This window comes from Lolium perenne, chromosome 6 (assembly GCF_019359855.2).
Source record: "Lolium perenne isolate Kyuss_39 chromosome 6, Kyuss_2.0, whole genome shotgun sequence".
Classification (NCBI taxonomy): Eukaryota; Viridiplantae; Streptophyta; class Magnoliopsida; order Poales; family Poaceae; genus Lolium; species Lolium perenne.
In genome coordinates, this window is record NC_067249.2 from 255,085,942 (window position 1) to 255,156,533 (window position 70,592).

At 47.5% G+C, this 70,592-nt stretch overlaps 4 protein-coding genes across 4 annotated transcripts; all 4 read left to right on the forward strand.

Annotated features, from left to right (window-relative positions):
- Nucleotides 1–5,041: 5,041 nt before the first annotated feature.
- On the forward strand, nt 5,042–7,681 carry LOC127305238 (uncharacterized). The gene is made up of 5 exons (XM_051335637.1): nt 5,042–6,017; nt 6,110–6,198; nt 6,286–6,397; nt 7,233–7,285; nt 7,422–7,681. Exons 1-5 carry the CDS (start codon nt 5,168–5,170, stop codon nt 7,635–7,637), a joined length of 1,320 nt encoding a protein of 439 aa, XP_051191597.1. The 5' UTR covers nt 5,042–5,167; the 3' UTR covers nt 7,638–7,681.
- Nucleotides 7,682–12,862: 5,181 nt separating this feature from the next.
- On the forward strand, nt 12,863–15,469 carry LOC127305235 (uncharacterized). Its single transcript, XM_071821230.1, has 5 exons — nt 12,863–13,805; nt 13,898–13,986; nt 14,074–14,185; nt 15,021–15,073; nt 15,210–15,469. Exons 1-5 carry the CDS (start codon nt 12,956–12,958, stop codon nt 15,423–15,425), a joined length of 1,320 nt encoding a protein of 439 aa, XP_071677331.1. The 5' UTR covers nt 12,863–12,955; the 3' UTR covers nt 15,426–15,469.
- A 5,174-nt stretch (nt 15,470–20,643) lies between these two features.
- Nucleotides 20,644–22,047, forward strand: LOC127309781 (uncharacterized). Its single transcript, XM_051340510.2, has 3 exons — nt 20,644–21,583; nt 21,676–21,764; nt 21,853–22,047. Exons 1-3 carry the CDS (start codon nt 20,731–20,733, stop codon nt 22,030–22,032), a joined length of 1,122 nt encoding a protein of 373 aa, XP_051196470.2. The 5' UTR covers nt 20,644–20,730; the 3' UTR covers nt 22,033–22,047.
- Nucleotides 22,048–37,673: 15,626 nt separating this feature from the next.
- On the forward strand, nt 37,674–40,568 carry LOC127305234 (uncharacterized). The gene is made up of 5 exons (XM_051335625.2): nt 37,674–38,596; nt 38,688–38,776; nt 38,867–38,978; nt 39,815–39,867; nt 40,005–40,568. Exons 1-5 carry the CDS (start codon nt 37,747–37,749, stop codon nt 40,224–40,226), a joined length of 1,326 nt encoding a protein of 441 aa, XP_051191585.1. The 5' UTR covers nt 37,674–37,746; the 3' UTR covers nt 40,227–40,568.
- Nucleotides 40,569–70,592: the final 30,024 nt, after the last annotated feature.

Sequence of the window (70,592 nt, forward strand, 5' to 3'; positions counted from 1 at the left end):
ATATGACTATGTGGTTGGCAATGGAACCATGGATTGTGTTGATATGGTGGAGGTTCCATTGCAAGGGTTTATATCCATCTAGGATTAAACAACAAATGTCGCCAGTGATTCTTGTGCCGTAATACCCGTGTTAACCATAAGATCTGGAGTGGGACGGAATAGTCAACCGTATTTCCACCTCTTGTACATCAACGGATTCGCTTACCGTAGACGGTTGTATCTTGCGGAGCAATTGGTGGGTGGGGAGCCCCTTCTAATTCCCCACGGTATAGCCGTTGCTTACCGTAGACGGTTGCTGCTTGCGGAACAATTGGTGGGTGGGGATCCCCTTCTAATTCCCCACGGTAATGTGGTCTATGATGGGTTGCAGCTACCGGCGAAGGAGTTTGGTTCAATCCCAGACTATCGTCGTGGTCGGGGTCCACCCTGAAATTACGGGAATAATGGGACCGACGAGGACCCAGGGTCGGGGTTTGCAACAAAGGGTGGGTGTGCGAGGTAGCGGAGGAATATGATTGGCTATGACCTTATACCGGGCCTCACACCAAAGGAAGTGTGGACGGGGAAATTGCCCGGTTGGCACCAAGGTTAATATCTCTTATGGGTAAAGCAACACACCTCTGCAGAGTGTAAAGAACCGTGACCTGTCACTCCCTGTTCCGGGATATGGAACTGCGAACGCGGCCGGAAAGGAGCTCCATGAAGTTCTAGTAAACCGGTGAAGGCTGACGGACATAGTTCATCTGAATAAAAGCAACCTCTTGAAGAAATGATTATGAAAACCTGCATTGGTATTAGACTTTCTGGTCTAATGCCGTAGCTAGTGCATTAAACACATCTTTCCTATAATGAACTTGTTGAGTACGCTCGTACTCATCCCACTCTTAAATCCCCTGCTTAGGTATGGAGGTCTCGAAGGAGGATCTACAGTGCAACTCAAAGGCCGAGGAGTCAACAACTACTTCAAGAGACAGGACCCCGTCAGTGGAGTCAGATATCACTTCCAACGAGGAGAAAACATAATTTAGCCATAGAAGGGAACTAGCTTCCTAAACCTAGCTCCTATTTAGCTAGAATCTATTATTAGCCTCTGTAGTTAGTAAAATACTCTACAAATAGAGTTCGTGATAAGACTAGACTACGAGTCGTTCTTCTGGAGTTTAGTTGCAGTTTTACCTCTTTGTAAAGTAGGAGGCTATGCTGATCTTATGTAATAGAGTCAATGTTGTAATTCTATAGACATGCCTTGGACCCGCATATCTTTCTGTTGTACCACTCTGAGCGATATAATACTAGTGGAACGGTGTTTCATTGGTGTTATATCAGACTTGCATACTACACCATGCAGTGGTATGCCGGGTCACCACACTTCACCATGTTATCTTTATGCAATCTTTGATCCTCAATATAGTTTGAATTCCTTCAAGTATTCATCATTGGATATGTGCACTTGATTCCACTCAAATTATGAGAAGTGCACACTTTGGGGATGAACTCACATTATATTGGTCTTCTAAATTTTTCACCCATTTTGACAATCGATGCCAATGGGGGAGAAGTTTAGAGGGTTTAAGGGAATGGTTTTATACTTAAGTTTGGTTTGTGCTTAAGTATTTTGCATCTCATGCATTCCATATTTATATGTCTTGCATGGTTGTATATATATAGTGGGGAAACTATCCCAAAGGTTAATCTTGACAATGTATGCAATGAATTCATGTTCATCACACGTGCATACATTGTGGGGGAGTTTTCTCTATATATATTGGTTCTACTCACATCCCTTGCATTTGTTGTAGTTGTGTGAGTAGAGCCGGTTTTGATATGGCCTAGTAGCTTTGTGTTACTTGACCATATCAAATACAACCCCTTGTATACAACTTATTCTCGGATAAGTTGCGTACTTGTTTCTAATATTCATTATATAAACCCTCTTATTGTGTTTGTCATCAATTACCAAAATGGGGGAGATTGTAAGGGTATACTGTCCCTATGTGTGGTTTTGGTAATTAATGACAACCCCTATGGACTAATGTTTTCATTGAGTTTATATGAAGGAATATTCCATAGGTACTACTTGTACTCCATGTGTTGGATTCAAGTATGGATGCCATGAAGATAAAGGTATTCCTTGTGTATTGGCATCAAGATCATCGGTATGAAGATGTATATATGTGATATGATCAAGTAGAAGAAATGAAGAAGGAGTGTCTTATGTGGAACTCAATATTAGCCATGCTCTATCTTAAGTGAATATGTGAAGATACAAGGTTGAGTTGGGCAAGTTCAAGATGAGCATCTCAAGTGAATCACATGCTTGAAGCTTGCCGTCCATTTGGTGATAATGGACTAGTGAAGATGTGCATCAATGGAGCTTTCCCATCATAGTGTATGGGGGAGCATTTGTGAGTCTTCACGAAGCAACATTGGTCAAGTGAGGCATTCCGGCTTGAGTGAAGCTTGAAGAGTTATCATCAAGATCAAGCGGGATGCGCAAGGCAAAGGTATGGCCTTGCTAGGTTTTCCTTTTACCGGTCTCAAGGTGGATGTTGGGAGACCGGATTATAGGATAGATAGCCGCACTATTAAAAGGGGCTTTCGGTTGAGTAACTTGATCACATCGTCTTAGAGAGCTCAATCCTTTGCATACTTTGCATATCCTTATTGCTTCTTGATGTTTCTCTGTGTGAGATTCTTGAGCTTGTTGCTAGCTTTACAACAAGCCCAAGTTCATCGAAAACGGAGTTCGCATGCATCTTCTATTGCGTTTTCGAGGTTGGGTAATTTTACCGGTTATTCATGATATAAGGTTCTACCTTTTATATTCATGATAAAATTCCCTTCTACAGATTCTTGAGTTTGCACTTTTTATAGGATAGCATTTGTTGTTATCTTCCAAACGAAATTAGTTTCATTCGAATCGGAGTTCGGGAGCATTAGTTATTAAAGAAAAAGGAAAAAAGAGAAAAGAATAAAAAGGAAAAAGAAAAACAGGAGGAGGGGCTGCCGGTCGGCCACCCGGCCTGCCAGGCCATGCGCCGGCCCACCCGGCCAGGACCGGGCGCCAACCAGACCGGGCGCCAACCGGCCCAGCGCCGGCCCACCCGGCCAGCTGACCGGCTGCTGCCTCGTCCGGCCCAGTCCCGGCCACCGACCGCCCGCCTGCAGGCCCCGGTCGGACCAGCCTCCTCGCCGGTGGGCTTCAAAGCCACCGCGCGGCCCACCTGCCCCGCGAGCCCCTTGCCTTTCCGCCGCCCAGCGGCTGCCACTGCCCCCGCCGGCCAGTGGGCCGGTCCGGCCGGGCTGCACGCTGGCCTGTCCGGCTGCTGCTCCGGTCGGCCGGCCTGGTGGCCGGTTTGGCTGTTTTCTGCCTGTTTTTTTACTGCGTGTTTCTGTCTTTTTCCCCAACGGGTATTTTTGCTCCCTAGCTATAAATAGCTTCTTCTTCCACCTTGAGCAAGTACTTCTTCCCTTTCTCTCACCTCCATTGTTGCATTTGAAGAAGTTGCTCTCTCTCTTGTTCCCCCCCATGATTCTTGCTCATTCTTGAGGGATCTAAGAGAGGAGATCTAGATCTACACTTTCACCACACCATTTTTTCTCTAAGTGAGGGGAACTCTTGGGATCTAGATCTTGAATTCTTTTGTTGACTTTCTCCATTGTTCTTCCTCTCCAATCTCATCCTAGCATTCGTTGCTTTGGTGGGATTTGAGTGTGAAGGACTTGAACACCTCTAGTGTTCTTGCTTTGCATCATTGCATAGTGTTGAGCTCTCTACCACGATTAGTTCGAGTGAGAGACCATGAGCTTGTTACTCTTGGAGGGAGACCTCCTAGTTGGCTTGGTGATTGGTGCTCCGGTGATCTCTTCAAGAAGATTGTGAAGAGGCCCGGGCTTCTCCTTCATGGAGCTTGTGAAGTGGTTGTGGAGCTTGCCATCTCCGGAGTGGAGGAAAAGCTAACCATAAGGAAAGGGTCATTATCCTTCGTGGGTGTGGTTCGGAGAATAGGGTGAGCCTTCGTGGCGCGGGGAATCCTTCGTGGGACCTCCACTCCTCCAAACGTGACGCACCTTCTTGCAAAGGAAGGGAACACGGGAATACATCCTCGTCTCCGCGTGCCTCGGTTATTTCTATACCCGAGCTCTCTTTCCTTGTGATAGCCATCGTGCTTGAAGTACATATATCTTGCTATCACTTGTGCTACATATATCTTGTGCATATCTTGCTTAGCTCTAGTTGTTACTGTTACACTTAGTTGAGCTTAGCATATCTAGAGTTTGTGCTTGTAAACTAAACGATAGTTTAATTCCGCATTTCTACAAGACAAATCCGCAAGAGTTTTTAATTGCCTATTCACCCCCCCCTCTAGGCGACATCTCGATCTTTCATAATGCTAGATTTATAGAGATATTAGCTAAACAAAGTGCAATCCCTGGCTTCTCAGTGTTTGCCATGCGTGCATCATCGTGTGGGGCTCGCCACCGAACGTCCTCTCCTTTCTTTTTGCGTTCCCATCTCATCTCGCCCTGATCCGATCCGTTCTTCGTCCTGCACCATAATTGAGAGAGAGAGGGTCGGAGTTGGAGCATCGCATTCCACCTCGCCGGAGTCGGCGACCTCGGGGCTCTTCGCGGCACAAAAAATGGTGGCTAAAGAGCCACCGGCAAGCAAAATACCTAGGGTGAGGGGTGCAGCGGTCGCTGCCGCCGGAGATGAACAGGTTGCGGCGGAGCTTAGATGGAGGCCGGGAGCTCTAGAGGACCGGTGGAGGTGGAGGTTTGGGGAGGGCAAGGCGGCCGCGGGCAGTGGAGATATTCATCTTCTCCGGAGGTGTTCGTGGGGGGGCGGCGGCGGCGCTCTTCATCTTCTTCGACGGTGGCGGCGTCGGCCCTCTCCTCACCCTAGGGGGAAAAGTTGTCGCAAAGCTGATTGATAGTTTTTTTTTGTTGCCACGAGCTTGAATCTGATTTAGCTCACTGATGGAAAGATTGTTGGCTATGTTGGGCCAACTTCAACCCATTGCACGTGCGGTCGCAGGCCGGAGCTGACCCATCCATCGCTCGACCACTGCACTCATCCCTTTCTCTCCCCAAAACCCTACACCACGTCCAGCGAGGAGGAGGGGAGCAGTGAACCCCACCTCCCGCCGCCGCCGCCGCCGCCGCCATGGCGCTCCGCCTGATCAACCCGACCAAGAAGCCCCTCCTCCATCTCCCCCGCCCCTTCTCCTCGTCCTCCTCCTCCAACCCTCCCTTCCCTCCTCCTCCACCGCCGCACTCCGACGACCCCGACGCCTCCCCCCGCTCCCCGCCCCCGAACAGCGGCGAGCCCCCGCAGAGACCCTCGCTCTTCAGCGACCTCCGCGTGCCCCTGCGGTCGTCCCCGGCGCCGCCCCCACCGCGGCGGATCCCGACAACCCCGCCCCGTCCCACCGGGCAACCCGCCGCGTCCCTCGACGACATCCGGCGCAGCCTCGAGACCTTCCGCGCCGAGTCCCGGAACCCCGGCGGCGCCCCGTCAACGCCGCCCCTCTTCTCCAGCGGCGGCGGGGGCACCCCGTCGTTCCAGGACCTGCTCCGGAGCAGCGGCCCCCCGGCGGCTCGCAACCCCAACGCCGACGGCGCCAAGCCGATCGACTTCACCACCCTCCGCGAGAGCCTCCGGAAGATCGACCCGCGGCAGCAGCAGAAGCAGCAGCCCAAGGAGTTCCTCTCAGCGACGTCAAATGGCATCTTCGCCAAGGAGAGAGCCGGGGCAGAGGCGGACGATCCGGACGCCGCCGTCATGCTCTACAAGAACTACACCTACGAAGCCCTCGGGAAGGAGCTCCAGGAGCTGCGGCCGCCGGGCGCGGGGAAGGACGGCAAGGACTGGTTCTCGCTCCAGGAGCTGCAAGGCCGGATCGCCAAGCTGGCCGCCAAGGACAAGGACACGCGGTTGGGTGGCCAGTTCGATGCTTTGAAGCAGAGCATGAGGAACATCGAGAAAACCGATAAGCAGAAGGCCATCAGAAACAGTAATCTCATCTGGCCTAGCACTGATTCTTTTCCTTTCTTTCCATATAATTCTCAACTGAGCTTGTATTGTCTTGTGCTTGACCGGGAGCAGTGGGTGGAATGTTTTCGATTGCAAACCTTACTGGGAACACGATACCGGAGTACCTGAGTCAACCACCCCAGGAGGAGTTGCTAGAGAGGGTGAGATTATCCCTTTTTTCCTAGTATTTCATCTCTTGTCTCTGCTCTGAGGGTGCATTGCCTGATTATCGTTCGTTGCCTCTCCAGTATTTCCATCCCGACCACATGTCAGGCGAAGAGAAGATGAAATTAGAGCTTCAGAAGGTGAGGGACGAGTTCAAGATGTCCGAGAACGACTGTGGTTCTGCAAGAGTCCAAAGTAAGTATCTTACCCTTTATACTTGCATAATACCAGAAAACTGTGATACACATCTGAAGTTCTGAACACAAGTAGAATATGCTGACTTGCCAATACGGTGTTTCAATGCTGTGTCTCTCCCCCATAACTAGTCTAATGTTGTTGATGAGTAGTGAATGTTTAATATTTGATCACTTTTCTGTTCGGAAAAGAAGGCGGTCATGATTTGATACGACTCGAAGACCAAATTTCCTTGAGTAGCTGATATAGGCTATGCTAAATGTCGCAGTAAAGACTTTTCAGAATCTTCACTTGATAACCTAGTAGTTTTGTCAACTGTAATACAACTGAGAAATGGTCCAGTTAACTTCAATTGTAGACATGGTTCAGTGAACTTCAGCATTACATTTTTTGTGCGTTAACAGGTTTTTTTCCCCATATTCTTCTGTAGCTAGTAACTGATTAGTGAGAAAAGAGGTCTGGCTGATAGAATATATGTTTTCAAATTCTGGTTCTTCTGTACTTTGGTTAGTGCAAGTTTTGCCCTACTAAATAGATATCATTAGACCTGTCAGCTGTCACTTGAAAGATTCACTCTATTCTCGAGGTCTTGAGCAGTTCTTCTAGGCTTGCTGGCAATCTTGTTTTGTTATGCTTAACATTGTTAGAAGCAGCTTGTACATGTATTCCTGGAACTAAATACCTTTGAGCTCTCATGTATTTTCGCCCTCTATTCTCGAGCTCTTGAGCAGTTCTGATATATATTTTGTATGTAGAGCATTTCATACTCTTTGCTTGCATCTTCACTATGCACATGGTGCATGTTACTGATAGTATGCATGTCTTTGTTTTTCAGTAGCGCAATTAACACTAAAAATCAAGCATCTGTCATCTGTTTTACACAAAAAGGTATGTGCAATGTTTCATTTCCCTTATCCATATCATGCCGTATTTGCTCTTTTAACTAAACACCACTTTTGGAATCGTATGGACTTCATTCAGCTCGGTCAAGTGACCTGTGGACTTTATTGTTGTGGTGATGCAGGACAAGCATTCTAGGAAGGGTCTTCAGGATATGGTTCAAAGGAGGAAGAAATATCTCAAGTACCTACGGCGAACTGACTGGGACTCGTACTGCATGGTCCTCTCGAAGCTGGGGCTCCGCGACATACCTGAGTACAAAGCGCCTGACTACAAGAAGACCCAGCCTACCAAGGCCAAGTCTAAGAAGAGCAAGAGGAAGAGAAAGATGAAGACGTAGAGCCAGTGAGACAGATTTGGCGATTGATTAGTTTTCCACACTTCTCTTTTGTCTGTCAATTGCATGGCAATAGAATCCATCAGAGAGAGGGTCGAAGTTGGAGCATCGCATTCCACCTTGCCGGAGTCGGCAACCTCGGGGCTCTTCGCGGCACAAAAAGCGGTGGCTAAAGAGCCACCGGCAAGCAAAATACCTAGGGTGAGGGGTGCAGCGGTCGCTGCCGCCGGAGAACAGGCTGCAGCGGAGCTTAGATGGAGGCCGGGAGCTCTAGAGGACCGGTGGAGGTGGAGCTTTGGGGAGAGCAAGGCGGCCGCGGGCAGTGGAGGTATTCATCTTCTCCGGAGGTGTTCGTGGTTGGGCGGCGGCGCTCTTCATCTTCTTCGGCGGTGGCGGCGTCGGCCCTCTCCTCACCCTAGGGGGGAAAGTTGTCGCAAAGCTGATTGATAGTTTTTTTTGGTTGCCACGAGCTGAATCTGATTTAGCTCACTGGTGGAAAAGATTGTTTGCCATGTTGGGCCAACTTCGGCCCATCGCACGCGCAATCGCAGGCCGGAGCTGATCCATCTACCGCCCGACCACTGCACTCGTCCTCCTTTCCCTTTCTCTCCCCAAAACCCTACACTACGTCAAGCGAAGAGGAGGGAGCAGTGAACCCCACCTCCCGCCGCCGCCATGGTGCTCCGCCGGATCAACCCGAGCAAGAAGCCCCTCCTCCATCTCCCCCCCTTCTCCTCGTTGTCGTCCTCCAACCCCCCCCCCCCCCCCCTTCCCTCCTCCACCGCCGCAGTCCGATGACATCGATGCCTCCCCGCACCCTTCGCCCCCGAACAGCGGCGAGCCCCCGCAGAGGCCCTCGCTCTTCAGCGACCTCCGCGAGCGCCTGCGGTCGTCCCCGGCGCTGCCCCCACCGCGGCAGATCCCGACCAACCCGCCGCGGCCCCCGTGTGTCCCTCGATGACATCCAGCGTAGCCTCAAGTCCTTCCGTGCCGCGTCCCGGAACAGCGGTGAGACCCCGCAGAGGCCGCCTGCGTCCTTGCTCTTCAGCGACCTCCGCGAGCGCCCGTGGTCATTCCCGGCACCGACCCCACCGCGGCGGATCCCGATGAACCCGCCCCGTCCCACCATGTCCGAAGAGTACATCGTGCGCAAGCTCAGCCCATCAGCTCGGCCCAAGGACGGCGCCAAGCAGGAGGCCATCCGGAAGATGGAGCTTGCCTACCTGAGACGAGAAGAAGACTTATCTGAAGTAGTAAGCTAATCTTGCCTAGCATGGATTGTTTTCCTTTCTTCATTCGCATATTCTGTCTTGGCCGCCGATGGAACTGGTGGCTTAGAGCATTCCCACTCGTCTCCCCGACGAGGCCCCCGAGCGACGTTTTTCCCATCCGGATGGCGTAATTCGGCCCAGTCGCGTCCCCGGTTCCTCGATTTTGTCCGGATTTGGCCCTTCATCCATCCGGCGAGCCCACGCCATCCCCGGTTCCCCGAGGCGCGCTCGGGGACTCCGGACGAAAGAATTTGGCGCGAAACATCGTGTGGACCCTCGTAGTCGGCGACTAAACCGCCAAATCCTATCGATTTTCCTCCAATTTGCTTGCATATCCCCATTCTCTCCCGCCGAATTTGTGTAGCCATCTCCATTCTCCTCCTCCTCTTTCTCGTCCACCACCACGCCGCCGAAGTCGAGGAAGTCGCGGGCGAAGAAGGAGCGGCCGCCGGGTGTGTCCAAGGCACAGTGGGCGGCGGACGAGCTCCGACGCCAGATCGAAACAAGCGCCAGGGCGGAGAGGGAGAAGAAACTCAACGCGAAGAGGGCGTTGCCGACATCCTCCGACCCACTCCGGCCAGTGCTTCGCCCTCACCGTCTACGACGTCGACTGCCGCCGCTTCGACGTCGACTGCGCCCGCAGCGACATCGGCTGCCGCTTCGACCACGGCGTGTGAGGAAACTGGGCCGTCAGACACTGCCGTGCCAGACGGGACTGCCGACGCCCCTGTTTCAGTATAATTTCCTTCCGATCGCCGATCTATGGCTGATCCTTTTGCCGATCTGGACGTATTTGTAGCGGGACTACGTTTTGTTTGAATTTCGACTTTGTCCGCCGAACTCCGGGTGGACGATTGGAAATATGGTTCTCCCCACGAATTAATTTCGTCGAATCCGGCGATTGTTTCGTCCGGATTTCGGCGTGGGGAGACCAAACGAGTGGAGATGCTCTTACGGCTTGTGTTGTATTGTTTAACTTCAGTTGGGCGGCAGGACCGGACTACCAGAATCATCCACGGCAGGAAGAGAAGCTACTGACGGTGAGATTTTCATGGGTAGAGATTTTTGGCTCTGGGCTCCAGTGATCTTGCTAAAATCACGTTTATTTGTTCTAAATAATATGGTGAAAATCCGGATGTAGCCATCAATTTAAAATACTTACTATTTGAGCTACATAACAATGACAGAAATGTTGATCCGAGTTATGCATATTTTAAAACCTCCAAATTTTATCGGTTTGTGTAGCGTTATAGTAGTACAGTATAATGAATTTCACATTGCGGTTTTTACATGTTGCATGTTACAACATTGACATGTCCAGTTTTTTTCCCACAATTTTTGTGAAACTTAAAAATTTGATTTTTGATATATTTTTTTAAAATGAAGGAGAACTACATGAGCCAAAGGACACTTTCCGAGATTTTTATTTCCATCATCTATCTCTCTTGGTGGTGCATTGTGGAGGACAACTCCACTTTTGTCTCTGTTCTAATGGTGCGATGGCCTTTGCAGAAGAACACACAAGCAGAGAGACCTGAATTGGGGGTAAAATTCTTCAAGAAAGTAGCAAGTGAGGTGGTCTGAGCTGGTTTCCTTCTGATCGAAATTTTAGATATGGCGGTGAAGATCACGTCGGAGGTTGCCTTTTGTTGAATGCTGTAGAAGACTGAATAATGTGGAAGATGCTGAAGAACTTGTTTTTTATGGCTTTTGACCTAGTGATGTAGCCAGTTGATCCTTGGTGTACATATGCAGATCCCTCATCGAGGTGGGGGTCTGCTGTTAGTTGTAAGCTAAGGGCTAGCAGCCATGGCACCCGTTAGGTTTCTCCTCTTTTCTAATAATAAGAAAGAGAAACACTTGCAATCCTCCGGGGGATCACTTCGCGGATCGTCCGCCTTGCTGGCACGCACAACGACCGACTCAAACAGCGCATAGCGGTGAGTAGGGCCCACCACCTGTCTTATTTTCTGAGATGGATTCTCCTCCACTCGTTTTCCCCTTCCTCGCGCTCTCTCTCCCATGTCCCGAGCAAATCCCCCTGGTTCCCTCCTCTGCCCACCGCCGCCCATGGCGCTCCCCACTCTGGCAAGCGCCCCAAACTCGGGGACTAGCTTCGCCCCCCTCGTCCTCTTCCGTTCGCTGCGAGCTCCATCCCTAGCCAGCCGCCCCGCAAGCTCGAGCAGGGAGACGATTCCTCATCTGTCGTCCTGGGCCGCTCCTCGACCTCTTCATCATCCCCATCGGCGGCGGTGGTTATGGAGTACTAGTTTAATGGCTACGATCATTTGCTGCCAGCGGCGGTCATCCCAACTACAAATCCTGCTTTCTCCTAGCCATCCGCTCCAGCCGCCCGGTGCTACAAGGGCAGCCGGCGCTACTAAAGAAGGTCGTCGGGGCTGCTACAGATATTCGCCGGAGATGCTACAGTCGAACACCGGTGCTGCTACGATGGGGCGCCTGTTCTGCTACAAAAGCACGTTGGCTCTGCTACAAAAGACCGATGGCTCTGCTACAAAAGGTTGTCGAAGCTGCTACAATCGGATGTCGGCGCCGTCGGCTCTGTACACTTGCCCGCCGCGTCTGCTACAGAAGGCGGCCGGAGCTGCTACAAGCGGCCGCCGGCGCCGTCAGGCTCTGCTACAATTACCCGCCGCGTCTGCTACAAAAGGCGGTCGGAACTGCTACAATCGATCGCCGGCGCCGTTAGCTCTGCTCAATTGGTCGTCGCGTCTGCTACAAAAGGCGGCCGGAGCTGCTACAATTGGCCGCCAGCGCTCACTGCTGCGAGCCGCCGCTGCTACTGCAAGTAGTCCACCTCCGTCGCTCACTGCGGGGCAACACCGATGATGCAAAGGCTAGCCGCGGAAGGTGCGAAGGCCGAATGCCGCTGCTGCAAAGGCGAAACAGATGTTGCTACGAGCTTCTGCCTCGACGACGGTGAAAGCTCAGGCGATGTGTGGCAGAGGTGACTCGCGGCGCCGGTTGCTGCCTTTTTGAGTGATGCGGGATGTACGCGAGGAACGGGGCGTGAGATTATTTTGCTTCTCGTTTCCGTGGAGAGAGAACGCGCATGGGATTGTTTTTCTTTCTTTTTCCATGAAGAGAACACGCAGGAGAGGGAGACTATCCATCAGACAGACAGGGATGATACATCGGACGGTGTGGAAGCCGGGGGATCGGGCTTCAGATCCCCCGGGGGACGCTCAGCAGTCCCCAATAAGAAAACATGACAACTTGATTCTTGGTAATATCTCCTCTCCTTTTAGGGTAGGTAATGCTAGATTTATAGAGATATTAGCTAAACAAAGTGCAATCCCTGGCTTCTCAGTGTTTGCCATGCGTGCATCATCGTGTGTGGCTCGCCACCGAACGTCCTCTCCTTTCTTTTTGCGTTCCCATCTCATCTCGCCCTGATCCGATCCGTTCTTCGTCCTGCACCATAATTGAGAGAGAGAGAGAGAGGGTCGGAGTTGGAGCATCGCATTCCACCTCGCCGGAGTCGGCGACCTCGGGGCTCTTTGCGGCACAAAAAACGGTGGCTAAAGAGCCACCGGCAAGCAAAATACCTAGGGTGAGGGGTGCAGCGGTCGCTGCCGCCGGAGATGAACAGGTTGCGGCGGAGCTTAGATGGAGGCCGGGAGCTCTAGAGGACCGGTGGAGGTGGAGCTTTGGGGAGGGCAAGGCGGCCGCGGGCAGTGGAGATATTCATCTTCTCCGGAGGTGTTCGTGGCGGGGCGCCGGCGGCGCTCTTCATCTTCTTCGACGGTGGCGGCGTCGGCCCTCTCCTCACCCTAGGGGGAAAAGTTGTCGCAAAGCTGATTGATAGTTTTTTTTTGTTGCCACGAGCTTGAATCTGATTTAGCTCACTGATGGAAAGATTGTTGGCTATGTTGGGCCAACTTCAGCCCATTGCACGTGCGGTCGCAGGCCGGAGCTGACCCATCCATCGCTCGACCACTGCACTCATCCCTTTCTCTCCCCAAAACCCTACACCACGTCCAGCGAGGAGGAGGGGAGCAGTGAACCCCACCTCCCGCCGCCGCCGCCATGGCGCTCCGCCTGATCAACCCGACCAAGAAGCCCCTCCTCCATCTCCCCCGCCCCTTCTCCTCGTCCTCCTCCTCCAACCCTCCCTTCCCTCCTCCTCCACCGCCGCACTCCGACGACCCCGACGCCTCCCCCCGCTCCTCGCCCCCGAACAGCGGCGAGCCCCCGCAGAGACCCTCGCTCTTCAGCGACCTCCGCGAGCGCCTGCGGTCGTCCCCGGCGCCGCCCCCACCGCGGCGGATCCCGACCAACCCGCCCCGTTCCGCCGCGGCCCCCGCCGTGCCCCTCGAGGACATCCGGCGCAGCCTCGAGAACTACCGCGCCGCCTCCCGGAACCCCGGGGCGCCGCCCGTCGACGCGCCCCCCTTCTCCAGCGGCGGCGGGGGCACCCCGTCGTTCCAGGACCTGCTCAGGAGCAGCGGCCCCCCGGCGGCCCGTCCCCCCAACGCCGACGGCGCCAAGCCTTTCGACTTCACCGCCCTCCGCGAGGGCCTCCGGAAGATCGACCCGCGGCAGCAGCAGAAGCAGCAGCCCAAGGAGTTCCTCTCAGCGACGTCAAATGGCATCTTCGCCAAGGAGAGAGCCGGGACAGAGGCGGACGATCCGGACGCCGCCGTCATGCTCTACAAGACCTACACCTACGAAGCCCTCGGGAAGGAGCTCCAGGAGCTGCGGCCGCCGGGCGCGGGGAAGGACGGCAAGGACTGGTTCTCGCTCCAGGAGCTGCAAGGCCGGATCGCCAAGCTGGCCGCCAAGGACAAGGACACGCGGTTGGGTGGCCAGTTCGATGCTTTGAAGCAGAGCATGAGGAACATCGAGAAAACCGATAAGCAGAAGGCCATCAGAAACAGTAATCTCATCTGGCCTAGCACTGATTCTTTTCCTTTCTTTCCATATAATTCTCAACTGAGCTTGTATTGTCTTGTGCTTGACCGGGAGCAGTGGGTGGAATGTTTTCGATTGCAAACCTTACTGGGAACCCGATACCGGAGTACCTGAGTCAACCACCCCAGGAGGAGTTGCTAGAGAGGGTGAGATTATCCCTTTTTTCCTAGTATTTCATCTCTTGTCTCTGCTCTGAGGGTGCATTGCCTGATTATCGTTCGTTGCCTCTCCAGTATTTCCATCCCGACCACATGTCAGGCGAAGAGAAGATGAAATTAGAGCTTCAGAAGGTGAGGGACGAGTTCAAGATGTCCGAGAACGACTGTGGTTCTGCAAGAGTCCAAAGTAAGTATCTTACCCTTTATACTTGCATAATACCAGAAAACTGTGATACACATCTGAAGTTCTGAACACAAGTAGAATATGCTGACTTGCCAATACGGTGTTTCAATGCTGTGTCTCTCCCCCATAACTAGTCTAATGTTGTTGATGAGTAGTGAATGTTTAATATTTGATCACTTTTCTGTTCGGAAAAGAAGGCGGTCATGATTTGATACGACTCGAAGACCAAATTTCCTTGAGTAGCTGATATAGGCTATGCTAAATGTCGCAGTAAAGACTTTTCAGAATCTTCACTTGATAACCTAGTAGTTTTGTCAACTGTAATACAACTGAGAAATGGTCCAGTTAACTTCAATTGTAGACATGGTTCAGTGAACTTCAGCATTACATTTTTTGTGCGTTAACAGGTTTTTTTCCCCATATTCTTCTGTAGCTAGTAACTGATTAGTGAGAAAAGAGGTCTGGCTGATAGAATATATGTTTTCAAATTCTGGTTCTTCTGTACTTTGGTTAGTGCAAGTTTTGCCCTACTAAATAGATATCATTAGACCTGTCAGCTGTCACTTGAAAGATTCACTCTATTCTCGAGGTCTTGAGCAGTTCTTCTAGGCTTGCTGGCAATCTTGTTTTGTTATGCTTAACATTGTTAGAAGCAGCTTGTACATGTATTCCTGGAACTAAATACCTTTGAGCTCTCATGTATTTTCGCCCTCTATTCTCGAGCTCTTGAGCAGTTCTGATATATATTTTGTATGTAGAGCATTTCATACTCTTTGCTTGCATCTTCACTATGCACATGGTGCATGTTACTGATAGTATGCATGTCTTTGTTTTTCAGTAGCGCAATTAACACTAAAAATCAAGCATCTGTCATCTGTTTTACACAAAAAGGTATGTGCAATGTTTCATTTCCCTTATCCATATCATGCCGTATTTGCTCTTTTAACTAAACACCACTTTTGGAATCGTATGGACTTCATTCAGCTCGGTCAAGTGACCTGTGGACTTTATTGTTGTGGTGATGCAGGACAAGCATTCTAGGAAGGGTCTTCAGGATATGGTTCAAAGGAGGAAGAAATATCTCAAGTACCTACGGCGAACTGACTGGGACTCGTACTGCATGGTCCTCTCGAAGCTGGGGCTCCGCGACATACCTGAGTACAAAGCGCCTGACTACAAGAAGACCCAGCCTACCAAGGCCAAGTCTAAGAAGAGCAAGAGGAAGAGAAAGATGAAGACGTAGAGCCAGTGAGACAGATTTGGCGATTGATTAGTTTTCCACACTTCTCTTTTGTCTGTCAATTGCATGGCAATAGAATCCATCAGAGAGAGGGTCGAAGTTGGAGCATCGCATTCCACCTTGCCGGAGTCGGCAACCTCGGGGCTCTTCGCGGCACAATAAGCGGTGGCTAAAGAGCCACCGGCAAGCAAAATACCTAGGGTGAGGGGTGCAGCGGTCGCTGCCGCCGGAGAACAGGCTGCAGCGGAGCTTAGATGGAGGCCGGGAGCTCTAGAGGACCGGTGGAGGTGGAGCTTTGGGGAGAGCAAGGCGGCCGCGGGCAGTGGAGGTATTCATCTTCTCCGGAGGTGTTCGTGGTTGGGCGGCGGCGCTCTTCATCTTCTTCGGCGGTGGCGGCGTCGGCCCTCTCCTCACCCTAGGGGGGAAAGTTGTCGCAAAGCTGATTGATAGTTTTTTTTGGTTGCCACGAGCTGAATCTGATTTAGCTCACTGGTGGAAAAGATTGTTTGCCATGTTGGGCCAACTTCGGCCCATCGCACGCGCAATCGCAGGCCGGAGCTGATCCATCTACCGCCCGACCACTGCACTCGTCCTCCTTTCCCTTTCTCTCCCCAAAACCCTACACTACGTCAAGCGAAGAGGAGGGAGCAGTGAACCCCACCTCCCGCCGCCGCCATGGTGCTCCGCCGGATCAACCCGAGCAAGAAGCCCCTCCTCCATCTCCCCCCCTTCTCCTCGTTGTCGTCCTCCAACCCCCCTTCCCTCCTCCACCGCCGCAGTCCGATGACATCGATGCCTCCCCGCACCCTTCGCCCCCGAACAGCGGCGAGCCCCCGCAGAGGCCCTCGCTCTTCAGCGACCTCCGCGAGCGCCTGCGGTCGTCCCCGGCGCTGCCCCCACCGCGGCAGATCCCGACCAACCCGCCGCGGCCCCCGTGTGTCCCTCGATGACATCCAGCGTAGCCTCAAGTCCTTCCGTGCCGCGTCCCGGAACAGCGGTGAGACCCCGCAGAGGCCGCCTGCGTCCTTGCTCTTCAGCGACCTCCGCGAGCGCCCGTGGTCATTCCCGGCACCGACCCCACCGCGGCGGATCCCGATGAACCCGCCCCGTCCCACCATGTCCGAAGAGTACATCGTGCGCAAGCTCAGCCCATCAGCTCGGCCCAAGGACGGCGCCAAGCAGGAGGCCATCCGGAAGATGGAGCTTGCCTACCTGAGACGAGAAGAAGACTTATCTGAAGTAGTAAGCTAATCTTGCCTAGCATGGATTGTTTTCCTTTCTTCATTCGCATATTCTGTCTTGGCCGCCGATGGAACTGGTGGCTTAGAGCATTCCCACTCGTCTCCCCGACGAGGCCCCCGAGCGACGTTTTTCCCATCCGGATGGCGTAATTCGGCCCAGTCGCGTCCCCGGTTCCTCGATTTTGTCCGGATTTGGCCCTTCATCCATCCGGCGAGCCCACGCCATCCCCGGTTCCCCGAGGCGCGCTCGGGGACTCCGGACGAAAGAATTTGGCGCGAAACATCGTGTGGACCCTCGTAGTCGGCGACTAAACCGCCAAATCCTATCGATTTTCCTCCAATTTGCTTGCATATCCCCATTCTCTCCCGCCGAATTTGTGTAGCCATCTCCATTCTCCTCCTCCTCTTTCTCGTCCACCACCACGCCGCCGAAGTCGAGGAAGTCGCGGGCGAAGAAGGAGCGGCCGCCGGGTGTGTCCAAGGCACAGTGGGCGGCGGACGAGCTCCGACGCGTATCGAAACAAGCGCCGTGGCGGAGAGGGAGAAGAAACTCAACGCGAAGAGGGCGTTGCCGACATCCTCCGACCCACTCCGGCCGGTGCTTCGCCCTCACCGTCTACGACGTCGACTGCCGCCGCTTCGACGTCGACTGCGCCCGCAGCGACATCGGCTGCCGCTTCGACCACGGCGTGTGAGGAAACTGGGCCGTCAGACACTGCCGTGCCAGACGGGACTGCCGACGCCCCTGTTTCAGTATAATTTCCTTCCGATCGCCGATCTATGGCTGATCCTTTTGCCGATCTGGACGTATTTGTAGCGGGACTACGTTTTGTTTGAATTTCGACTTTGTCCGCCGAACTCCGGGTGGACGATTGGAAATATGGTTCTCCCCACGAATTAATTTCGTCGAATCCGGCGATTGTTTCGTCCGGATTTCGGCGTGGGGAGACCAAACGAGTGGAGATGCTCTTACGGCTTGTGTTGTATTGTTTAACTTCAGTTGGGCGGCAGGACCGGACTACCAGAATCATCCACGGCAGGAAGAGAAGCTACTGACGGTGAGATTTTCATGGGTAGAGATTTTTGGCTCTGGGCTCCAGTGATCTTGCTAAAATCACGTTTATTTGTTCTAAATAATATGGTGAAAATCCGGATGTAGCCATCAATTTAAAATACTTACTATTTGAGCTACATAACAATGACAGAAATGTTGATCCGAGTTATGCATATTTTAAAACCTCCAAATTTTATCGGTTTGTGTAGCGTTATAGTAGTACAGTATAATGAATTTCACATTGCGGTTTTTACATGTTGCATGTTACAACATTGACATGTCCAGTTTTTTTCCCACAATTTTTGTGAAACTTAAAAATTTGATTTTTGATATATTTTTTTAAAATGAAGGAGAACTACATGAGCCAAAGGACACTTTCCGAGATTTTTATTTCCATCATCTATCTCTCTTGGTGGTGCATTGTGGAGGACAACTCCACTTTTGTCTCTGTTCTAATGGTGCGATGGCCTTTGCAGGAAGAACACACAAGCAGAGAGACCTGAATTGGGGGTAAAATTCTTCAAGAAAGTAGCAAGTGAGGTGGTCTGAGCTGGTTTCCTTCTGATCGAAATTTTAGATATGGCGGTGAAGATCACGTCGGAGGTTGCCTTTTGTTGAATGCTGTAGAAGACTGAATAATGTGGAAGATGCTGAAGAACTTGTTTTTTATGGCTTTTGACCTAGTGATGTAGCCAGTTGATCCTTGGTGTACATATGCAGATCCCTCATCGAGGTGGGGGTCTGCTGTTAGTTGTAAGCTAAGGGCTAGCAGCCATGGCACCCGTTAGGTTTCTCCTCTTTTCTAATAATAAGAAAGAGAAACACTTGCAATCCTCCGGGGGATCACTTCGCGGATCGTCCGCCTTGCTGGCACGCACAACGACCGACTCAAACAGCGCATAGCGGTGAGTAGGGCCCACCACCTGTCTTATTTTCTGAGATGGATTCTCCTCCACTCGTTTTCCCCTTCCTCGCGCTCTCTCTCCCATGTCCCGAGCAAATCCCCCTGGTTCCCTCCTCTGCCCACCGCCGCCCATGGCGCTCCCCACTCTGGCAAGCGCCCCAAACTCGGGGACTAGCTTCGCCCCCCTCGTCCTCTTCCGTTCGCTGCGAGCTCCATCCCTAGCCAGCCGCCCCGCAAGCTCGAGCAGGGAGACGATTCCTCATCTGTCGTCCTGGGCCGCTCCTCGACCTCTTCATCATCCCCATCGGCGGCGGTGGTTATGGAGTACTAGTTTAATGGCTACGATCATTTGCTGCCAGCGGCGGTCATCCCAACTACAAATCCTGCTTTCTCCTAGCCATCCGCTCCAGCCGCCCGGTGCTACAAGGGCAGCCGGCGCTACTAAAGAAGGTCGTCGGGGCTGCTACAGATATTCGCCGGAGATGCTACAGTCGAACACCGGTGCTGCTACGATGGGGCGCCTGTTCTGCTACAAAAGCACGTTGGCTCTGCTACAAAAGACCGATGGCTCTGCTACAAAAGGTTGTCGAAGCTGCTACAATCGGATGTCGGCGCCGTCGGCTCTGTACACTTGCCCGCCGCGTCTGCTACAGAAGGCGGCCGGAGCTGCTACAAGCGGCCGCCGGCGCCGTCAGGCTCTGCTACAATTACCCGCCGCGTCTGCTACAAAAGGCGGTCGGAACTGCTACAATCGATCGCCGGCGCCGTTAGCTCTGCTCAATTGGTCGTCGCGTCTGCTACAAAAGGCGGCCGGAGCTGCTACAATTGGCCGCCAGCGCTCACTGCTGCGAGCCGCCGCTGCTACTGCAAGTAGTCCACCTCCGTCGCTCACTGCGGGGCGACACCGATGATGCAAAGGCTAGCCGCGGAAGGTGCGAAGGCTGAATGCCGCTGCTGCAAAGGCGAAACAGATGTTGCTACGAGCTTCTGCCTCGACGACGGTGAAAGCTCAGGCGATGTGTGGCAGAGGTGACTCGCGGCGCCGGTTGCTGCCTTTTTGAGTGATGCGGGATGTACGCGAGGAACGGGGCGTGAGATTATTTTGCTTCTCGTTTCCGTGGAGAGAGAACGCGCATGGGATTGTTTTTCTTTCTTTTTCCATGAAGAGAACACGCAGGAGAGGGAGACTATCCATCAGACAGACAGGGATGATACATCGGACGGTGTGGAAGCCGGGGGATCGGGCTTCAGATCCCCCGGGGGACGCTCAGCAGTCCCCAATAAGAAAACATGACAACTTGATTCTTGGTAATATCTCCTCTCCTTTTAGGGTAGGTAATGCTAGATTTATAGAGATATTAGCTAAACAAAGTGCAATCCCTGGCTTCTCAGTGTTTGCCATGCGTGCATCATCGTGTGTGGCTCGCCACCGAACGTCCTCTCCTTTCTTTTTGCGTTCCCATCTCATCTCGCCCTGATCCGATCCGTTCTTCGTCCTGCACCATAATTGAGAGAGAGAGAGAGGGTCGGAGTTGGAGCATCGCATTCCACCTCGCCGGAGTCGGCGACCTCGGGGCTCTTTGCGGCACAAAAAACGGTGGCTAAAGAGCCACCGGCAAGCAAAATACCTAGGGTGAGGGGTGCAGCGGTCGCTGCCGCCGGAGATGAACAGGTTGCGGCGGAGCTTAGATGGAGGCCGGGAGCTCTAGAGGACCGGTGGAGGTGGAGCTTTGGGGAGGGCAAGGCGGCCGCGGGCAGTGGAGATATTCATCTTCTCCGGAGGTGTTCGTGGCGGGGCGCCGGCGGCGCTCTTCATCTTCTTCGACGGTGGCGGCGTCGGCCCTCTCCTCACCCTAGGGGGAAAAGTTGTCGCAAAGCTGATTGATAGTTTTTTTTTGTTGCCACGAGCTTGAATCTGATTTAGCTCACTGATGGAAAGATTGTTGGCTATGTTGGGCCAACTTCAGCCCATTGCACGTGCGGTCGCAGGCCGGAGCTGACCCATCCATCGCTCGACCACTGCACTCATCCCTTTCTCTCCCCAAAACCCTACACCACGTCCAGCGAGGAGGAGGGGAGCAGTGAACCCCACCTCCCGCCGCCGCCGCCATGGCGCTCCGCCTGATCAACCCGACCAAGAAGCCCCTCCTCCATCTCCCCCGCCCCTTCTCCTCGTCCTCCTCCTCCAACCCTCCCTTCCCTCCTCCTCCACCGCCGCACTCCGACGACCCCGACGCCTCCCCCCGCTCCTCGCCCCCGAACAGCGGCGAGCCCCCGCAGAGACCCTCGCTCTTCAGCGACCTCCGCGAGCGCCTGCGGTCGTCCCCGGCGCCGCCCCCACCGCGGCGGATCCCGACCAACCCGCCCCGTTCCGCCGCGGCCCCCGCCGTGCCCCTCGAGGACATCCGGCGCAGCCTCGAGAACTACCGCGCCGCCTCCCGGAACCCCGGGGGCGCCGCCCCGTCGACGCCGCCCCCCTTCTCCAGCGGCGGCGGGGGCACCCCGTCGTTCCAGGACCTGCTCAGGAGCAGCGGCCCCCCGGCGGCCCGTCCCCCCAACGCCGACGGCGCCAAGCCTTTCGACTTCACCGCCCTCCGCGAGGGCCTCCGGAAGATCGACCCGCGGCAGCAGCAGAAGCAGCAGCCCAAGGAGTTCCTCTCAGCGACGTCAAATGGCATCTTCGCCAAGGAGAGAGCCGGGACAGAGGCGGACGATCCGGACGCCGCCGTCATGCTCTACAAGACCTACACCTACGAAGCCCTCGGGAAGGAGCTCCAGGAGCTGCGGCCGCCGGGCGCGGGGAAGGACGGCAAGGACTGGTTCTCGCTCCAGGAGCTGCAAGGCCGGATCGCCAAGCTGGCCGCCAAGGACAAGGACACGCGGTTGGGTGGCCAGTTCGATGCTTTGAAGCAGAGCATGAGGAACATCGAGAAAACCGATAAGCAGAAGGCCATCAGAAACAGTAATCTCATCTGGCCTAGCACTGATTCTTTTCCTTTCTTTCCATATAATTCTCAACTGAGCTTGTATTGTCTTGTGCTTTACCGGGAGCAGTGGGTGGAATGTTTTCGATTGCAAACCTTACTGGGAACCCGATACCGGAGTACCTGAGTCAACCACCCCAGGAGGAGTTGCTAGAGAGGGTGAGATTATCCCTTTTTTTCCTAGTATTTCATCTCTTGTCTCTGCTCTGAGGGTGCATTGCCTGATTATCGTTTGTTGCCTCTCCAGTATTTCCATCCCGACCACATGTCAGGCGAAGAGAAGATGAAATTGGAGCTTCAGAAGGTGAGGGACGAGTTCAAGATGTCCGAGAACGACTGTGGTTCTGCAAGAGTCCAAAGTAAGTATCTTACCCTTTATACTTGCATAATACCAGAAAACTGTGATACACATCTGAACACAAGTTGAATATGCTGACTTGCCAATACGGTGTTTCAATGCTGTGTCTCTCCCCCATAACTAGTCTAATGTTGTTGATGAGTAGTGAATGTTTAATATTTGATCACTTTTCTGTTCGGAAAAGAAGGCGGTCATGATTTGATACGACTCGAAGACCAAATTTCCTTGAGTAGCTGATATTGGCTATGCTAAATGTCGCAGTAAAGACTTTTCAGAATCTTCACTTGATAACCTAGTAGTTTTGTCAACTGTAATACAACTGAGAAATGGTCCAGTTAACTTCAATTGTAGACATGGTTCAGTGAACTTCAGCATTACATTTTTTGTGCGTTAACAGGTTTTTTTCCCCACATTCTTCTGTAGCTAGTAACTGATTAGTGAGAAAAGAGGTCTGGCTGATAGAATATATGTTTTCGGTGGTCTGAGCTGGTTTCCTTCTGATCGAAATTTTAGATATGGCGGTGAAGATCATGTCGGAGGTTGCCTTTTGCTGAATGCTGTAGAAGACTGAATAATGTGGAAGATGCTGAAGAACTTGTTTTTTTATGGCTTTTGACCTAGTGATGTAGCCAGTTGATCCTTGGTGTACATATGCAGATCCCTCATCGAGGTGGGGGTCTGCTGTTAGTTGTAAGCTAAGGGCTAGCAGCCATGGCACCCGTTAGGTTTCTCCTAACATGCTACTTAGAGCAGGTCTAACAGACCCCGTAAAAGGGGCAAACCCGTATAATAACCGCCGATTTGAGGGTTTCGGCTCTACCCGGCCGTCTAGCACGCCCCGTAAAAATGGCCCCCGAATCGTTTTTTGCTGTTTTCGAGTACGGGGCGGGTCCTCGCCCCCTACTTGTGCGGGGTGGGAGCGGGGATAGTGGGCGAAACCACTATCGCCCACTCCACTGCGCGGGAAGCATTTCGCTGAAGCCAACTGCCGCCGCCGCCGCCCGATCTCCTCCCCCGCGCCATTCCCGGCCGGATCCGGCCGCCATGGACCGTCCGCAAGAGCCGCCTACCGCCGGCGGTACACCTCCTTCGGGCGCGGTGGTTGATGTCCCCGTCGGAGGTCCGCCGGCCGCCGGCGTCGTGTCGGCCATGATCGCCTCCACCATCCCGTCGAAGAGGAAGAGGATCCCGAAGCAATTCTTCGAAGCACCGGCGGCGGCCGCCGATTCACCGGGCGAAGCGCCGCCGGCTGCCAAGAAGACGGGTCGGATGAAGACCAAGGCCGCCGGGCCGAGGGGCGTGGCGCCGGCCAAGGTGCGGACCAAGGCAATCAGCCGCATCGGCCTCGCGCCTCCGCCGGCCTCCAAGGTCACGACCCCTCCTCCGTCCGTTCCGGCCGTTGCGCTGCCCGCGCCGCCCGCGCCGCCCGCGCCGCCCGCGCCGCCGCCAACCACCATCGACGTAGAAAAGGTGTTCGATGTTGAGTCCACAACATCGTACTTGGACATGCTCAACGATTCCGCGGTGAATTTGGACGCCGGTATCGGTGCATTCGATGGGGAGTGCAATGTTGAAGACTTTGATGATGAGGAGGAGGATGAGGGTGACGAGGAGGTGGTTGAGGTTGATCCGGCTGCCGCCGGTTCTTCGTCGACGCCGAAGCCACGCACGGCGAACTACAGCGAGATCGAGGACGTCATCTTGGTCCGTGCTTGGAGCAAGGTGGGGATGGATGCGTGCACCGGAGTGGACCAAGGCGGCAAGCGCTATTGGCAGCGCATTGAGGATCAGTACCACCAGCTGAAGCCTCGCACGAAGAGCATGGCGGACAGATCCTACCGCTCCCTTGAAGGCCGATGGAACATCATCAAGCCGGCTTGTTCTCGTTGGAGTGCTGCCATGGATCAAGTGGCCGACAACCCTCCTAGTGGATGCATACCAGAGGACTATGTAAGTTTTCCTTGTGTTCATGATGTGCAAACATCACAAGCTATCCATATTGTGTTGATGATGTGGAAACATCTCCTCATACTATTGTTGTGCAGCCCAAGTATGCTCAACAACGGTACAAGGACATGGCCGGCTCAAAGAACAAGGAATTTCAATTTGAACATTGCTTTTCCATCCTTCAACATCTTCCTAAATGGAAGTTGCGGGACAACGAGCCAAAGTGCAAGAAGGAGGCACTTATCACCATGGATGATGAAGCGGAGGACATGAGGGGGAGAAACACCGGCAAGCCCGAGGGCAACAAGAAGGCCAAGGAGAGGGTCAAGGTAGAACTTGAAGCAGCTAGCTTCCGGGAGAAGTTGGATCAACTCATGAAGTCCAAGGAGGCATTGACGATGAAGACGTTGGAGACCAAGCTCCTCATCACCGACAAGAAGAGTGAGGTGAAGCTTGCCAAGGTGCAAGCAAGGAAGGAGCTTGACATGAAGATGATCAAAGCCAAAGAAGCCAAGGCCATGAAGGAGCTCTTGGCCGAGGAGAGGGAAATCATGATGATGCGCACGGACGGCATGGACGAGGATCAGCTGGTGTGGTGGAAGGAGACCAAGGCGGACATCATTGCGAGGAAGATGGCTGCGCGTCAAGCTCGTGATCAAGGTGAGTCTCCGGCGAGCGGTGGCTCCGGTGGCGATGGATCCCTTGATGGTTGATCACATTTGGGAACTTCCGTGGCTTGAACATTGCCTATGATCGCGTTGTGATGTTAAAACTATGAATTATGCATCATATATTTTGGATGTGCTATGTTTGATGTGAAATTGTTGTGAAAATTGCTGTCTAAAACCCTGTTTTGAGGGGCCGAAAACTCGGACGAGCTAGCAGAACCCGTATCCCCACCCCGTAAAACAGAATATTCTGTTTTACGGGGTGGGGATACGGGTTCTGCTAGCTCGTCCGAGTTTTCTGTTTTACGGGGTGGGGATACGGGTTCTGCTAGCTCGTCCGAGTTTTCGGCCGGTGAAATCCGGATACATGGCCCTCTACTCGGGTTTTACGGGGCGAAAAAATACGGGGCCTGTTAGACATGCTCTTAGACATTTTTTTCTAATAATAAGAAAGAGAAACACTTGCAATCCTCCGGGGGATCACTTCGCGGATCGTCTGCCTTGCTGGCACGCACAACGACCGACTCAAACAGCGCATAGCGGTGAGTAGGGCCCACCACCTGTCTTATTTTCTGAGATGGATTCTCCTCCACTCGTTTTCCCCTTCCTCGCGCTCTCTCTCCCATGTCCCGAGCAAATCCCCCTGGTTCCCTCCTCTGCCCACCGCCGCCCATGGCGCTCCCCACTCCGGCAAGCGCCCCAAACTCGGGGACTAGCTTCGCCCCCCCTCGTCCTCTTCCGTTCGCTGCGAGCTCCATCCCTAGCCCGCCGCCCCGCAAGCTCGAGCAGGGAGACGATTCCTCATCTGTCGTCCTGGGCCGCTCCTCGACCTCTTCGTCATCCCCATCGGCGGCGGTGGTTACGGAGTACTAGTTTAATGGCTACGATCATTTGCTGCCAGCGGCGGTCATCCCAGCTACAAATCCTGCTTTCTCCTAGCCATCCGCTCCGGCCGCCCGGTCCTACAAGGGCAGCCGATGCTACTAAAGAAGGTCGTCGGGGCTGCTACAGATATTCGCCGGAGATGCTACAGTCGAACACCGGTGCTGCTACGATGGGGCGCCTGTTCTGCTACAAAAGCACGTTGGCTCTGCTACAAAAGACCGATGGCTCTGCTACGAAAGGTTGTCGGAGCTGCTACAGTCGGCTGTCGGCGCCGTCGGCTCTGTACAGTTGCCCGCCGCGTCTGCTACAGAAGGCGGCCGGAGCTGCTACAAGCGGCCGCCGGCGCCGTCAGGCTCTGCTACAATTACCCGCCGCGTCTGCTACAAAAGGCGGTCGGAACTGCTACAATCGTTCGCCGGCGCCGTTAGCTCTGCTCAATTGGTCGTCGCGTCTGCTACAAAAGGCGGCCGGAGCTGCTACAATTGGCCGCCAGCGCTCACTGCTGCGAGCCGTCGCTGCTACTGCAAGTAGTCCACCGCCGTCGCTCACTGCGGGGCGACACCGATGATGCAAAGGCTAGCCGCGGAAGGTGCGAAGGCCGAATGCCGCTGCTGCAAAGGCGAAACAGATGTTGATAAGAGCTTCTGCCTCGACGACGGTGAAAGCTCAGGCGACGTGTGGCAGAGGTGACTCGCGGCGCCGGTTTCTGCCTTTTTGAGTGATGCGGGATGTACGCGAGGAACGGGGCGTGAGATTATTTTGCTTCTCTCGTTTCCGTGGAGAGAGAACGCGCATGGGATTGTTTTTCTTTCTTTTTCCATGAAGAGAACACGCAGGAGAGGGAGACTATCCATCAGACAGGATGATACATCGGACGGTGTGGAAGCCGGGGGATCGGGCTTCAGATCCCCCGGGGGACGCTCAGCAGTCCCCAATAAGAAAACATGACAACTTGATTCTTGGTAATATCTCCTCTCCTTTTAGGGTAGGTAATGTGTAAGGGTATATTGCCCCTATGTGTGGTTTTGGTAATTAATGACAACCCCTATGGACTAATGTTTTCATTGAGTTTATATGAAGGAATATTCCATAGGTACTACTTGTACTCCATGTGTTGGATTCAAGTATGGATGCCATGAAGATAAAGGTATTCCTTGTGTATTGGCATCAAGATCATCGGTATGAAGATATATATATATGTGATATGATCAAGTAGAAGAAATGAAGAAGGAGTGTCTTATGTGGAACTCAATATTAGCCATGCTCTATCTTAAGTGAGTATGTGAAGATACAAGGTTGAGTTGGGCAAGTTCAAGATGAGCATCTCAAGTGAATCACATGCTTGAAGCTTGCCGTCCATTTGGTGATAATGGACTAGTGAAGATGTGCATCAATGGAGCTTTCCCATCATAGTGTATGGGGGAGCATTTGTGAGTCTTCACGAAGCAACATTGGTCAAGTGAGGCATTCCGGCTTGAGTGAAGCTTGAAGAGTTATCATCAAGATCAAGCGGGATGTGCAAGGCAAAGGTATGGCCTTGCTAGGTTTTCCTTTTACCGGTCTCAAGGTGGATGTTGGGAGACCGGATTATAGGATAGATAGCCGCACTATTAAGAGGGGCTTTCGGTTGAGTAACTTGATCACATCGTCTTAGAGAGCTCAATCCTTTGCATACTTTGCATATCCTTATTGCTTCTTGATGTTTCTCTGTGTGAGGTTCTTGAGCTTGTTGCTAGCTTTACAACAAGCCCAAGTTCATCAGCGGAGTTCGCATGCATCTTCTATTGCGTTTTCGAGGTTGGGTAATTTTACCGGTTATTCATGATATAAGGTTCTACCTTTTATATTCATGATAAAATTCCCTTCTACAGATTCTTGAGTTTGCACTTTTTATAGGATAGCATTTGTTGTTATCTTCCAAACGAAATTAGTTTCATTCGAATCGGAGTTCGGGAGCATTAGTTATTAAAGAAAAAGGAAAAAGAGAAAAGAATAAAAAGGAAAAAGAAAAACAGGAGGAGGGGCTGCCGGTCGGCCACCCGGCCTGCCAGGCCATGCGCCGGCCCACCCGGCCAGGACCGGGCGCCAACCGGCCCAGGCGCCGGCCCACCCGGCCAACTGACCGGCTCTTTGCCTCGTCCGGCCCAGTCCGACCACCGACCGGCCAGCCGGTGCAGGGCCCCGGTCGGACCAGCCTCCCCACGGTGGGCTTCAAAGCCACCGCGCGGCCCACCTGCCCCGCGAGCCCCTTGCCTTTCCGCCGCCCGGCGGCTGCCACGCCCGCCCGGCCGGTGGGCCGGTCCGGCCGGCTGCACGCTGGCTTTGTCATTCTTTGCTCGGTCGGCCGGCACAGTGGCCGGCTCGGCTGTTTTACGCCGTTTTTCGCTTTGTTTTTTTACTGCGTGTTTCTGTCTTTTTCCCCAACGGGTATTTTTGCTCCCTAGCTATAAATATCTTCTTCTTCCACCTTGAGCAAGTACTTCTTCCCTTTCTCTCACCTCCATTGTTGCATTTGAAGAAGTTGCTCTCTCTCTCTTGTTCCCCCCCATGATTCTTGCTCATTCTTGAGGGATCTAAGAGAGGAGATCTAGATCTACACTTCCACCACACCATTTCTTCTCTAAGTGAGGGGAACTCTTGGGATCTAGATCTTGAAGTCTTTTGTTGACTTTCTCCATTGTTCTTCCTCTCCAATCTCATCCTAGCATTCGTTGCTTTGGTGGGATTTGAGTGTGAAGGACTTGAACAACTCTAGTGTTCTTGCTTTGCATCATTGCATAGTGTTGAGCTCTCTACCACGATTAGTTCGAGTGAGAGACCGTGAGCTTGTTACTCTTGGAGGGAGACCTCCTAGTTGGCTTGGTGATTGGTGCTCCGGTGATCTCTTCAAGAAGATTGTGAAGAGGCCCGGGCTTCTCCTTCGTGGAGCTTGTGAAGTGGTTGTGGAGCTTGCCATCTCCGGAGCGGAGGAAAAGCTAACCATAAGGAAAGGGCCATTATCCTTCGTGGGTGTGGTTCGAAGAATAGGGTGAGCCTTCGTGGCGCGGGGAATCCTTCGTGGGACCTCCACTCCTCCAAACGTGACGTACCTTCTTGCAAAGGAAGGGAACACGGGAATACATCCTCGTCTCCGCGTGTCTCAGTTATTTCTATACCCGGGCTCTCTTTCCTTGTGATAGCCATCGTGGTTGAAGTACATATATCTTGCTATCACTTGTGCTACATATATCTTGTGCATATCTTGCTTAGCTCTAGTTGTTATTGTTACACTTAGTTGAGCTTAGCATATCTAGGGTTTGTGCTTGTAAACTAAACGATAGTTTAATTCCGCATTCCTACAAGACAAATCCGCAAGAGTTTTTAATTGCCTATTCACCCCCCCCCCCCCCCTCTAGGCGACATCTCGATCTTTCAATTGGTATCAGAGCAAGGTCTCTCCTTGTTTAAGGCTTCACCGCCTTGAGAGTAAAGATGTCGGCTAGTATAGTGCACAATGACACAATTGTCGTTAATGGAACAAATTATCTTTTGTGGCGAAATTGCTTACTTTGTAATCTTCGGACCTTGTGTCCACATATAGAGCAATTTCTAGATGTCGGTTTTTCTCCTCCGATGGATTCTCAAAATCTATCTTTAGAGTATGAGAAAAACTTACATCTTGAAGCTCAAGTATCTAATGAGCTTTTATTTTCCTTGAGACCCGATTTTCGTAGGTTCTTGATATATATAAAGCGAAAATCGTCTCATGAGATGTGGATCAAGCTTAAGGAAATGTTTGGTGGATCCACTTCTAAATTGGTCGGTGGTGACTCTGAGGAGCTCTCTTCCCCTTCACATCATGAAGAGCTCCAAGTTGCTTCCACCTCCGGTCGTGATGAGTTATCATCTTCTTCCACTTCACCGACGTGTAGCAAGACACGAGGTAATGATATGGTGAGTGGTGAGGAAAATTGCAATATTGATATTGTGCTCAATAGTGATGATTCTTCATCTCTATCCCATTGCAATGCTTCCTCTTTGGACTTAAACACATCTAGCATTGAAAATAATCTACATGCTTGTGTTGATAGTCCTTGCATATCATGTGTAAATTGCTTATATAGATCTCATGATGATATGCTTACCTTGTCTTGTTCCCATAATCAAAATGCTTCTATTTCCTCTAGTTGGTTGTTGACTAACAATGTAGAGGAAACCGAACACTCTATGGATCAAGACACGATTTCAAATGAGGATTCAAGAATATCTTCATCTTCATTCTCCGGTTTGCACATGTGCCTTATGGCAAAAGGATCAAAGGTATCTCCTACTTTGACTCCTAACACATCCTCTAATGATGAGAATGATGATGATGATAATGATGAAGAATATAATACCTTGGTGCATAATATGGCAATGGTATATGCTTCTCTTCATGGTAATAATGAAGCTCGTGCTAATCTCGAACACTCTATGGATACCTTGAATAAATATAGGGAAACCATAGTGGAGTTGGAGTCCCATGTTGAAAATGAGGAAATGAGATTCACTCTCCTCAAGCATGAGCTAAAAGATGAGAAGCATACTAATTTTATGCTTACACAAAAAATTGAATCCTATATGCATGAAAATGAGAAAACTATTGTTGATGCTTCTGCTACTAACTCTAATTCTTGTGAAGCATCTACCTTAGAGGAGAATGTTGAGCTAAGGGCTCAACTTGAGTTGCTAACTAGCAATTATAGGGAATTGGAAGAAAGTCATAAAAAGCTCTCAAGCTCTCATGATGATCTTCTAATTTCCTATGATGGGCTAAAATTAGCTCATGAGGCAAGTATCACTAAGGTAACATCTTGTGAGCCTCACATGGATGTTAGCACAATCTCTACTACAAATGCTATATTGCCATGTGCTAGTCCTTGTAATCCATCTAGTCAAACAAGTGATACACCTTGTGTTGGATTACTCACTTTGCCTTGTTGCTCTAACAATGAAGCTTCTACTTCCTCTAGTACTTGTATTTCTACTAACCATGTAGAGGAAATCAAAGAGCTCGAGGCCCAAGTCCTTTCTTTGAAGAAAGACTTGGAAAAGCGTCATGAAGGGAAATCTGCACTTGACAAGATGCTAAGTGTGCAACAATCCCCCAATGACAAGAGTGGACTTGGATTCAACTCCAATAACAAGAACAAGTCCAAGAGCAAGAGCAACAAGAAGAAGGGCCAAGACAAAGTCAAGGATCCGACCAAGTTGGTTTGCTTCAAGTGCAAGGTTGAAGGGCATCATGTTAGATCATGCCCATTGAAGAAGAAGAAGCACTTGAGTGAGAAACAACAAGGGAAACGGCCGCAAGGTCAAGGTCAAGCTCATGCTCGACCTCAATTTGAAGATAGGCCACTTCCCAAGAAGAATCAAGATAATGTTCCCCAAGAGAATAAATCAATAAAGAAGAGAAAGGGGAACACTTGCTACTTATGTCGTGAGAAGGGGCACTTTGCTTCTTCTTGCTTAGGTGGTACCTTATCTAACCCTATAATGGTTGATAATGATTATTCTCTAGGGAAGGATAAGGATGGCAATGTGTTTGCCAAGTTTGTTGGAACTCAAAGTGGTTTCAAGAAAAGAACCATTTGGGTTGCCAAGCCTATTGTGACTAACCTCTTAGGACCCAACTTGGTTGGGGACCAACAATCTCAAACTTGATCAATAGGTACAAGTGGAGGGCATTGGAGACTTGGCTACTTCATGAAGAATTAAGGGATCTTCATATATTATATCTTGACCAAGCCAAGTCGTATGGATTATCATCTATATCTTATATCCAATGTTCCTCTTTGCGGTAACTTATACTTCAACTCATCATATTTATTGTAAGTTACTTGCCTCCTTTGCATGTTTGGTTTTGTATCAAATATGTGTTTGTATATGTTGTATCTTACTTGCCTATCTTGGGTATTCAAGTATGCTTGTTTGACTCATCATATACTTGTGTATTGTTTTGAGCCTAATGCATCTTGATGATATCTTATTTGACTCTCTTTGAAGTGATTAATGGAACATCCCATTTTGGGGGAGTGATATGCTTTGTGCATCTCTCTTTCTTTAAAATATGTGTACATGGGTACCACCACTTAGTATTGATATTGCAAGATTATCTAGTCACTATGTGGTGTGTCATACTCATGAGAAATTCAAATTCTAAATATCCATTAATCATCTCTAGTTGAATTTTAGTTGCCTCTTATTTAGAAGAAATGTTTTATCACATTATGGGGGAGTAATATGTTTTGTACATATCACAAGCCTAGAAAATGTGAACATATGAGGTTATGCCACTTAGAGTTGATGCTCTTAAATTATCTTGTTCCTAGGTGGCATGTTTGCTCAAACAAGCTCCATTCCTAACAAAAATATTTTATTACTCATCTTGTGGGCTCTTGTTTGAATAAGAAATTCTTGGTGCGGTTTTTCCTCAAATACATATCTCTACATCTTATTTGGGACACCGTTTGCTTAAAGTTATTCTAATCATTGCCGTGCGTGATTGTGTGACTAGTTGAAGTTATCAAGAATCTTCATCCGTGCATAGTGCTTAATTCTATATACTTATCCTATGCCGTTTATTGTGAAGTTGATCCTTACTATCATTGTCAATACTCTACCGGAAATTATTTCCAATATACTCATTGTCTTTGACAATTGATAACCTTGTATGTGGTTGAATTTTTGGATCATCTTCACCTTGGATTGTTTCTTACTTTCTTATTTTATTTCCAAGAAACCTTTGTTGCTCCCATATGTCTTCCTTGTCCCTTTGAAAAATCCTTTGATAAATCCTCTTGATTCATATCAAGTGTTTGTTTTGGAATACATACCTTTTCTTTACGGTACATTGTGCCATTGTGAAAAGTGATGGTTTGGTTTATTTGTTCGAACCTTGCTCTTTTGGGGAGTTTTGCTATCTCATTCCTTCTTCTATGCTTTATTTGTTGAATGAGATAAATCTTTGAGCATGTTTGCTTTATTTCATCCTTTATGCTCAATGGTTTCTTCTTAGTTCACTTGTTGAACTTTGTTGAACAAATCTTTTGTGATTTACTTCCTTGATATAATTTGGACAACAAATTTGTTTTGTGACACCTTCATGCCTTATTTAATCCTTTTGGTGTTTTGTCCAAAGTATATCTTTCTTGGATCTTTAATTTTTTTTGGTGCATGCTTATATGTAATTTGTTTATACTTGTAGCATGCTTGCTTTCTTTTGATCCATTATATAGGGTATACTCCATCAAATCCTAAATGGCTAAGATGTGCATGAAATTCAAATTTCATCTAAATATGCACATATTTATATGGAGTGTGTCCTATATATTATGGTTAGTCTAACCATATTGGACCCAATGAGTTTGGGAACCAAGATGTACTTGAATGATGTTTTAGGTACATTGGAGATGCAATGGAGGCTTGTCTCATCTATAAGGAAGGTGTTGTCACCATATGACAATTGGAGTCAAGCTAGGATGATCGATGAAATCTTATCTACTACATCATGCCATTGCTATCTCGGTAACAAGTATCTTATTCATGCACTCTCATATAGCATCCAATCTCTTGTAGGTTGTATCTTAGCATGAAATTATTTATCTTGAAAATATTGCGGTTCTTGAAAACCCCTTTTAAAGTAAAACTTCTTATTGAACATTTGAGTAATTTGAGAAGATGCATATGATAGGTTATATATATATCATATTTTATGATTCACCTATCACTAATATGCCCTCTAGCAATTTATTGCATATCAATTCCTCAAAGAGCTCTTGTGTGCAATATTGATGAATTTGTGAAATAAATCCGTATTTGTGATACTTGTTGCTTTTCTCAAAACATTCCAACTAGCTTTACTTCCCTTATTGTTAGTTGTGATGTTTTTGAGATTTAACTTGGTTAAAGTTCATTCATATACCATAAGTGAATATTGGAGCCATAGGCTATATATGCTTCTTAAGCAAACATCCTTTGGTATATTTTATGACTTCATCTTGGATATCTTGTCTTATCTATTTTGTTAACCTCTTGTGTGTGTTTGTTTCTTTATGGATCACTTTGTCCACTTTAGAAACTCATATACATAAGAGCGTTAATCCATCACCTTGATATCCTTGTTCTTTGCCGACCATCTTTTACCCCTTTTGTTTTTAGTGGGTTGGTAAAGAAGATTTATGAGTGCTTGGTTTATTTATTTTCTTCATGCACTCATATCTCGTAATTGTTGGACTAAAGTTGTTCTTGATAAGCATATTCTCTTTATCTTAGTTGTGTTCTAAATGATATATAGGGAGTGAGGATTCCATGTTTGTGCATATTGTATTCAAATGCAAACATTATAAATTGTGCACGAACCTTGGGGAGCTTTCTTATTTTATTTAAGAGCACTATATCTCTCTTATCATGATATTTTTGTTTGTCCAATTGGATCTTTGATTGCTTGCTTTATTTGTTGAAGCTCACTTCACCATGTTATCTTTATGCAATCTTTGATCCTCAATATAGTTTGACTTCCTTCAAGTATTCATCATTGGATATGTGCACTTGATTCCACTCAAATTATGAGAAGTGCACACTTTGGGGAGGAACTCACATTATATTGGCCTTCTAAATTTTTCACCCATTTTGACAATCGATGCCAATGGGGGAGAAGTTTAGAGGGTTTAAGGGAATGGTTTTATACTTAAGTTTGGTTTGTGCTTAAGTATTTTGCATCTCATGCATTCCATATTTATATGTCTTGCATGGTTGTATATATATATATAGTGGGGAAACTATCCCAAAGGTTAATCTTGACAATGTATGCAATAAATTCATGTTCATCACACGTGCATACATTGTGGGGGAGTTTTCTCTATATATATTGGTTCTACTCACATCCCTTGCATTTGTTGTAGTTGTGTGAGTAGAGCCGGTTTTGATATGGCCTAGTAGCTTTGTGTTACTTGACCATATCAAATACAACCCCTTGTATACAACTTATTCTCGGATAAGTTGCGTACTTGTTTCTAATATTCATTATATAAACCCTCTTATTGTGTTTGTCATCAATTACCAAAATGGGGGAGATTGTAAGGGTATATTGCCCCTATGTGTGGTTTTGGTAATTAATGACAACCCCTATGGACTAATGTTTTCATTGAGTTTATATGAAGGAATATTCCATAGGTACTACTTGTACTCCATGTGTTGGATTCAAGTATGGATGCCATGAAGATAAAGGTATTCCTTGTGTATTGGCATCAAGATCATCGGTATGAAGATATATATATGTGATATGATCAAGTAGAAGAAATGAAGAAGGAGTGTCTTATGTGGAACTCAATATTAGCCATGCTCTATCTTAAGTGAGTATGTGAAGATACAAGGTTGAGTTGGGCAAGTTCAAGATGAGCATCTCAAGTGAATCACATGCTTGAAGCTTGCCGTCCATTTGGTGATAATGGACTAGTGAAGATGTGCATCAATGGAGCTTTCCCATCATAGTGTATGGGGGAGCATTTGTGAGTCTTCACGAAGCAACATTGGTCAAGTGAGGCATTCCGGCTTGAGTGAAGCTTGAAGAGTTATCATCAAGATCAAGCGGGATGCGCAAGGCAAAGGTATGGCCTTGCTAAGTTTTCCTTTTACCGGTCTCAAGGTGGATGTTGGGAGACCGGATTATAGGATAGATAGCCGCACTATTAAGAGGGGCTTTCGGTTGAGTAACTTGATCACATCGTCTTAGAGAGCTCAATCCTTTGCATACTTTGCATATCCTTATTGCTTCTTGATGTTTCTCTGTGTGAGGTTCTTGAGCTTGTTGCTAGCTTTACAACAAGCCCAAGTTCATCGAAAACGGAGTTCGCATGCATCTTCTATTGCGTTTTCGAGGTTGGGTAATTTTACCGGTTATTCATGATATAAGGTACTAACTTTTATATTCATGATAAAATTCCCTTCTACAGATTCTTGAGTTTGCACTTTTTATAGGATAGCATTTGTTGTTATCTTCCAAACGAAATTAGTTTCATTCGAATCGGAGTTCGGGAGCATTAGTTATTAAAGAAAAAGGAAAAAAGAGAAAAGAATAAAAAGGAAAAAGAAAAACAGGAGGAGGGGCTGCCGGTCGGCCACCCGGCCTGCCAGGCCATGCGCCGGCCCACCCGACGGGACCGGGCGCCAACCGGACCGGGCGCCAACCGGCCCGAGCGCCGGCCCACCCGGCCGACCGGCTGCTACCTCGTCCGGCCCGAGTCCCGGCCACCGACCGGCCCGCCGGTGCGAGCCCCGGTCGGACCAGCCTCCCCGCCGGCCGGGCTTCAAAGCCACCGCGCGCCCACCCGCCCCGCGAGCCCCTTGCCTTTCCGCCGCCCAGCCGGGCTGCCACGCCCGCCGACCGGTGGCCGGTCCGCTGGCCGCACGCCGCTGTCTGTCCACTGCTTGCTCGGCCGGCACAGTGGCCGGCTTTGCCTCTTTTTTCGCTCGTTTTTTAACTGCGTGTTTCTGTCTTTTTTCCCAACGGGTATTTTTGCTCCCTAGCTATAAATAGCTTCTTCTTCCACCTTGAGCAAGTACTTCTTCCCTTTCTCTCACCTCCATTGTTGCATTTGAAGAAGTTGCTCTCTCTCTTGTTCCCCCCCATGATTCTTGCTTATTCTTGAGGGATCTAAGAGAGGAGATCTAGATCTACACTTCCACCACACCATTTTTTCTCTAAGTGAGGGGAACTCTTGGGATCTAGATCTTGAAGTCTTTTGTTGACTTTCTCCATTGTTCTTCCTCTCCAATCTCATACTAGCATTCGTTGCTTTGGTGGGATTTGAGTGTGAAGGACTTGAACACCTCTAGTGTTCTTGCTTTGCATCATTGCATAGTGTTGAGCTCTCTACCACGATTAGTTCGAGTGAGAGACCATGAGCTTGTTACTCTTGGAGGGAGACCTCCTAGTTGGCTTGGTGATTGGTGCTCCGGTGATCTCTTCAAGAAGATTGTGAAGAGGCCCGGGCTTCTCCTTCATGGAGCTTGTGAAGTGGTTGTGGAGCTTGCCATCTCCGGAGTGGAGGAAAAGCTAACCATAAGGAAAGGGCTATTATCCTTCGTGGGTGTGGTTCGGAGAATAGGGTGAGCCTTCGTGGCGCGGGGAATCCTTCGTGGGACCTCCACTCCTCCAAACGTGATGCACCTTCTTGCAAAGGAAGGGAACACGGGAATACATCCTCGTCTCCGCGTGCCTCGGTTATTTCTATACCCGAGCTCTCTTTCCTTGTGATAGCCATCGTGCTTGAAGTACATATATCTTGCTATCACTTGTGCTACATATATCTTGTGCATATCTTGCTTAGCTCTAGTTGTTACTGTTACACTTAGTTGAGCTTAGCATATCTAGAGTTTGTGCTTGTAAACTAAACGATAGTTTAATTCCGCATTCCTACAAGACAAATCCGCAAGAGTTTTTAATTGCCTATTCACCCCCCCTCTAGGCGACATCTCGATCTTTCATAATGCTAGATTTATAGAGATATTAGCTAAACAAAGTGCAATCCCTGGCTTCTCAGTGTTTGCCATGCGTGCATCATCGTGTGGGGCTCGCCACCGAACGTCCTCTCCTTTCTTTTTGCGTTCCCATCTCATCTCGCCCTGATCCGATCCGTTCTTCGTCCTGCACCATAATTGAGAGAGAGAGGGTCGGAGTTGGAGCATCGCATTCCACCTCGCCGGAGTCGGCGACCTCGGGGCTCTTCGCGGCACAAAAAATGGTGGCTAAAGAGCCACCGGCAAGCAAAATACCTAGGGTGAGGGGTGCAGCGGTCGCTGCCGCCGGAGATGAACAGGTTGCGGCGGAGCTTAGATGGAGGCCAGGAGCTCTAGAGGACCGGTGGAGGTGGAGGTTTGGGGAGGGCAAGGCGGCCGCGGGCAGTGGAGATATTCATCTTCTCCGGAGGTGTTCGTGGGGGGGGGGGGGGCGGCGGCGGCGCTCTTCATCTTCTTCGACGGTGGCGGCGTCGGCCCTCTCCTCACCCTAGGGGGAAAAGTTGTCGCAAAGCTGATTGATAGTTTTTTTTTGTTGCCACGAGCTTGAATCTGATTTAGCTCACTGATGGAAAGATTGTTGGCTATGTTGGGCCAACTTCAGCCCATTGCACGTGCGGTCGCAGGCCGGAGCTGATCCATCGATCGCTCGACCACTGCACTCATCCCTTTCTCTCCCCAAAACCCTACACCACGTCCAGCGAGGAGGACGGGAGCAGTGAACCCCGCCGCCGCCGCCGCCGCCGCCATGGCGCTCCGCCGGATCAACCCGACCAAGAAGCCCCTCCTCCATCTCCCCCGCCCCTTCTCCTCGTCCTCCTCCTCCAACCCTCCCTTCCCTCCTCCTCCACCGCCGCACTCCGACGACCCCGACGCCTCCCCCCGCTCCCCGCCCCCGAACAGCGGCGAGCCCCCGCAGAGACCCTCGCTCTTCAGCGACCTCCGCGTGCGCCTGCGGTCGTCCCCGGCGCCGCCCCCACCGCGGCGGATCCCGACAACCCCGCCCCGTCCCACCGGGCAACCCGCCGCGTCCCTCGACGACATCCGGCGCAGCCTCGAGACCTTCCGCGCCGAGTCCCGGAACCCCGGCGGCGCCCCGTCAACGCCGCCCCTCTTCTCCAGCGGCGGCGGGGGCACCCCGTCGTTCCAGGACCTGCTCAGGAGCAGCGGCCCCCCGGCGGCTCGTCCCCCCAACGCCGACGGCGCCAAGCCTGTCCCCTTCGACTTCACCGCCCTCCGCGAGGGCCTCCGGAAGATCGACCCGCGGCAGCAGCAGAAGCAGCCGCCCAAGGAGTTCCTCTCAGCGACGTCAAATGGCATCTTCGCCAAGGAGAGAGCCGGGGCAGAGGCGGACGATCCGGACGCCGCCGTCATGCTCTACAAGACCTACACCTACGAAGCCCTCGGGAAGGAGCTGCAGGAGCTGCGGCCGCCGGGCGCGGGGAAGGACGGCAAGGACTGGTTCTCGCTCCAGGAGCTGCAAGGCCGGATCGCCAAGCTCGCCGCCAAGGACCGCTTGGGTGGGCCTTTCGATGCGCTGAAGCAGAGCATGAGGAACATCGTGAAAACCGATACGCAGAAGAAGGCCATCAGAAACAGTAATCTCCTCTGGCCTAGCACTGATTCTTTTTTCCTTTCTTCGCGTATTCTCAACTGACCTTGTATTGTCTTGTGCTTGGCCGGGAGCAGTGGGTGGAATGTTTCCGATTGCGAACCTTCCTGGGAACCCGATACCGGAGTACCTGAGTCAACCACCCCAGGAGGAGTTGCTAGAGAGGGTGAGATTATCCCTTTTTTTTCCCTAGTATTTCATCTCTTGTCTCTGCTCCGAGGGTGCATTGCCTGATTATCGTTTGTTGCCTCTCCAGTATTTCCATCCCGACCACATGTCAGGCGAAGAGAAGATGAAATTGGAGCTTCAGAAGGTGAGGGACGAGTTCAAGATGTCCGAGAACGACTGTGGTTCTGCAAGAGTCCAAAGTAAGTATCTTACCCTTTATACTTGCATAATACCAGAAAACTGTGATACACATCTGAACACAAGTAGAATATGCTGACTTGCCAATACCGTCTTTCAATGCTGTGTCTCTCTTCCATAACTAGTCTAATGTTGTTGATGAGTAGTGAATGTTTAATATTTGATCATTTTCGTGTTCGCAAAAGAAGGTGGCCATGATTTGATATGACTCCAAGACCAAATTTCCTTGAGTAGCTGATATTGGCTATGCTAAATGTCGCAGTAAAGACTTTTCAGAATCTTCACTTGATAACCTAGTAGTTTTGTCAACTGTAGTACAACTGAGAAATGGTTCAGTTAACTTCAAGTGTTGACATGGTTCGGTGAACTTCAAGCATTACATTTTTTGTACGGTAACAGGTTTTTTTCCCCATATTCTTCTGTAGCTAGTAACTGATTAGTGAGAAAAGAGGTCTGGCTGATAGTATATATATTTTCAAATTCTGGTTCTTCTGGACTTAGGTTAGTGCAAGTTTTGCCCTACTAAATAGATATCATTAGACCTGTCAGCTGTCACTTGAAAGATTCACTCTATTCTCGAGGTCTTGAGCAGTTCTTCTAGGCTTGCTGGCAATCTTGTTTTGTTATGCTTACCATTGTTAGAAGCAGCTTGTACATGTATTCCTGGAACTAAATAACCTTCGATCTCTCATGTATTTTCGCCCTTTATTCTCAAGTTCTTGAGCAGTTCTGATATATATTTTGTATGTAGAGCATTTCATACTGTTCTATCTTTGATTGCATCTTTGCTAGGCACATTGTGCATGTTACTGATAGCATGCATATCTTTGTTTTTCAGTAGCCCAACTGACACTAAAAATCAAGCATCTGTCATCTGTTCTACACAAAAAGGTATGTGCAATGTTTCATTTCCCTTTATCCATATCATGCCGTATTTGCTCTTTTACCTAAACACCACTTTTGGAACTGTATGGAGTTCATTCAGTTTGGTCAAGTGACATGTGGACTCCATTGTTGTGGTGATGCAGGACAAGCATTCTAGGAAGGGTCTTCAGGATATGGTCCAGAGAAGGAAGAAATATCTCAAGTACCTACGGCGAACCGACTGGGACTCGTACTGCATGGTCCTCTCCAAGCTGGGGCTCCGCGACATACCTGAGTACAAAGCGCCTGACTACAAGAAGACCCAGCCTACGAAGGCCCAATCTAAGAAGAGCAAGAGCAAGAGGAAGAGAAAGATGAAGGCGTAGAGCCAGTGAGACAGATTTGGCGATTGATTAGTTTTCCACACTTCTCTTTTGGCTGTCAATTGCATGGCAATAGAATCCATCAGATAGACGGACGTCTAGGCTCGAGATTTCTCGATCCGGTCTTTGCAGTGTTGTAATTTTTTGAGTTATTTTCTCCTGTAATAACCAGTTGTTTGGATAGCCGTATGTTTCTTGTTCTGTATGACAACTGACAACAACAGATTGTTTATTGCAAAGGTCTCAGCTCTCCCCCGCCCTGTTTGTTATCAGGCTAAGGGATTGAGGAACAAACGGGATAATTACCAGTTTTACTCATCATTTTTATCATATGGTGGTTTGTTAGCTTGTTTGTAATGGAATACATGTCACTTTATATGAGATGACTTTACCATGTCAGAAATCTGGATCAACCAAGGCAAATCAATCGCTCAAATTTTTGTTGCTGCTTGTTAATTGTCTTCTATAAAAAGGGTTAAAAGCTGCTGAAATGGCGAGTAGTAATTGAAAATTGCTTAGATGTCGTTTGGAAGCTAGGCTTTCATTTCGTTTGTAGCATTTTGAAATGAATACATGTATTTATTTCATTTACATTGTAATTCCAGAAATAGACACTTGTTTGGTTGCCACAGGAATTGCAAATGACCGCAGAATTCAATATTAAATTTGTAAATGGATTCCATACAGAAACGCAAATGACATGTCTCAGCTTGGAATTGTGTTTACCCATGGTGTCATTTTGCTGGATTTCCTAAATGAAATGACTGCCCAATTCTGTGGCAACCAAACAGCACACCTATGGAATTCCAAAATGAATTCCAGGATTCCAGGCCCAAATGATGGATACCAAACGACTTCTTAGACAAATAAATGGATATGCTGACTGCAGAGTGAATCTTGGGGAAAAAAGGGGTTCAGTGCACCAGACCAGAGCAACGAAATCTAACAACTGAGCAACAAAGGGCAGGATATACAGGATCATGTATACGCTTTTTTGGCCCGCACAGGATTATATACATTGTCGCATCCATAAGGAGAGTCGGAGACGAAGACACGCGGAATCGAAAGAAAAAGTGTAAAAGACGCAGTATCAACCCGAGTTGAAACCGGCAGAAAACAAGGAAGGAGGCCAGCCTCAATTGTGTTTCGGTTGGATCGTCCGGCACAAGTTGTGTTTAGGTTAGAGATTGCATTGTACTCGAAGTCTCTAAGACCTCACGAGGGGACAAGAAACAATACTAGTGTTTCTATAATTTCCACATTGTGGATTCCTTGCCTAAAACGGATTGTCATCCTGCTTAATTAAAAGGCAACATAATCGATCTCCCGATCGATCCCTAGAACAGATCCAGGCGTGGAACACAGAAAGAACACAAGATATACCACATGGACATGGCTGCAGAATCCTCGCTGCCGTCCGGCTTCGGCACGAGGCCATGGCTGGTCCAGGGGACGCGCGGCGGGGAGCGGCAGACGTTCGTCGACTCGTCGGACGGGAGCTCGCACGCCATGGCCGTTCCCGAGATGCAAGGCAAGACGTGCCTAGGCTGCATCCACAACGGCGACTGGCTTCTGATGCTGGACGAGTCCACCTTCGAGTGCTTCCTCCTCCACCTCTCCGACGACGACCCATCCAAAAAGATCCCGCTGCCGCCTCTGGAGGAGACGCTGGAATGCATAGAGACGTGCGCGTTGATCGGGGCGTCGCCGGCGGACCCGGACTGCGCCGTGGTGGTCGCCATTGCACGCGATGTGGGATACGAAGTAGAGAGGTTCCTGCTTCACTGCCGCCCCGGTGATGGACACTGGACCAGGCTCGAGTCCCCGGATCTTAGTTTCCCAAACCTTATGATCAGCCATAGAGGAGAGATCTACTATTTTGGTGCCTCCCAGACACTCTTGGTGATAGGCGGCGATGGCAACGGCAGTGTCCGCGCGCGGCTGATCGGCACTCTCGGTGGCGCCAGGGAGCGTCTCGACAGGGATGCCATGTACTACGTCGTGGAGTCGTCCGGCGATCTCTTCGTCCTAGTGACCGAGAAGTTTGATATCTTCCTAGACGACAGCACAGTCACCAGCATCGCCTTGTACCGCGTGGACATCGAGTCCATGATGTGGACGAGGGTGCATAACATCGGCCGCGATCGCGCCTTCCTCGTCTCCGGGCATTATGGCTTCTCCGTGCCCGTGGGTCCAATGTCAGGGGGTCTGCTGCCGCAAGGTAACTGTGTGTACCTTGTGTTATCGAGCTGCGACTGCGAGAGACTATACAAGTTCTGCTTGGACGACATGACCATGAGCTTCTGTCAGATTCTTCCCCAACCTACCAAGCCTTGGTGTAGAGCATTCTGGGCCGTTCCTCCATCAACAACGGTGGTGAAAGAAAAAAAATTGTTGTTGTGCAGTGATCGACTAGCGCCTAAAGTTGAAGAGGATTGTGAGTCCATCCCTAGTTTGGAAGAGGAGGATACGCGGCCATGGCATGAGCTGCCGCTAAAATTGTTGGAGATGGTGGTCTCCAAGGTATCACTGGTGGATCGTCTCCGGTTTCCGGCCGTGTGCAAGTCATGGAGCATGGTATCCAACCCAGTTGAGCATGCCAAGGTGTGGCCTTGGCTCATGCACTGCTCTGGTCGAGACGGGGTGTGCAAGCTGTTCGACCCTCTACGCTGCCAGGAGTACACCATAAGGGTTGAAACATTCGAGACGTCCGAAATCGAAGGCCAACATGACCGGCATATTTTTCGGTCCTCCAAAGATGGATGGGTGGCCGTGTCAACAGCTGTGGAAATTGATGACATCTACATCATAAACCCGTTCACCAAAGAAATCGTGGAAGTCGCCATGCTCGAGAGGAGGTACCACTTCATGGGTATGTCGTGGTCCTCGATTGACCCGACATCTCCAGACTGCGTCTTCTTTGGTGTCTGCAGCAGGCACGATGGCAAAGCAGTTGGCGTGCTCACATGTCGGCAGAACGAGGACGATTGGACACAACAACATCTCGAATACTATGAAGGAGCCCCGTTCGCAGTCGCACATGCCAATCCCGTCCTTTTCAATGGCAAGTTCTATTGCCTCAGTAGAATGGGCAATCTCGGTACGCTTGACCCGACAAACGACACATGGAAGATCTTGGAGAAGCCTAAACCGATTCAAATGGAGATGGAATTCTTCGGCGACGACCACGAGGGGAGGGAGTTTTGCTACCTGGTTGAAGTCGGAGGGGAACTTGTCTCTGTGTTCGTGCGTAATGCCAACGAGCCACCACGTGTGTTCAAGCTTAACGAGCAGGAGATGGCTTGGGCGGAGGTGCAAGATATTGGTGGCTCAACGTTGTTTCTAGACTACAGGGCCTCATACTCCGTGGTGTCGCCCGAAGCTGGGCATGGCAACAAGATCTACTTTCCAAGGTATTCCGAGGATGGGAAACAAGCGGCGTTCTACGATATGGATACAAAGGTGTACCACCCGTCATTTTATGGTTTGAAGCAACCATTGCAGTGTGTGTGGGTGGTGCCTAATCTACGGGCACATATCTAGGTTAAAATCATATATACTATAGCTTAGTTAGTGTGCATCCTTGATGTTTGAAATTGCCCGTGGATGTTGATGTATTACAGAGATATAAGGTGTCCTTGTTATCTTCTTATAGTAATATATAATTTTTTATATAAAAAAACATTGAAATAATGCACCAAGCGATCATATTATTATAAACTTTGGAAGGGTGCAGTTATGTGGAACCTATTGTTACATGATAAAGCCAGAGTAAATGAATAGTTTATTCCAGAGACTGTTGACTCATACAGTCATACTCGTCGGCAGAATGAATCTTTTATAACCAAGATATTGTTATGACCAAAGTATTGTTAATTGTCTTTTATAAAAAAAGGTAAAAAAGTTGGTTAAAGGTTGCTTAGATAAATAAAGAGTTAATAGCACGGGTGAAGTTGTCTTTCGGGTGCAGTTTGGTACAACAAATTGAAAATTGGGGTGGAGTGGTACCGAACGTTGTGTTTCGGGTGAAACTTGGTACATAACGGCTGTGGTGAAGACGCGTGTGCTGCCACGGATTGCCACGCTGGCGAATGGGCACGCGCCGTGCGTCTGGTAATATTGCGAAAACCCCCTGTTTCTTAAGGCAAAATTGCAAATTAGTATAATTCCCAAATCTCGTGTGTGGCTAACCCTAGGTAGTAGCGAGCGGCAACGGCGGCGGAGGCGTGGATCGACGACGTCGGAAGTGTCGCCGGCGGAAGTCCATCATGGGGTCAAAGTGCGAGCATCGTCTAGGGTCAGCAGTGGCGGTGGTTGCAGCGGCGTCGACGGCGAGGAGTGGGTGATGACCGATATTGCCTACTGGGGAGACGTCGAATCGTCCCAGCAGGTGAGTACATTGGTCTGCCTCTTTGAATCGTCCCAGACATGCAATGTAGCTTCCTTTGCTTGTGATCTGCTCATCTCCTCTTTGAATTTCTCTCATTTGCACGCAATTGACTCATACAGAGCTCATGTTGCAATGCACAGATAAGGGAGATGAGCAGATCGGAACCAAAGCAAGCTGAGAGGATGAATGGGGACTGTTTCCTGAAGAATGAGTGCATGTACAGGAAGATTGATGTGGAACTTTCTGAAGAGAACGTGCAGCTGAAGAATGATTGTATTGATAAAAATGTAGTGATACAGAATCTGAAGACAGAGATCAAGAGGAGGGCAAAGGTGAAAGTGCATGGAGCCCCCATGTGTGGTTTTGGTAATTAATGACAATCCCTATGGACTAATGTTTGCATTGAGTTATATTTGTAGGAGTTGTCCATAGGCAATTCTTGAACCATTTGTTGGCTTCAAGGTTGCAATAAGAAGAAATTGATGAAGGATATCAAGTGTCAAGTATGTCTTGAAGATGAAGATGAAGAGTTGTCCATAGGCAATTCTTGAACCATTTATTGGCTTCAAGGTTGCAATAAGAAGAAATTGATGAAGGATATCAAGTGTCAAGTATGTCTTGAAGATGAAGATGAAGTGAGCCCTCAAGTTACTTCAAGATATCAATATGATGAAGAATGAAGAATGAAGTGCAAGTTCAAGATGAGCCATCTCGAAGAGATCCTTTGCTTGAGTCTTGCCATCCATATGGTGATCATGGATATGTGAAGATGCGCCGAAGAAGAAGCTCTCCCATGGTGGATTATGGGGGAGCAATCCACATGGTGGTCATGGTTATGTGAAGATGCGCCGAAGAAGAAGCTCTCCCATGGTGGATTATGGGGGAGCAATCCACAAGACTTCGTCAAGCAAGCACAAGCAAGAAAGGCGTTCCATCTTGTTGAGGTCAAGATCGTCGTCATCGAGCTCAAGTGGAATGCGCAAGTATAAGGTTTGCTCTTGATAGGGTTTCTTTCTCACCGGTCTCATAGTGTAGTTGGAGACCGGTTTATAGTTTAGTTGCCGTACTATCAAGAGGGCTCTCGAGTGAGTAACTCGATCGTATCGTTCGGAGAGAGCTCAAACCTTTGCATTCTTGCATCATCTTTCTTGGTTGTTATTTGGACCTTATCCATGTGAGGTTTTAGAGCTTGTGCTTATTCTCATGACAAGCTCTAGTTCATCGAAAACGGATTTCGCATAGATCACTTGTTGCGTTTTCGAGTTTGGTTCATCATATTTCTTGGTTGTTATTTGGATCTTATCCATGTGATGATTTAGAGCTTGTGCTTATTCTCATGACAAGCTCTAGTTCATCAAGAATGGTTTTTGCACGGGCAACTTGTTGCATTTTCGAGATTGGAGGTTTTACCGGTATGTCTTTTTTAGATAGGTCAAACCTTTCATCATTTGTTTCTATCCTCCCTTGTTGTACTATGATGGTTTCCTTCATGATCTTGTAGAACTTGTTCCTAGCTTCAAAACAAGCCCAAGATCATCAAAATCGGAGTCCGGATGCTAAAGTTATGCCCGTTTTAGTTTTGGTGTTTCTGCAGTTTGCTTAGGCCGGATTATCCGGGCCGGATATTTCGGAAATATCCGGCCCCCTCGAAATCGGAAGAAAAGCAGCTCTGGACAGGGGCCGGACTTTTGGCCGGATTTTTACCAGGTTTTGTCCCTGAGGCCGGATTATCCGGGGGGGGGGGGGGCGGATTATCCGGCCCTTACTTAGGCCGGATTATCCGGCCCTGGTTTTGCCCAATGGCTCGATTTTCTTGGGGGGTATAAATACCCCCCTTCTTCCTCCTTGGGCAGTAGCTTCTCTCACTCTCTCTCTCCTCCATTGTTGAACTAGAGAAGCTTGCACTATCTCTCAATCCCTCCATGATTCTTGCCCCCATTTGAGGGAAAAGAGAGAGGAGATCTAGATCTACATTTCTACCAATCAAATCCATCTCTTTGTGAGTGGAACTCTCTAGATCTTGATCTTGGTGTTCTTTGTGAACTCCTTTGTTCTTCCTCTCTTATTCCCCAATAGCTTTTGTAGCTTTGTTGGAATTTGAGAGAGAAGGACTTGAGCATCTTTGTGGTGTTCTTGCCATTGCATTTGGTGCATCGGTTTGAGTTCTCCACGGTGATTCGTGGTGGTGAAAGCAAGAAGGTTGTTACTCTTGGGTTCTTGGAACCCTAGACGGATTCTACGCCTTTGTGGCAATTTGTTGGGAGCCTCCAATTAAGTTGTGGATGTGTGCCCCAATCTTTGTGTAAGGCCCGGTTTCCGCCTCGAAGGAAATCCCTTAGTGGAACCGTGACCTAGGCCTTTGTGGCGAGGGTCACCGGAGATTTAGGTGAGGCGCCTTCGTGGCGTTCGGTGTATGGTGTGAGTACCGCATCTTGGGGTGAGGCCTTTGTGGCGTTGGTGTGCATCAAGCAACCACACCTCAAGGTGAGCCTCTTGTGGCGTTCGGGAGCACTAAGCAACCGCACCTCTCCACCGGAGATTAGCACTCGCAAGAGTGTGAACTCCGGGATAAATCATCGTCTCCCGCGTGCCTCGGTTATCTCTATACCCGAGCTCTTTACTTATGCACTTTACCTTGTGATAGCCATCGTGCTTGAAGTTATATATATCTTGCTATCACATACTTGCTTGTATTGCTTAGCATAAGTTGTTGGTGCACATAGGTGAACCATTGCTTAGAATAAGTTGTTGGTGCACATAGGTGAACAATAGTATATAGGCTTTGGGCTTGACAAAGTAAACGCTAGTTTTATTCCGCATTTGTTAAGCCCATCTCGTAAAAGTTTTAAATCGCCTATTCACCCCCCCCCCCTCTAGGCGACATCCGTGTCCTTTCAATTGGTATCAGAGCAAGGTCTCTCATTCTTAGGCTTCACTGCCTTGAGAGTAAAGATGTCGGTTAGGGGATTAGTGCACAATAACTTGTTTATATTTGATGGCACAAATTATGATCTATGGAAAATTTATGTGCTTAAAATCTTACGGGGTATGTCCCCGGACATGGAGCGATATCTTGGCATGGGTTTTTCTTCTCCTAAGGATCCTAAAAATTTATCTCTTGAGGAGGAGAAAAACTCTTGCCTCGATGCTCTTGCTTCTCATGTGTTTTCCATTGTTGTGAGCAATGTAGTTACTTCGTCAATCATGCCTTTTGGGAGCTCTCATGAATTATGGACAAAGCTTCAAGACAAATATGATGTGTCCAATATTATTAAGGATGATTGTATTGCTTCCACTTCCGGCCGTGATGAGTTCTCATCTTCATCCACTTCACCAATGTGTGGCAAGACACAAAGTAATGATATGGTGAGTGGTGATGGAATTTGCAATGTTGGTATTGAGCTTACTATTGATGATTCTTCATCTCTATCTCATTGCAATGCTTCATCTACGGACTCAAACACATCTAGCACTAGAAATGATTTACATGCTTGTGTTGATAGTCCTTGCATATCATGTGTAAGTTGCTTGAATAAATCTAATGATGATATGCTTGCATTGTCTTGTGGCCATGATAAAAATGCTTCTATTTCCTCTAGTTGTTGTGTGTCTAACAATGTAGAGGAAAACAAAGATTCGATTGGTCAAGACAAGATCTTGAAAGGAGCCTCAAGTAACTCCTCATCTTTATCTCACGGTCCTCATATATGCCTTATGGCCAAGGGTTCCACGGCACCTCCTACCATGGAACCTAATATGTCTCATGGTGATAAGGATGATGATGAATATGAAGAAGGGGATTGGGTTGTCTCTCTACGCGATAAGGGTAAGAGTGTTTTCAAGGTTATTTGCAAAGATAAAATTGCTTGCTCTCACTTCTTTGAAATCTTGACTACCGCTATTGAGAGCCAAAAACTTATTTGGATGCATGAGAACACCATTGATAAAATGGGTGCTCTTGAACGAGAGTATGCCGATGATGTGGCATCTCTAAAGGATGAACTTGAAGAAGAACAAACCACCAAGGAAGCTCTTGAGGAAACCTTTGCTCTAGAATTGTCTAGAGAAAAGGAAAACCATGATAGAGCTCTTGAGGTTGCAAATGAACTAAAGCTAAAAAATAATAAGCTTGTGTTTGTTAATGCTAAACTCCTTGAGGATTTTGAGCAACTCAAAAAGGGCTCAAGGGCTATTGAGAGTGCGCTCAAACTTAAAGCTTCTTATCTAAAAGAGCATGACAACTTGCCTTCTCCCATTTCTATTAATAATGATGCTTGTGCTACTAACTCTACTTCTTGTGAATCATCTATCTTGAAGGAGAATGTTGAGCTAAGGGCTCAACTTAAATTGCTAACTAGCAATTATGGGAAATTGGAAGAAAATCATGGAAAGCTTTGTAGCTCCTATGAGGATCTTCTAGCCTCTCATGATAGGCTAAAGTTAGCTCATGAGGCTATAATATCTAAGGAAACACCTTGTGAGCCTCATGTGGGTACTAGCACTAATACTCAAAATGTTATATTGCCATGTGCTAGTCCTAGTAATTCATCCACTCATAATATTGCTAAATCTTGTGATGAATTATCTTCCTTGCATTGTTGCTCTAACAATGAAGGTTCTACTTCCTCTAGTACTTGTGTTGTTGCTAACCATGTAGAGGAAATCAAAGAGCTCAAGGCCCAAGTCTCTTCTTTGAAGAACGACTTGGTAAAGGGTCATGAAGGGAAATGCAAACTTGACAAGATGTTAAGTGTGCAACAATCCCCCAATGACAAGAGTGGACTTGGATTCAACTCCAACAACAAGAACAAGTCCAAGAACAACAAGACTAAGAAGGGCCAATTACAAGTCAAAGACCCGGCCAAGATTGTTTGCTTCAAGTGCAAAATTGAAGGGCATCATGTTAGATCTTGCCCTTTGAAGAAGAAGCAAAAAGGGAAGCGGCCTCAAGCTCAAACTCATATTCAACCTCAAGTTGAAGAAATGCCACTTCCCAAGAAGAATCAAGCCAATGCTCCCATTGTGGAGAAATCTAGTGAGAAGAAGGAGAAGAAAAGAACTTGCTACATATGCCGTGAGAAGGGCCACATCTCCTCCTTTTGCACTATTGGTACCTCATCCAACTCTATCACCATTGATGATGTTTATTCTCTTCGTAAGGATGAGGGTGGCAATGTGTTTGCCAAATATGTTGGTGCTCAAAGTGGTGTCAAGAAAAGAACCATTTGGGTTGCCAAGCCTATTGTGACTAACCTCTTAGGACCCAACTTAGTTGGGGACCAACAATCCAAAACTTGATCAATAGGTGCTTATTGGAGGGCATTGGAGACTTGGCTCCACCATGAAGAATTAAGGGATCTTCATCATTTATATTATCTCAATCCAAGTCTTGGTTATCTTGCTTCTATCATATATTCAATGTTCCTCCTTGCGGTAACATGTGCTCAACTCATTTATATTGAAAGTTACTCGCCCCTTTGCATGTGTTAGTTTTTGTTCCTAACATGTGTTTGTATATGTTGTGCTTCTTCCTACTTTCTTTTCTTGAGAAATTAAGTCTATGCATGTTGGGTTGCACACCATGTATTTGTGTTTGTGTTGGAGCCACTTTGCATCTTGTTGTATCTTATATGGCTCTTATGAGCGATTAATGGACTATCCCATCTTGGGGGAGTGATATTCCTTTGGGAATTTCATGATCCTAACAATGTGTGTACATGAGGAATATCACTTAGAATTGATATTGCAAGATTATCTAGTCTCTATGTGGTATGTCATCTTCATGAGATATTCAAATTCTAATGTCCATTAATATCTCTACTTGGATCTTTTTTGCCTCTTGTGAAAATAAATTCCTTATCACATTATGGGGGAGTAATAAGCTTTGTGCATATTACAAGACTAGAAAATGTGAACATTTGAGGTTGTGTCACATAGAATTGATACCGTAAATTATCTCTCTCCTATGTGACATGTTTGCTCAAACAAGCTCCAATTTGCTTAAATGGCTTCATTGCTAATATCTTCGTGGATCTTATTTGTGAAAGTTTTTCTTGGCATTGTTTTTCACAACGTGTCCCTCAATACATTTTTGGAAAACCTTGTGCTTCAATTCATACTATTAATTGCTTTACATGTTGGTATGAATACTATTAATTGCTTTGCATGTTGGTATGAATACTATTAATTGCTTTGCATGTTGGTATGAATACTATTAATTGCTTTGCATGTTGGTATGACTAATTGAAGCTATCAAGAAACTATCTTTGCATGATGGTTAACTCTTATCTTTTACCATATGCTTTATTCGTTGTAAATATGATCTTATGTATACTTACAAACTACCACCGGGAAATATTTCCTAATACCTCTTGTCCTAGGACAAGTGGTAATCATTATGAGGTAGATATTTATTGATCATATCTACATTGGATCTTGTGTTTAAATTGCCTTATTCATTGCCATGAATTTGTTGTGCTTTGACTCCCATGTGTATTCCTTGCATCTCATGGATCTAATTTGTCTATTCAAACTTTCTTAGCATTTTTAGTAGATATAGGTAGCGTGATGATCCTAGTTTTGTGCATTTTGTATCCATATTCTAAATCCTAGATAATGCACTAATCTTGGGGGAGCTCTCCTATATTTTTTATAATGCTTAAACTTCTCTTGATCATTATCAAAAATTTGGTTTTGGGAGACATAAATTTTCTTTTTGGTACTTTGTGCCATCATAAAAAGTGTCGAGGGTTTGGTTTATTTGTTGGAACCTTGCTCTCTTGGGAGTTGGTTATCTCATTCCTTTGTGCTTAGGCTTAATTAGCTTCTTATAATGAGATAAGTCTTTGGAGTCAATCTTGTGTTGATTTGATTCTTTGATATAATTTGGGCAACCATTGTCTCTTGATTTATTTGGTGTTTTGTCCAAATTGTATCTTCCTTTGGTTCTTGAAAGTATTGTGCATGCATATTTAATATATGTATATCTTATGGCATGTGTCACTTTCTTTGATCCAATATATAGGGTAAACTCCATCAAATCCTAATTTGGCTAAGATGTGCATGAAATTCAATTTCATATCTATATGCACATAGAATTGTGGAGTTTGTCCTATATGTTGTAGTGTGTCTAACTACTTCGAACCCAATTAGTTTGGGGACCATTTTGTACTTACCTTTGTGTTAGGTACAATGGATATGCATTGAATGCTTGTCTCACTCTTGGAAAGAAGTGGTGACTCAATGGTAACTTGAGGCAAGCTAGGATGGTCAATGAACACATATCTACTACATCCACACCAATGCTATCTTGGTAACAAGTATCTTCTCATGCATACTTTTCTTGTATCCAACCTTATGGTTGCATTTTGGCATGAATCTCTTGATTTGCAAATGTTGTGCTTCTTGCAAAAGTCTTAATGAAACCTCTTTATTGTGAATGTGAGTAATTTGAGATGAGTGCATTTGTTGGGAAGTATTTTAAATCATGCTCATGATTCATTCATCCCAACTATGTCTATCTAGCAATTTTATTGAATATCAATTCCTCAAGGCTCTCACATGTGCAATATAGATGAAAGTGCAAATTTAGTTACTTCTTTTGGTATCCTTGTTTGTGATACTTGTTTCCTTTCTCAAATGCATCCCAACTATCTTCTATCCCTTGTTGATATTTGTGATGTATTTTAGTTGTTTGTGGTTGAAGTTCATGAATGTACAATAAGATAAAATTGAGCCTTTGGCCATGCTATTAAGAAAAAATTCTTATTGTTATATTGCATGACTTCGTCTTGGATATCATATTTTTTTCTTGCGTATCTATTTTGTGTGTGCATGTTTCTTTGTGGATAAATATCTTTGTGATATTGCCCACTTAGAGAAACTTATACACATAAGAGATGATACATCTCCTTTTGATATCTTATTTATTTATTGCTTGTTGATTGGTCATGCTAAGCAATATAATTCATTGAAGACTATGATGATGCTTTTTCCTCATCCTTGTAATAGTCTTATAATATGTTTTATCATTCCTTTCACATATCCTCTTGGTTGAGCCTTTTTATTATGGTGCCTCTTACTTGTTGCTCAACTATTTGTTTGTTGCAAGTGTTTAGCTTACTTTTCTATCTATGATCTATTACAAATGTTTGTGTTTTAAATGAGGGACTGAGGATTCCATGTTATGCATATTGTATTCAAATGCAACATTTTATTTTATGCATGTACCTTGGGGAGCTTCCTCATTTGATTTAGAACACTATCTTGTGGTGATCATTAGAGTTTGATTCACTTCGTATCTTTTGTTTTTGAATGATATTATGGGAGTGATGATTCCATGTTTGTGCACTTTATACTCCAATGCAAATTGTCTAGTTTTGTGCACAAACTTTGGGGAGCTTCCTCATATTATTTAGAGCAATCTTCTTGATCTTATCATAATATCTATCTTTCTTTTGGTATCTTCCTTGTGGTTCATTTGGTTGCTTACTTCATTTGTTGAAGCTTCTTGACTTTGTTATCTTTTTGCAATCTTTGATCCTATCTATAGTGTGATTCCTTCCGAATATTCGTCATTGGATATGTGCATTTGATTCCACTCAAATTATGAGAAATGCACACGCTATGGAGGAACTCTCACTATATTGGCCTTCTAAATTTTTCACCCATTTCGGCAATTGGTGCCAATGGGGGAGAAGTTTGGAGGGTTTAAGGGAATTTGGTTATGTCTTTGCTTTGTGCTTAAGCATGTGCCTTTATTGCATTGCATCTTGTTGCTTTGCATAGTGGAATATTTAGAGGAAACTCCACTAGGCTTTGAATGCCAATATATGCAATGAAAGTCAAGATCATTCACACATGCATATAATATGGGGGAGTTTGCTCTATATATTCAACTTATTTGTTACTTAAATTCCTTATATAAACCCTCTCAAAGAGATGGTCATCAATTACCAAAATGGGGGAGATTGAAAGTGCATGGAGCCCCCATGTGTGGTTTTGGTAATTAATGACAATCCCTATGGACTAATGTTTGCATTGAGTTATATTTGTAGGAGTTGTCCATAGGCAATTCTTGAACCATTTGTTGGCTTCAAGGTTGCAATAAGAAGAAATTGATGAAGGAGATCAAGTGTCAAGTATGTCTTGAAGATGAAGATGAAGAGTTGTCCATAGGCAATTCTTGAACCATTTGTTGGCTTCAAGGTTGCAATAAGAAGAAATTGATGAAGGATATCAAGTGTCAAGTATGTCTTGAAGATGAAGATGAAGTGAGCCCTCAAGTTACTTCAAGACATCAATATGATGAAGAATTAAGAATGAAGTGCAAGTTCAAGATGAGCCATCTCGAAGAGATCCTTTGCTTGAGTCTTGCCATCCATATGGTGATCATGGATATGTGAAGATGCGCCGAAGAAGAAGCCCTCCCATGGTGGATTATGGGGGAGCAATCCACATGGTGGTCATGGTTATGTGAAGATGCGCCGAAGAAGAAGCTCTCCCATGGTGGATTATAGGGGAGCAATCCACAATACTTCGTCAAGCAAGCACAAGCAAGAAAGGCGTTCCATCTTGTTGAGGTCAAGATCGTCGTCATCGAGCTCAAGTGGAATGCGCAAGTATAAAGTTTGCTCTTGATAGGGTTTCTTTCTCACCGGTCTCATAGTGTAGTTGGAGACCGGCTTATAGTTTAGTTGCCGTACTATCAAGAGGGCTCTCGAGTGAGTAACTCGATCGTATCGTTCGGAGAGAGCTCAAACCTTTGCATCCTTGCATCATCTTTCTTGGTTGTTATTTGGACCTTATCCATGTGAGGTTTTAGAGCTTGTGCTTATTCTCATGACAAGCTCTAGTTCATCGAAAACGGATTTCGCATAGATCACTTGTTGCGTTTTCGAGTTTGGTTCATCATATTTCTTGATTGTTATTTGGATCTTATCCATGTGATGATTTAGAGCTTGTGCTTATTCTCATGACAAGCTCTAGTTCATCAAGAATGGTTTTTGCACGGGCAACTTGTTGCATTTTCGAGATTGGAGGTTTTACCGGTATGTCTTTTTTAGATAGGTCAAACCTTTCATCATTTGTTTCTATCCTCCCTTGTTGGACTATGATGGTTTCCTGCATGATCTTGTAGAACTTGTTCCTAGCTTCAAAACAAGCCTAAGATCATCAAAATCGGAGTCCGGATGCTAAAGTTATGCCCGTTTTAGTTTTGGTGTTTCTGCAGTTTGCTTAGGCCGGATTATCCGGGCCGGATATTTCGGAAATATCCGGCCCCCTCGAAATCGGAAGAAAAGCAGCTCTGGACAGGGGCCGGACTTTTGGCCGGATTTTTACCAGGTTTTGTCCCTGAGGCCGGATTATCCGGGGGGGGGGGGGGGATTATCCGGCCCTTACTTAGGCCGGATTATCCGGCCCTGGTTTTGCCCAACGGCTCGATTTTCTTGGGGGGTATAAATACCCCCTTCTTCCTCCTTGGGCAGTAGCTTCTCTCACTCTCTCTCTCCTCCATTGCTGAACTAGAGAAGCTTGCACTATCTCTCAATCCCTCCATGATTCTTGCCCCCATTTGAGGGAAAAGAGAGAGGAGATCTAGATCTACATTTCTACCAATCAAATCCATCTCTTTGTGAGTGGAACTCTCTAGATCTTGATCTTGGTGTTCTTTGTGAATTCCTTTGTTCTTCCTCTCTTATTCCCCCAATAGCTTTTGTAGCTTTGTTGGAATTTGAGAGAGAAGGACTTGAGCATCTTTGTGGTGTTTTTGCCATTGCATTTGGTGCATCGGTTTGAGTTCTCCACGGTGATTCGTGGTGGTGAAAGCAAGAAGGTTGTTACTCTTGGGTTCTTGGAACCCTAGACGGATTCTACGCCTTTGTGGCAATTTGTTGGGAGCCTCCAATTAAGTTGTGGATGTGTGCTCCAATCTTTGTGTAAGGCCCGGTTTCCGCCTCGAAGGAAATCCCTTAGTGGAACCGTGACCTAGGCCTTTGTGGCGAGGGTCACCGGAGATTTAGGTGAGGCGCCTTCGTGGCGTTCGGTGTGTGGTGTGAGTACCGCATCTTGGGGTGAGGCCTTTGTGGCGTTGGTGTGCATCGAGCAACCACACCTCAAGGTGAGCCTCTTGTGGCGTTCGGGAGCACTAAGCAACCGCACCTCTCCACCGGAGATTAGCACTCGCAAGAGTGTGAACTCCGGGATAAATCATCGTCTCCCGCGTGCCTCAGTTATCTCTATACCCGAGCTCTTTACTTATGCACTTTACCTTGTGATAGCCATCGTGCTTGAAGTTATATATATCTTGCTATCACATACTTGCTTGTATTGCTTAGCATAAGTTGTTGGTGCACATAGGTGAACCATTACTTAGAATAAGTTGTTGGTGCACATAGGTGAACAATAGTATATAGGCTTTGGGCTTGACAAAGTAAACGCTAGTTTTATTTCGCATTTGTTAAGCCCATCTCGTAAAAGTTTTAAATCGCCTATTCACCCCCCCCTCTAGGCGACATCCGTGTCCTTTCAAAAGGTTCAGTTGGCAGAGAATGGGGCTAGGGATAGAAAAGATATTTCCATAGTCTTTCTAGTTGTTGGTTCTTGCATTTTGTATGCAGTATGTGCTCTGTTTGTCATGGGATTTGTATGAATGAGTCCTGTGTATTACCATGAAATAAAAAGAGTACTTTGCAGAGTGAAATCACATACTCTTTCTGTTATAATTGACAAGGACATAACTGATAGAATTGCAAGGACATAACTGATCAAATTTGCAAGGACATAAACAAATGCCAGATAATATAGTACTTGGAATCATTTGAACTATATCAGCATCCTTTTCAATGCACACCAAGCCATCAGTGACATCCTTCAATCCTTGTCAGGCTGTAACCAGTATATATGCAACCTGTTAGTCACCTCATGTCCAAGCTCTCTAACAAAATCTTTGATCCAGTGACCATGTCTCCACATTAGAATTGTCATAGTAGTCCACTCTTCCTTCTATATAGGTTAGATTGTTACCAAGCCCATAGAAAAAACCATTGTGCACGATTCAGGATTTCCACCTACATTGCAAGATTGTCCATTTATTAGCAAAACTCAATTCAGACAACATGCAGATACCAAAATTCAGATACTTTACAAGGTTTCTGTACATAACATTATCTAGATTTTCTATGCAGATACGATGCAGATACACATGTTCTTCGCCAAACAGCTACCAAATCACAAAATTTGCAACATTTTCTCTCCCATGATCACAAACAATGGCGGAAACAGGGCAACACGAAAGACGAAAACAGGGGAGCGCAAGTCAAATCAAGGCACCCAAAATTAACAGGCATATGGCAACCTCATGAACTAGGAAGGCCGCTCCTACCATCTCCAGAACCCTAATCGATCAGATCATGTCCTACTGAAGAAACCTAGCTAAACCCCACCCAATCCCGCGGAGAGAAAAGAAGACATCAACAATGGCAGAGGCGGGCAAACAATGTACCGTAGTCCGGTGGGTCTACTTTCCACAGGCGCAGCCGTGGGTTGTTCTCCATTGTCGATTTCGAAGGCGGAGGCGCAGCCGCGAAGTGTTCGAGGAGAGACGCTGCCGCGAAGTTGATGACCCACAAGTATAGGGGGTGTATCGTAGTACTTTCGATAAATAAGAGTGTCGAACCCAACGAGGAGCAGAAGGTGTTGACAAGCAGTTTCGATGAAGGATTCACTGTAAATGCTCACAGACAAGTATTCAGGGGGTTTTGATATAGCAGATAAATAAAGTACAAGTAAGTAAAATGCGAGAGAAATAATTGCAGCGAGTGGCCCAATCCTTTTTAGCACAAAGGACAAGCCGGTTTGTTTACTTGTAATGACCAAACGTTCTTGAGGACACACGGGAATTTAGTCTAGTGCTTTCGCTTCATATAGCTGATTAATCTTCATTGTTTTGATAAGTGTTGTGTGGGTGAACCTATGCTAATGCACCGCCCTTCCTAGGACTAATACATACTTGTGATTATACCCCTTGCAAGCATCCGCAAATACAAGAAAGTAATTAAGATAAATCTAACCATAGCCTTAAACTCTGAGATCCTGCTATCCCTCCTGCATCGATATACTAACGGGGGTTCAGGTTGATGTCACTCCGGCAACCCCGCAATTAGCAACCGAATACAAGATGTATCCCCCTAGGCCCATAAATGGTGAAGTATCATGTAGTCGGCGTTCACACGACACCACTAGGAGAATAACACCACAACTTAAATATCATAACATTGAATACTAACCAACATAATTCACTACTAACATTTAGACTTCACCCATGTCTTCAAGAACTAAACGAACTACTCACGAGACATCATATGGAACATGATCAGAGGTGATATGATGGTGAATAACAATCTGAACATAAACCTTGGTTCAATGGTTTCACTCAATAGCATCAATAACAAGTAGAAATCAACACCGGGAGAGTTTCCCCTATCAAACAATCAAGATCAAACCCTAATTGTTACAGCGGTGACGAGGTGCAGCGGTGGAGATGGCGGTGATGATGGTGATGATGATGGAGATGATGTCCAGCTCGATGACGGTGGCGATGGCGTCGATTTCCCCCTCCGGGAGGGAATTTCCCCGGCGGATTCCTGCCCGCCGGAGAGCTCTTTTCTCTCTGGTGTTTTCCGCCCCGCAGAGGCGGCTATGACGATTCGCGACTATCCTCTGGAGCTTAGGTTTTCGGGACGAAGATGTACGCGAAGGAGAGGAGGCCAGAGGGGGCTGTGGGCCCCCTCCTCACAAGGCGGCGCGGCCAGGCCTTGGCCCGCGCCGACCTATGAGGTGGGCCCATGGCGGCCCTCCTCGGATCCCCCTTCTGGCTCCCTTCGTCTTCTGGAAAAATAGGATTTTTCATATAATTTCCGTCAATTGTTGATCTTCCGAAATATTGCATTCTGACGGCGCTTTTTCCAGCAGAATCCTGACTCCGGTGCGCGATCCTCCAATAATCATGAAACATGCAAAATAGATGAAATAACATAAGTATCATCTCCAAATACGAAATATATCAATGAATAACAGCGAATTATGATATAAAATAGTGATGCAAAATGGACGTATCAACTCCCCCCCAAGCTTAGACTTCGCTTGTCCCCAAGCGAAACTGAACTCGGTAAACAGGACCACATGTTTATGGAGTGAAGAGTCGATAAATAAAATACGGACAAGAAGCATCATATTCATTCACACAAGACATTCCAGTGAACAACTTCCTCATATAATTCATCTTGAAACAAGTAGAAGCTAATCACAAATAAAGGTGCATAGGAAATCATAATTGGTGATGGCAAACTTTGTTCTTGGTCAGAGAACAGTTAACAGATTATACTCGTCTATTGAGCAGCGCTCTCATATTAAAGCTTATAATCAACTTGCATACTCAATCATAATAATCTCCTCATAATCATTGATAACTTTCAAAGCTATATTCATTCAGATAAAACTTGTACTTAAACAAGGAAGAGTAAAAGACATGATTAAGTAGATCACAATATAGATAGTTTGATCACAACAACTCAAATGCTTGCTCGAGATGGAGGGAAATAGGTTTACTGAGTCAACATAAAGTAAAAGATAGGCCCTTCGCAGAGGGAAGCAGGGATTAAATCATGTGCTAGAGCTTTTCAAATTTTGAAATCATATAAAGAGCATAAAAGTAAAGTTTTGAGAGGTGTTTGTTGTTGTCAACGAATGGTAGTGGGCACTCTAACCCCCTTGCCAAACAGACCTCCAAAGAGCGGATCCCATGAAGGACGTTATCTCTACCAGCAAGGTAGATCATCCTCCTTCTCTTTTGTTTACACATGTACTTTAGTTTATTTAAGGATGACAGTCCCCCCAACCTTTGCTTTCTTAAGCCATGGCTAACCGAATCCTCGGGTGCCTTCCAACATTTTCACATACCATGGAGGAGTGTCTATTGCAAAATTAAGTTGCTTACTGATGAATCAGAGCAAAACATGTGAAGAGAATTATTAATGAAAGTTGATTAATTGGGGCTGGGAACCCCATTGCCAGCTCTTTTTGCAAAATTATAGGATAAGTGGATGAAGCCACTAGTCCATTAATGGAAGCTGCCTAACAAGACTGAAAGATAAAACACCACATACTTCCTCATGAGCTATAAAACATTGACACAAATAAAAGGTAATAATTTTTGGATTGTTTGAAGGTAGCACATGAAGTATTTACTTGGAATGGCAGGGAAATACCACATAATAGGTAGTTATGGTGGACACAAATGGCATAGGTTTGGTTTAAAGAGTTTGGATGCACGAGAAGTATTCCCTCTCGGTACAGGTCTTTGGCTAGCAAGGTTAATTAGCAAGCATAAGAGTTGAGGGAAGCAAACAAATATACATGTGATAGAAATAACCATGTATCTTCCTTGTAAGCACAAACAAATTTAACTTCAGAACACTAACCTAGGAACTAACAAGAAAGATAATAACATATCTACATGTATTTCCTCTTTTCTACTTAAACTCAAAGTGTTGTTGCTATTGACCAATGCTAAGTTTGCCAAAACCAAATAGATTTAATCAATGCTCCCAAAGTGATACCAATACTAACAACAAGATTAATCATATAATAGAGATTGCAAACTAAAATAAGATGTGCAATATGTAAATGATAAAACTTCTCATTAATATTCCATAACGATAACTCACACCAAGGGATACATAGATAACCAACTAAAGAGAGATACTCCCATACCGCAACACATCTTATATGATAACTTCCCTACTCATGATATGTCACTACTTGATAGTAAAAAGGTAAGAGATAGTGATGGTGTGATACCGCGGCACTCCCCCAAGCTTGGAACAAACCAAGGGGATGCCAATACCGATGATGAATTACTCCTTCGGTGGTGAATTCTTCCCATCATCAGACTTCCAAGGAAGAGGCTCTCCATCAACAAACGACATCTTGGTCTCAGGGATCCTGAAACTAGCGGCATAGCTTATGTGTTTAAACCTGTTTTCATACTCACAGTTTTGATTCTGAACATCATAGAGTTGAGCTTGGAGTTTGTTGGTGGTGTCGTGAAGTGAGAGGATATCGCTCCACAGCTTTGCAGTCTCCTTCTCGTGTTCATCAATAAGTTCAGACACGATCTTGTGGAAGATATCCACTTCACGCTCAGCTATCTTCTTGTAGTTAAAGACCTCTTGTTCTAGCTTTTCCATCCTGTCTTCCAAGCTTCCTTCTCCCTTAGGACCCCGGACATCTTCAATTTGCAACTCCCCATCTATGAGCAGCAATTCCTTGGGGTGCATCTTCAACTCGCTCATGTACGGGTCGACGACGTCCTTGAGAAAGCTGTCCTTCTGGTTCCCCGACGAAGACATGGTGGCTCTAGATCCGACGCAGATCCTGGCAGAAAACAGCTCGAAACAAAACACGTCGAGAAAACGATATACGGACCTCCAGGGGTTCGGGGGATTATATAGCAAAAAAATTCGCGACAGAAGGAAAGTACCAGGTCGAACCAGAGTCGGAGAGGGGCAACGAGGGGCCCTCCTCACAGGGCGGCGCGGCCAGGCTGGGGCCCGCGCCGGCCTATGGGGGCACGCCCTCGTGCGTCTCCTCCACTCCGTTTCGTTCTCGTAATTTCTCATATTTTCCAAAAGTTGCAAAAACATTGTTCGGAAAGTTAAACGCGGACTTTTTCTTACCAGAACTGTTACCTATTCAAAGTCAAACTCTGCAGGACTGTCAACTTGTCCTTTGATGAAGGCTTCCAGAGTTACCACTTGAATAACATCAACATCTTTATTATAAGAATCACCAGAGATATAATGCTTGAGTCTTTGTCCATTCACCACTTGTGTGGCATTACCTTGCAGAGAGCTAATTTTAATTGCTCCTGAACGATACACCTCCACAATGACATATGGTCCTTCCCATTTTGAGAGTAATTTCCCTGCAAAAAATCTGAGACGAGACCGATACAATAGGACTTTATCTCCCACATTAAATTCTCTTTTGATAATTCTTCTATCATGCCATTTCTTAACTTTCTCTTTAAAGAGTTTAGCATTTTCATAAGCTTCACTTCTCCATTCATCTAGAGAACTCAATTGTAGCGATCTTTTCTTACCGGCAAGTTTAGGATCTTTATTTAGTTCTCTTACAGCCCAGTAAGCTTTGTGCTCTAGTTCTAAAGGTAAATGACAAGCTTTCCCATAAACCATTTTATACGGTGACATACCCATGGGATTTTTATAAGCAGTTCTATAAGCCCATAATGCTTCCTTCAATTTAATAGCCCAGTTCTTCCTAGATTTATTAACAGTCTTTTGCAAGAGATTTAATCTCTCTATTTGATAATTCTACTTGCCCACTAGTTTGAGGATGATAAGCGGAAGCGATTCTATGATTAATACCATATTTAGCAAGGGTTTTTCTAAAACCACCATGAATAAAACGAGAACCTCCATCAGTCATAATATATCTAGGTACTCCAAATCTAGGAAAAATAATATCTAAAAGCATTTTTAAAGAAGTCTCACCATCAGCACTTCTCGTGGGTATGGCTTCCACCCATTTAGTAACATAATCAACAACGACAAGTATATGAGTGTTACCTTCTGGAGAAGGGAAAGGACCCATGAAGTCAAATCCCCAACAATCGAATGGTTCAATAACAAGAGTATAATTCATAGGCATTTCATTGCGTCTGGAGATATTACCAACCCTTTGACATTCATCACAAGATAAAATAAACTTCCTCGCATCTTTGAAGAGAGTTGGCCAATAAAAACCTGATTGTAGAACCTTTTACGCAGTTCTATCTCCGGCGTGATGTCCTCCATAAACACTACCATGACACTTACTCAATATCTCTTGTTGTTCATATTCGGGAACACATCTTCGCAGAATACCATCCACTCCTTCTTTATATAAGTGTGGGTCATCCCAAAAATAATGCCTCAAGTCATAAAAGAATTTCCTCCTTTGCTGAGCTGAAAAGGTTGGAGGCAAGTACTTGGAAACAATAAAGTTAGCATAATCAGCGTACCAAGGACTATCTCGCGAGCTCACCTTTATTACAGCCAATTGTTCATTTGGAAAACTATCATTAACAGGAACAGGATCATAAGCTATATTTTCCAATCTAGACAAATTATCAGCAACAGGATTATCGTCACCTTTCCTATCTATAATATGTAAATCAAATTCTTGCAAAAGAAGTACCCATCTAATAAGCCTTGGCTTAGCATCTTTCTTTGCCATAAGGTATCTAATTGCAGCATGATCAGTATGAATTGTAACTTTCGAATCAACAATATAGGATCTAAACTTATCACAAGCAAATACTACAGCTAATAATTCTTTTTCAGTTGTAGCATAATTTCTTTGAGCAGCATCAAGAGTTTTGCTAGCATAATGAATAACATTTAATTTCTTATCTACTCGCTGTCCAAGAACAGCGCCTACAAAGAAATCACTAGCATCACACATAATTTCAAAAGGTAAATTCCAATCGGGAGGTTCAACTACGGGAGCTTGTTAAGGCTTTCTTTAGAGTTTCAAAAGCTTCCTTACAATCATCATCAAAAACAAAAGGTACATCTTTTTGAAGAAGATTAGTAAGAGGCTTTGAAATCTTAGAAAAGTCTTTAATAAATCTCCTATAAAACCCAGCATGACCAAGAACACTACGAATACCTTTAACATCCCTAGGATAGGGCATCTTCTCAATTGCTTCAACTTTAGCTCTATCAACTTCAATACCTCTCTCGGAAATTTTATGTCCCAATATAATTCCTTCATTAACCATAAAGTGGCACTTCTCCCAATTAAGAACAAGGTTAGTTTCTTCACATCTCTGCAATACTTTATCAAGGTTTCGCAAGCAATTATCAAAAGAATTCCCATATACAGAAAAATCATCCATGAATACCTCCACAATACTCTCACAAAAACCACGAAAAATAGCAGACATGCATCTTTGAAAAGTAGCAGGAGCATTACATAAACCAAAAGGCATACGTCTATAAGCATAAGTTCCATAGGGACAAGTGAAAGTGGTTTTCTCTTGATCTTTAGTTTTAACAGCAATTTGTGAGAACCCAGAATAACCATCAAGAAAGCAAAAATGAGTATTTTTAGACAACCTCTCTAACATTTGATCAATAAAGGGTAAAGGGTAATGATCTTTCTGTTATCGCCAGAATTTGACCGCATTGGAGTTGGGCCGAGATGAAGATGGGCTTGGAAGATTTATATCTAAGAGAAGTTTCTGAATCGGCCTTGGGGCTAGAATTTGGGCCAGCGTGCCCGTGTATTTGTAAATAATAGTAGTGTACGTGTTGGTTAGGATTAAGAAACAGAGTCTAGCTCGTTCACGGTTGGGTTTATGCCCACGTTAGAAAGTCCCTTGGACTATAAATATGTATCTAGGGTTATTGAGAAAGGAGGACAATCACGTTCACAACAAACACAAACCAGGCGCATCGCCACCCCTTATTTCGAGGGTTTCTTCCGGGTAAGCATCATGCTGCCTAGATCGCATCTTGCGATCTAGGCAGTACACGTTTATTCGATTACCTTGTGTTACTCGTGCTGAAGCGTTGTTGATGGCGAGTAGCACTATTTATCGTAGATGTCTTGGGGCTTGCATTGATGCTTTTCTTATGCATACTTGCTTAGCAATGCCGTCCCTCGATATCTAGCTGTCCTTACACCTGAATAGGTGTAAGGGCAGCACCTTGCTTATTCGTTACTTAGTAGATCCAATCTGTTATAGTTGCTCCTTGTTTCAAGGATTAGTTTAATATCTGCATGATTAGGCCTTATGCTGGGGTTGGATGATCCGGTAGTGCGTGAGGTGTTGTTTTACCGTTCCTATAAGGGATGTTCCGGGAATTGACTTAACGTTGGTTTTTAGGCCTCTTTTAGGGATAGTTTCCATCATCTTTCGTATCTGCTAGGCCCAACTACGCGTAGGATGTTCCGATTATGCGGTGAAAACCCTAAACTGTCGTAGATTGGTTTAGCTTTTGTTTTGATCAAGCAGGAACCCCATGTCATCGTAAATCCAACGTGAACCATGGGGCGATCGGCTCTTTGAGCCGATCCACAGGGCAACCTGAGAGCCGATCGGGCTCGTATTTAATGTTTACGTGTCTACCATGCAGGAGACTAGTCGAAGCAATCCAACACCTTCTGATCAGGTATAGGTCAGGTGGCACGCCCTTGCAACCGCCAGGACGTGTGCTGGGACTTTGCGGGACGACGCGAGGCGCCAGGGCCCACTAAGCGGTCGTGGGAGTCTCCCGGCTCTTCGTGTTGCTTAACCACTGCTCGCCGGTGAGTTTTGGCAGGCAACACATTCTGGCACGCCCGGTGGGACACTTTCTACAACAACCACGTCAACATCGGTAGCCAAGATGTCGGACGAACTGATCAAGTACGAGGATCTACCTGCAGAGCATAAGAAGAAATACGATGAGCTGAAGGCCATCTTTGAAGCCGATCTCATCGGCTCTTTTGAGAAGACCCGTTCGCACGGCATCAGGTTCAAAGGATTCACACCCGAAGGCGCGTTCGAGGGATTAGATCTGTCTCTCCCTTCGGAGGAACGTACCAGAGCCCTGCGCCAAGAAATTAACTATGCTGTGGCTCATTCTCTACATCGGCATTCTGAGAGCCTGGTGAATACGCTTGAGCGAGTTGCGCTTCGTGTGGTGCAAGAAATCATGAAACATCAGTATTCTCCGTCAGGACCTGCTTTAGGGACTCATCAGGGAGAGATACCATTCCTCACCAGGCCACCACTGCCATTCGCGATGGCAGCTCCACAGCAACAAGGTTCACCGGCATACGTTGTCTACAAGGTTGGAGGTGACCCTGGCAACTACCAATTCTTGTATGAGCCGCCCAAGGAGATCCCACATGGATACGTGTGCACATATGTGCCGGACTGCAACAACTGGACGCGCGCGATCCAAACTTCGGCAGGAGGAATTGCCGGAGCAGGAGCGATGGTTACGGCAGGAGGGATTGCTGGAGCAGCGGGGAGTTCGGGAGCAGATGCTGAGAAACAGGCGTGGCTAACTAAATATGCCACTACAACGAGTCCGGACAGCTCAACCTCTACAGCTCCTACTATGGATCAGATCAGCGCAATCTTGAGAGATCAGTTCGGCATCCTGCCGAAGAAGAAAACAATCGGCTATTCCAAGCCGTATCCAAATGAGTATGACCTGATCCTGCTGCCACCTAAGTATCGGCTCCCTGACTTCACAAAATTCAGTGGTTCAGAAGGATCTAGCTCCATCGAGCACGTGAGCTGATACTTGGCACAGTTGGGCATGGTTTCAGCATCAGAACCGCTACGTGTGAGGTTCTTTGCCCAATCTCTCACGGGTCCAGCCTTTGGGTGGTACACCTCGCTACCCCCGAATTCAGTTCGGACATGGAAGCAGCTGGAAGAGCAGGTTCACATACAATATCATTCAGAAGCTACCGAAGCGGGCATTGCCGATCTGACGCAGGTTCGGCAAAGGCGAGGAGAGACGGTGTCTGAATACATTCAACGTTTCAGAACTGTCAAGAACCGATGTTATTCGGTTCATTTATCTGAGAAAGAAGCAGTCGAGCTGGCCGTCGCAGGCCTCGCAGCGCCACTCAAGGATCTGACGTTCCAAGTGGAGTACAATTCGTTGGCGCACATGGTCCAGAGACTAACTTCGTATGAACAACGCCACCCAGAATTGTACCAAGACAAGTTCAAGCGCACGATAGGCCTGGTCGACGCTGAGGAGGATGAAGACCCTGCGGAAGATCAGGAAGTCGCTGTGGCTGAATGGACTCGGACGGCAGTTCCCGTGTTCTGCAAATGGGTGAAACAACCAGGGCCTCCAAAAGGGTTCGACTTTGATTTAAGCAAAACTGAGCAGATTTTTGATTTGCTGCTGAAGGAGAAACAGCTGAAGTTACCCGAAGGCCACAAAATTCCTACGTCACAAGAGATGAACGGTAGGCCATACTGTAAATGGCATCACACGTTCACCCACGCCACCAACGATTGCAAAGTGTTGCGCGCACAGATTCAAATGGCGATAGAGTCAGGCCGATTAATCTTCGGACAATTTGCCATGAAAGTAGACACACATCTGTTTCCTGGCGTCAACATGGTGGATCTCATTCACTCCCTAAGACGCGAGCCAGGTTTTTCTTTTGGTGTCAACATGGCAGGGCTTGGGACCCGCCATGGCAAAGATAAAGCAGAAAGTAGCCACTCCCGTGGCAAGGAGAAAGAGGAGGCCGATCCACGCGACCGGCCCCAACATGATAACAGATGGTACCTGACAGAAGAAGAAGTGAGAAGCGTGCGGTATCAACGACCACTCTCCGCGCATCTCCTTAACAAATATGAGCAGCAGTATGACCGACGTCGGCGCTACGACGTGGATGACGAAAGATATCGTCGGTCTGATGCAGATAACAGGAGGTATCGTCGATATGATAGAGACGATGAAGGGTACGAGCGTTACGCTAGAGGGAAGTCAAGAGAGCAAGAAGACTTGGATAAGCATTGGAACTGTCCTTTCTTTAAACACTGCTGGGACTCAGGAATGAGCCGATTGCCTACAATCGAGAACTGCCCAGAATGTAGACAGCAGAGGAAGGGAACAAATGAAGTTTCAGTGTTCAAGCGTCTAGGGCCTCTCCCACCTCAGAACAAACGAGCTGAGTCGTCTCAAGATGAAGACTTCGAGGAGTCAGATGAAGAATATAGGTACCACCGGCCAAGGTGGTGCCCTGATGGACTCAGCCATTCTCAAAAGCGTAGGGTGCAACGGCTACGAAACCTGGAGGAAGCCGAGGCTCAGTACCTGTACACATTGAGGAAGGCACGGCCCGATCTGGCCGTGAAAATTCAGCAAACGCTGGAGACAGAGATGCGCCCGCTAAAGAAAGTGTGGCGCCCTAAACAGACAAAAGCTGATGCAGAGGCATCGGCTGATACAAACATGGTATTCATACTCCCGTCAGAGTTTTGTGCTCCAAACGACGAGGAAGTATCGGTGGCTCAATTCGACTGCGGTCCACGGCCAGTGATCTTTGAGAAGCCACGAGAGAGGAGCTACAGGCATTTGAAAGCTCTATACCTAAAAGGTTATATCGATGGGCAGCCTGTCAGCAAGATGTTAGTTGACACGGGAGCGGCAGTCAACATAATGCCGTATTCCATGCTACGACGTTTGGGACACTCCAATGACGATCTGATCAAGACCAACGTCACGTTAAGCGATTTCAACGGCCAAGCATCAGAAGCAAAAGGTGTTCTGAATGTAGATCTGACCGTAGGCCGAAAAACCATACCTACTTCGTTCTTCATCGTCGACAGCAAAAGCAATTACGCTGTCCTGCTTGGAAGGGATTGGATTCACGTTAACTGTTGCATCCCATCCACAATGCACCAATGCATCATACAGTGGGATGGAGATGAAGTGGAGGTTGTTCAGGCAGATGACTCAATCGAGATCTCACTAGCTGCCATGAATATTTGGGATGCAGACGACCAAGTGCCGCTCTCTGGAATCAGTTTGGACGGCTGTGAGCGCATCGAAGCTTCAAAAAACAGGGTGAGGCTGGTCTTATCCACCGGCCTGACAGAGTAGCAAGATCCAAGGCACTAGACGTACGTGGCAAGGCCGATCCACGCGATCGGCCACAAAAAATAAAAAGTAGTAATCTTATCCCAAGCGCGTCACGTAGCCATAGTGAAGCACCAAGAAGTTGTAGACCTTCATTGGGCATTGCGATGAACAAGGAGGCCGATTCTAGCAATCGGCCAAAATCCCTTTGAAAGAAGTTGTAGACCCTCATTGGGCATTGCGATGAAAATTCAGCATTGATCTAAGGAAGGATGCCTGAAGAGCCGATATCTTCAATCCCTTTGAAAAATCGGCTCGGGGGGGGGGGGCACTTAAACGGATAAGATACGAGGTTACAAAGTATGAAGTGGCTGTCAATGGCCAGCAGCTCAAGATATATTCCTCGAAGATGATGGACATTGGAATACCGGGGCAGATGCATAAGTAGATCAGCCGGAAAAATATAATGTTTTTTTTAGCACAGTCGATGTATAGCCATCGACTCTAGAATAAAAAGCCGATGCACAGCCATCGACTCTAGAATTACAAGCACAAACTGCCACATGCGCAGGCCCTACTGAAGGAAAGTTTCTAAGGCGCGGAGTGCACCAGCACGGACGTGATCCACCTCTGCGATCTCGGCCTTGTCGTCATCATCCTTGCCTGTCACCAGTTGCTTGTTCAAGGCACGTATCTCTGCCAAGTCAGTTTTTAGTTCAGCCTGGAGGCCTTCTGCTTCCCGATGGGAGCGAGCAATGGAAGCTTCCTTGTCACAGATAAGCTCTTTGGTGACCCGCACCTTTTCTTCGAGATCCTTCAGCTCCTTTCGTAAGATCTCAAGCTCAGCAGTGCTGACAGAGGTGTCAGTCTTGGCATCCAAAGCTGCCTTTTTCTCGTTAAGCCGTTGACATTTGTCTGCAATATCGGCTTTCAGCGGGAGTTGGGTGTGGCGTAAGTCGATTCTCTGACGAGCCAACTGCACCCTTGACCTAAAAACAGACAACGTCACGACTGGCCAGAGCTTCAACTGCAGCGTCACGGGGACGTGAGGCTGGGTTTCTTCAAGAATGTTCTTCACCTCCTCAGAGTTTTCGACTAATGTCTCAATGGGTGAAGAAAGCAGAGCTTTGAGGCGTTGGAGTTGGTCAGCGATGACGCTGGGGCTCGGTTCATCACGTGTTGTGGAGTGGGCCGGCTCGATAGATTCAGGATCGAACGACAGCAAGCCTGAGAGATCACAGCCCTGACAAACAACAAAAAGCAGCATAAGTCTGCAGATCAGGGTAAGGGCAAGTCCAACAAAGGGAGCGTACTTCTCCTATGACCATGGGAACAGCCGATGACGAAGCAATCGGCTGTGGCGTCTCTGCCTGGGGTTTGGCCAAGGTGGCAACTTGGTCGATGTCACCTTTAGAGGTTGTTACCTCCAGAGTTGTGGAGGGCATCAGAACTTCCTCGGCATCCCCACTGGAAGTTTCATCAGTCTGCAAAAAAGATGGTGAGCCGATCTGGGCAGCAAAGCACAAAAACTAAGCTAGGAGGAGTTGGAGAGCCGTTACATTTGAAGCTTCTTGGTTCGAGGAAGGGGTTTGCTGATCCTTCCGAGCCCTCTTGGTGCATTGACTCTTTGTGCGTAGGCTTCCTTGCCCTGTTTTGATGGGAGCTTGAAGGGCAGCAGGTTCAGGGGCTGACCTTTTCTTGGAAGCCGATGGTGGCACATCTGGCTGTTTTTGCGTGGTGGTGTCCTCAGAGGTGCCCGAACTTGAGCCTCGTCGGCTGGACTGCGTCTCCTCGCCGGTATTGTCTTCAGTAGAGGCCTGCAAGAGCAGGATTAATGGACACTGACATGCTATAAAAGCCTAGAAGGATGAATGGAACAAGATGGGGTATAGAACAGCTTACAGATAAGCTTTCCGGAGCTGGCGCAGGGTTTTTGCCCTTCAAAGTTTTCCTGGCAGCTACTTTTCTCACTACTGATCTCGCCCTAACTGAGGCTCGGGGGGCAGCTGGCCCTGAAGAGTCTTTACTCTTAGGAGCCGATTTTATTGGAATCGGCTGGCTCTGCATCACAACCTTTTTAAAAAGTGGTGAGTTCTTGCAGAAGAGGACCACTGGAGCTGGTGGGAGGAATTTGAAGGGGGATCCATCATCATTGACAGGCTCTGGGCCATCTTGTTGCTGCAAAGAAACAGAGCAGGGTTATAAAGCATCACTGGAAACTATCGCAAGGAAATTTGCGAGCAAGTGGTACCTGTTCTGCAGAAGTATCAGCTTCAGCGTCAAGTTGTTTCAGCAATGGTCCTAGGG

Coding starts and splice junctions, on each gene's coding strand:
- LOC127305238 (XM_051335637.1), top strand. CDS start 5,168: ATGGCGCTCCGCCTGATCAACCCGACCAAGAAGCCCCTCCTCCATCTC. Junction 6,199..6,285: donor AGGAGGAGTTGCTAGAGAGG/GTGAGATTATCC, acceptor TTGCCTCTCCAG/TATTTCCATCCCGACCACAT. Junction 7,286..7,421: donor CATCTGTTTTACACAAAAAG/GTATGTGCAATG, acceptor GTGGTGATGCAG/GACAAGCATTCTAGGAAGGG.
- LOC127305235 (XM_071821230.1), top strand. CDS start 12,956: ATGGCGCTCCGCCTGATCAACCCGACCAAGAAGCCCCTCCTCCATCTC. Junction 13,806..13,897: donor GCAGAAGGCCATCAGAAACA/GTAATCTCATCT, acceptor GACCGGGAGCAG/TGGGTGGAATGTTTTCGATT. Junction 14,186..15,020: donor TGGTTCTGCAAGAGTCCAAA/GTAAGTATCTTA, acceptor TTTGTTTTTCAG/TAGCGCAATTAACACTAAAA.
- LOC127309781 (XM_051340510.2), top strand. CDS start 20,731: ATGGCGCTCCGCCTGATCAACCCGACCAAGAAGCCCCTCCTCCATCTC. Junction 21,584..21,675: donor GCAGAAGGCCATCAGAAACA/GTAATCTCATCT, acceptor TACCGGGAGCAG/TGGGTGGAATGTTTTCGATT. Junction 21,765..21,852: donor AGGAGGAGTTGCTAGAGAGG/GTGAGATTATCC, acceptor TTGCCTCTCCAG/TATTTCCATCCCGACCACAT.
- LOC127305234 (XM_051335625.2), top strand. CDS start 37,747: ATGGCGCTCCGCCGGATCAACCCGACCAAGAAGCCCCTCCTCCATCTC. Junction 38,597..38,687: donor GAAGAAGGCCATCAGAAACA/GTAATCTCCTCT, acceptor GGCCGGGAGCAG/TGGGTGGAATGTTTCCGATT. Junction 39,868..40,004: donor CATCTGTTCTACACAAAAAG/GTATGTGCAATG, acceptor GTGGTGATGCAG/GACAAGCATTCTAGGAAGGG.